At 37.7% G+C, this 72,089-nt stretch overlaps 2 protein-coding genes across 2 annotated transcripts in view; both read right to left on the bottom strand.

The window, feature by feature from the left end:
* Nucleotides 1–21,707: 21,707 nt before the first annotated feature.
* On the bottom strand, nucleotides 21,708–54,957 carry COPB1 (COPI coat complex subunit beta 1). Its single transcript, XM_068988344.1, has 21 exons — nucleotides 54,837–54,957; nucleotides 51,303–51,532; nucleotides 50,712–50,881; nucleotides 48,974–49,088; nucleotides 47,781–47,873; nucleotides 45,918–46,055; nucleotides 43,980–44,099; nucleotides 42,513–42,620; nucleotides 42,283–42,429; nucleotides 40,850–40,995; nucleotides 39,296–39,392; nucleotides 37,720–37,880; nucleotides 36,745–36,865; nucleotides 32,269–32,496; nucleotides 31,933–32,112; nucleotides 29,426–29,570; nucleotides 28,351–28,470; nucleotides 25,706–25,851; nucleotides 25,012–25,101; nucleotides 23,913–24,068; nucleotides 21,708–22,023 (listed from the first exon to the last, which is right to left on the bottom strand). The coding sequence occupies exons 1-21, from the start codon at nucleotides 54,925–54,927 to the stop codon at nucleotides 21,964–21,966; spliced, it is 2,862 nt and encodes a 953-aa protein (XP_068844445.1). The 5' UTR covers nucleotides 54,928–54,957; the 3' UTR covers nucleotides 21,708–21,963.
* A 7,346-nt stretch (nucleotides 54,958–62,303) lies between these two features.
* PSMA1 (proteasome 20S subunit alpha 1) overlaps nucleotides 62,304–72,089 on the bottom strand; it is a 13,373-nt gene continuing 3,587 nt past the window's right edge. The window contains exons 5-10 of the mRNA XM_068988660.1: nucleotides 71,358–71,446; nucleotides 70,674–70,744; nucleotides 70,430–70,559; nucleotides 67,653–67,732; nucleotides 63,745–63,855; nucleotides 62,304–62,654 (exon numbers count right to left, since the gene is read on the bottom strand). Coding sequence (XP_068844761.1) covers nucleotides 62,598–62,654; nucleotides 63,745–63,855; nucleotides 67,653–67,732; nucleotides 70,430–70,559; nucleotides 70,674–70,744; nucleotides 71,358–71,446 — 538 coding nt within the window. The 3' untranslated portion in view covers nucleotides 62,304–62,597. The remainder of the gene's footprint in view (nucleotides 62,655–63,744; nucleotides 63,856–67,652; nucleotides 67,733–70,429; nucleotides 70,560–70,673; nucleotides 70,745–71,357; nucleotides 71,447–72,089) is intronic.

Genomic DNA, 72,089 nt, shown 5'->3' with positions numbered 1-72,089 from the left:
TACATGTTTGGAGTTGTTTGGAGTTTTTTCCTTTGCAGCACTCTTCACAACCATAATTATATGTTTATATATAGAGGACAAAGTGTCTCTCCTCTACGCTATAATTCTATGAAGGCAGACACTGCGTCTGTTGTATCTAGCTACTGTTATGTGTTTAACATGCAGCACATTGCCTGGTGCACAAGAGACAAAAACAACTGTGAAGAGATAACCAAGATTACAATACCTCTGAAAGCCCCATCAAGGGTGAATAGCACAGAATTGTTTTAGAGCCTATCTGCCTGGTTGAACTTAGCAGCCCACATATAGGGGTGGATGGTTGGACTGACACAAGTTTAGAGTTTTCAGAATCGGTGTGTTGACAGGAGGAAAATAAGGCTAGTTTTCATGCAGCATTATCAGATCTAGGCAGCATAGGGAAGAAAAGGAAATATTACGGGGAGTGATGGACTATGGAGAAGATTGTGAGGACAAAGTGAAGTGAAGTGAAGTGGAGTCACTCAGTCGTGTCTGACTCTTTGCGACCCCGTGGACTGTAGCCCACCAGGCTCCTCTGTCCATGGGATTCTCCAGGCAAGAATACTGGAGTGGGTTGCCATTTCCTTCTCCAGGGGATCTTCCCAACCCAGGGATCGAACCCAGGTCTCCTGCATTGCAGGCAGATGCTTTAACCTCTGAGCCACCAGGGACGCCTGGTGGTATTCTGGACATCAAGGGGGAGGTATGGTGGGAGTGAAAGTGAGAGAGCTGGGGAGCCAGGAGATGATAGTATACTAGACCTTAGGATAGCTAAAGTGGAGTGGCTCCGGGTCCAGAGAAGGCCCAAGATATAACTGTGGCTGTGAAGTAGTGGTTATTGTTGCCAATATTAAGAAAGAAAGAGGCTAGAGTGTTAAATATCTTCACATAGTGAAGTCATCTGGGTGATGGCAGGACTTGAAGTACAGAATTTAGGGACAGAAGTGGTCAAAAGATAACCACTGCAAAGATAGCATAAATGGCATGAGCCTCAAAGACAGGTCCTCCCCTCATTCCTTCCATTCTTGGATCATTCATTCAAGAGTTGAGGTCCCAGGACAGAGCGTCTGATGGGCTGAACTGGATGGCAAAAGGAAATAAACTTTTGCATGCGACAGAAGCGTGGTGGTAGGGTAGTGTCAATGGAGAATGGAGGCTCCAGTGGAATCTGAGAGAATAAGCAGTTTTTAATCAAGAGATTGGAAGAGGACATTGGGGAGGCATGGTCTTGAGAGCCAAGTAAACTGCCATGAACTTATAGTTTACAGGAGAGGTTGTCTTGTTTGTTTTACAATGGATCAAGGGTTCTTCCAACAGTGAAAGTAAAAGTAGCAATGTGTAATAAAGAGAAGGCAAGCTCTGGATTAGAGATCAGAGTTCCATTTATGGCCTCACTGCTTGCTAGTTGATCAACCTTAGCTAGTTATTTCACCTCTTGGAAATAAATAACCACTAGTGAAATGATAATGTCGTAACTGGCTTACTATGAGGACTGAATACATGATTGGATGCAAAGCCGCACTGTAACCTGTAAAGTGCTGTCCACTTACAAGCTGTTATTATCATTATTTGCCCAGTGAGTTAATGGTGGCATGTGGACAAAAGTTTGTAATTCTTAACTTTTAGAACATCATGGAAGGAAGGCAGGACAAAGGCTATCTCCATTTTACAGGTTCATTTATTTAAGAAACCTCACTGAGCACTAATCCTATGTCAGTTACTGAGCTGGAAAAGCAATAGTAAGATGAATCAGACACAATCCATACTGCTGGAGTTCACAGACTAATGGAGAAGACAGACACAGTAACATGTTAAGTTGTGCTACCTGGTATAATAGTGGAATAGAGAGTATTGTGTGAGCACAGAAAAAATAAATAAGAACTAGGGAGAGCCTGAGAGAGTTTTATAGTAGAAGTGGCATGTGAGCTGGGTCTTGAAGATTAAGCTAGGGAAGAGGATATGCCATGCCCAGTAAGTTGGTGATGGAGACCCCACCAGAACCCAGGGCCACAGACAAGCAGTTATGTGCTATCTCCCAGGGAAAAAAGCCTCTTTGGTTTCATCCAGGAGCTTATTCTCTGTTTTGCTAAGGGCCTGGCTGCCATGGGAACAACACCGTCTTTGCTTAGTCTCTTTGCAATGTGCTGTTAGGGTACAAAGGTACAGCTCAGATCCTCCAGACATAAGGCATCCTGCTTGTTTCCACCTCCTAGCTTCTTCTCAATTGCCTGATGATGCCTGTTACTGGCTGATTGCCCTGCCCTGATGTGGGAACCAATGAGAGGCCAGGAGGTCAAATCATGAGTACTTTCCCCAGGAAACCAGCAGGGCATTAAAGGAATCATGACTTGTCAAGCACATCCCTTCTTCCTTCACTATTTCCTTCAATAACCTTGAGGAAAAACCAGATCTTGCCTGGTTCCCTTCCTCCTCAGTCCTTTAGTTCCCAAACTCTGCTGGTCCCCTTACTTTTTCAAAGGGCACTGATGAGGACCAGCCTCATTCTTGGAAACGTGGGTCCTATTCCTATTTAATAGTCAACAGTATTAAGCCATGGTCTATTTTATAGAGACCATGGTCTCTATCTATTTTATAGAGAAGGTAAGAGCCTCAGAGCCTCAGAGAAGGTAAGAGATGAGGGCCTTAGGGTGGGGGAGCCCTCTTGGAGGGGCAGCAGAACATGGGACTGGACTCCATCATAAGGCATGGGAATAAGGACTGCCAAATTTTGGCTGTCCAGCATCCATCCTCCTAACAACACCTTGATTACGTGCAGTCTTGGTGGGAATGGGCATCCAGGTGCCTATCCCCCACTATGGTCGCTGAAGGGTTACAGAGTTTTACTCTGTGAGGTTGAAGGAAAATAGCAGAAGCTGTCTCCCACTGAGACTAGCACCACGCCTAGCCAGCAGTACCTGCTTAGCAGATGTCACCTCTTCTTCAGCACTGCCACTTTTTATCTGTGCGGTGTGAGACAAGTCACTTCACATTGTTTAACTCAAAATTGATGTGTGTAAAATTTACCAGCATTCCTAATGTGTATTAACTACTATGACTGTCATAATTATAACTTAATTAGCTCTTAAAACAGTGAATGAGTTGAATCAATTGTGGTAGATCATCACAGTAGCGACTGAAATTAGTGTGATGCAGATATAGGCATTGACTTGCTGATATAGAAATTTATATCATTCATATAAAAAGATCACATTATGACCATTTTTTGAATAAATATATAAAATAAATACATATCTGAAATGCTATGTCTCAAAGTGCTAACCAGTATTTATCTCTGGATGGTGAGATTGTGGACAATCAAAAAAAATTTTGCCTTTATTCATTTTCTGTATTCAGTGAGCAGACATTATTTAACAGTAATTAATTTGTAAGTTCAAAAAAGGCCATCACATAGTAGAGAATCAAGGACTCTGGATTGATTTAAGCCAGGGGCAAATTTAAGGGAGTCGGGCAAGGCAGCCAGAATCTATGCAATAGAGATGGACCCACGTTGGCAGTCACAGCATACTCCCAGATAGCACACTTCTGGTTTAAAGGAAGATCTTGGGAGTGTCTAGATGCAGAATCCAACCCTCCAGGGGACTGGAGGCCAGAGCTTAAAAAATAATTTTTGTCTCTTCCCTGTCTATCTTTCCTACTGCATCTTCTATCATTTCATCCTTCTAATGCAAAAAAGCAAAAACAAAAGCAGCCATTTGGTTCCTCAAAATATGCCAAATTCATTTCCACCTCAGGGTCTTCTTACCTCCTTACTTCTCTGACAAACTTTCTAATTTATTCTCCATCTACCAGGCTCTATCAACCCCATTAGCCTATTTATTTCCTTGGTAACACTCATCCACTTTGAAAACATCTTATTTGATTTTTGGCACAAAAAAATGTAAATTCATCAATGCAAAGATTTTTCTGTCTTGTTCACCATATACAAGCTGTGACAAGAATAGTCTTGCATATAGAAGAAGCTCAACTAAAAAAATACTCAATTAATGCAAAATCAAAACTCATCAGGGAACAAAAATATTAAGCAAGGAAACTGAGGCAGAAATCTAGTTGTGCTACTGGAACCCAGAAATATGGAGGGTCAGCAATTGTGAGTTTACCTTTTGGGGTTGGATTCAGAGTTAGGAATATAAGGAAATAAATACTACTTCCTTTGCAACAGCTGTTATCATATTAAAAGAAAAAAAAAAAAGGTGACACTTCCGGGGGAATATGACACAGCCTGTATGTATGAGTTTATTGGAAGTGTGGGCTAAATGAGTAATTTCCTGAATGATGTGAAAAGTGATGAGGCTTGTGGCATTCCGGAAAAATTTGACACAAATTATGCACTAAAGTAATCCCACGGAATGATGTTTGATAGTTTAAATGGTCACTTCACTTAAAAGGTTTTGGCCTGACGTTATGACAACTGAAAAATTTTCACACACACCAAAATTCCTGGTAGACAGCTGTAACTCAGCTTTTCTGGGACACAAAGAAGCAGGTAACTAGAGTTCTATGCCACACTCTCTGTGAACAAGTAGGACCAATGAAGAGAGGGTATAGAGGAAAGAGCTGAGACTTTTATTCAACACTTTTTACATGCCACATACTAAGAAAGAATGAATTTTCTCACTTAATAACCCTACAAGGCAGGCATTATTTATTTCCATTTCCAGAAGAAAAAAAATATAGGCTGAAGCAGACTGACTTGCCCAAGACCACAGTTAATAAATTACAGAGGAAAATCTGATTCCAGGTCTACTTGACTCCAAAGGCTGCACTCTTTCTTCCACACTTGCCTCCCTAGCATTCCTGGAAATCCCCTTGATGAAATGTATTGCTCATCTTTTTAAAAAAAAAGAGAGACAGAGAGAGAAGGCAATAATATGGCCTAAAAGCAGGCAGGAAGTACCAGGAAAAACTAAGTAATCCACAAACTATTAGGTTGAATCACATGACATCGCTATTAGATTTTTTTAAAGCCCATAAAAGAGGCAATTTCACATCATTCAGCCCCATGGTATATGTGCTGTGGATGAAGATCACAATGAAAATACTATTTAACAGGGACTCCCCTGGTGGTCTAGTGGTTAAGAATTTGACTTCCAATGCAGGTGACACAGGTTCAATCCCTGGTTGGGGAACTAAGATCCCAAGTCACCCCATACACTGCAACTACTGAGCCCGCATGCAACAGCTAAGACCTGATGCAGCCAAAAATAAATAAATCATTTTTTTTAAAGAGACAAAACACTACTGATAACCACTCCATCACTCATTTGTCCACACCTTTATATATTATATTTCATTGCAATTTCAGTAACCCTTTTGAATGGGAAGGGTAACGATCATCATTTTCATTTTATATATGAGGAAAAGCAGGTTTGGCAACCCGACTTGACTTACCAGAGCAGCATTTGCCCTTAGGCAAACTTGTAATTTTTTTTTAAAGGCTTCTACCTGCCCCCACCACTATCCCACTCTCCACCTCTCATTCTGTTAAAATAATTTGACTCGTATGACAGGCTCCTAACTGGTCTCCCACACCCCTAACCTATTCTCCAAACAGTAGTCAGAGGTCTTCCTAAATGCAAATCTGATCATTTCAGTTGCTTTCTTAAAATTCTCAGTACTTCATTCCCTGCAAGATGAAATTCAAAGGCCTCAGCCTTCACAAGTGGATCCTTGTCTACCATCTCCAGTCTCACCACCTGCCCCCAATACACTTTATGTTGAGTAGAAGTTGCCTTTCTGTGCTATGCATGTCTGTGACTTACCCAGTTGTTCTGTGGCTGGATGGTTTCCCCATACTTTCTTCCCATCCCTCACCTGACATTCAGCAGGCAAATTTATGCTTTTCAAGGCTTAGTTCAAATGTCATCTCTTTGTGAAAATTTTCTTGACTTTCCTCTGATAGTTTTCTGTGTTCTCAGAGCTTATCAAATAGTCCTTGATTGGGTATTCTTAAAATACTCACCAAATTGTATCTCATCTCAGTAACTTCAAGACAATGCACAGCACTTACAACAGGTATTACAGTCAGAACCCAAGGGTCTTGGTAAGGCCCTGCATTATGCCTTCAGTTCAGTTCAGTTCAGTCGCTCAGTCGTGTCCGACTCTTTGCGACCCCATGAATCGCAGCACGCCAGGCTTCCCTGTCCATCACCATCTCCTGGAGTTCACTCAGACCCACGTCCATCGAGTCCGTGATGCCATCCAGCCATCTCATCCTCTGTCGTCCCCTTCTCCTCCGCCCCCAATCCCTCCCAGCATCAAAGTCTTTTCCAGTGAGTCAACTCTTCGCATGAGGTGGCCGAAGTACTGGAGCTTCAGCTTTAGTATCATTCCTTCCAAAGAAATCCCAGGGCTGATCTCCTTCAGAATGGACTGGTTGGATCTCCTTGCAGTCCAAGGGACTCTCAAGAGTCTTCTCCAACACCACAGTTCAAAAGCATCAATTCTTCAGCGCTCAGCCTTCTTCACAGTCCAGCTCTCCCATCCATACATGACTACTGGAAAAACCATAGCCTTGACTAGACGGACGTTAGTTGGCAAAGTAATGTCTCTGCTTTTGAATATGCTATCTAGGTTGGTCATAACTTTTCTTCCAAGGAGTAAGCGTCTTTTAATTTCATGGCTGCAGTCACCATCTGCAGTGATTTTGGAGCCCCCAAAAATAAAGTCTGACACTGTTTCCACTGTTTCCCCATCTATTTCCCATGAAGTGATGGGACTGGATGCCATGATCTTCGTTTTCTGAATGTTGAGCTTTAAGCCAACTTTTTCGCTCTCCTCTTTCACTTTCATCAAGAGGCTATTTAGCTCCTCTTCACTTTCTGCCATATGACTCTTTGCGACCCTGTGGACTGTAGCCTACCAGGCTTCTCCGTCCATGGGATTCTCCAGGCAAGAATACTGGAGTGGGTTACCATTTCCTTCTCCAGGGGATCTTCCTGACCCAGGGATTGAACCTGGGTCTCCCGCATTGCAGGCAGACGCTTTAACCTCTGAGCCACCAGGGAAGCCTGCATTATGCCCTAGGCTGGGGAAATAAGAGGAAAATCTTACTTCAGGTTGGGTGCCCCAAACCAGGGCACATTCTTCCATGGCTTTTCCAAAGTTCTTTATGGTAAAGGCATAAGCCAGGGACTACCTGAGCTTAGGTTTATTCTTCCATTACCAAGACTTATTTTCATTAAATAGCGCCTATGAGTATACAATCTGCATGAGTTACCTAAGAATATCTCGAGTTTATAAGTTACATTTCACAAAGACACCTAGGCCAGTGTCTAGAGCAACTAGGAATCAAGTTGTTCTTTGTTGCCACCATGATGGTGACATATTTAATTCAATTTGACGAACAAGAAACAATTTACTAGCAGAAACAAAAAACACCACGAGCGCAAATGGTCACAAAGACAAGTTATTAGATCAAGAACATTCAGCTAGCCAAACACTCCCCTGAAAGTGAAAAGTGAAAGTGACTCAGTTGTGTCCGACTCTTTGCAACCCCGTAGACTATACAGTCCATGGAATGCTCTAGGCCAGAACCCTGGAGTAGATAGCCTTTTCCTTCTCTAGGGGATCTTCCCAACCCAGGGACCGAACCCAGGTCTCCCACGTTGCAGACAGACTCTTTACCATCTGAGCCACCAGGGAAGCTCAAACACTCTCCTAATGCTTCTTTATTACTTTTAAAATTTGGGAGCTGGTTTTAACATTTATGGAGAAGAAACATAAAATTGATAAAATTCTATCAAATTTTCTTGGGCTGAGAAAAAAAAGACCACCATTATTTAATATTAGCTGTGGGAATACACTGGTCCAGCTTGTGAATTACAGTGTACTAGCAGATATGTTTGAAAATAAGCTCTTAACAGTCAAACCTTTACTCAAAGCATGAGTAATAATCATACTTTTACTCAAAGCATGGGGTCATTAGGGAAAAAAAAGTATGACCTTAAATAATTTCACAGAAAGAACATTTTGATTACAACTAATTAAATTCACTTTATTTTGTTGGGCTTTAAGAAACTATATGCATAGCTTAGCAGAGTTCAGAAAATTTCCTGGACAGACTTTTTGAGTCACATAGCATTTTCCCACATTCTGGCTGGTGAAGCCCCATGTGGTAAGATTCAGTCCCCACTCTCTTTATAGGAGAATGCAGTGCTCACTTACAAGGAGATGCTAGCTCTCCAGGTGGGTTTAAGTCATTAAGATTACAGATGTAAAAATCACAAGAGCTAGAATAGGGGACTCCAGCTAATGAAATATCTTAGGCACACCTAGTGATTTGAGGCAGTAAACAGCATTTATTTTCAATGACCAGTGACATGACTGATGTGATATTTTGATTTTTTATTCACCTTCAGAGAGAGACAGGCAGTATATCCATAACACACCCTGATTCGTCTCAATATAGGAGACATTCTTACAGAGTGGGGTCTTTTTTCTCATCTAACATTCTTTCTTTAACTGAAGCATAGTTGACTTACAATATTCTGTTAGTTTCAGGTGTATAACACAATGATTCAGTTATACATAAATATATGAATATGTAGGCTTCCCTGGTAGCTCAGATGGTAAAGCGTTTGCCTACAATGTGGAAGACCTGGGTTTGATCCCTGGGTCAGAAAGATATGAATATATATTAAGAATTCTTTTTCAGAGTGCTTTCCCTTTCAAGTTATTACAAAATACTGAGTAGAATTCTCTGTGCTATACATTAGGTACCTGTTGATTATCTATTTTATATATAATAGGGTGTATATGTTAATCCCAAACTCTTAATTTACCCCTTCCTTCCCCACCTAACACTTCATATCCACAACCTGCTATCTCTTATGGCTACTGTTATCTCTATAGCTACAGGCTTCACTCATTTGGTTACTCAATATTTATCTACTGGGTACTCTGGTACACATCATATACTTAACACCATTTGCTTATCAATATTCATTTTAGGGTGTCTCAACATTTTAAATTTTCATTATTTATAATGTTTATTATAATGTCAAAGTTTTTGGACTTATTTTTTTCTTTTTTAAGTTATGTCTTCCAAAATGGTATTACCAGGGAAAAGTCTGACCAGGTCAAGGAGTCACATAGCTACTGTTGCGTGTGGTCAGGACTGCAGTGTCGGCTTTAAATTTAGAATCATTTGTGAAGTTTATAGATGGGCCACTGTAACAGAACACAATAAAGATGATGAAAGTCTAAACCAGAGCAATGGCAATAGGAGTGAGGAAAAGAGATGAGAAAAATACTGAGGAAGGGAGAACACTGGGCTTGGTGTCTGATGAGATATAGGGGTGACGACAGAGCTAACAGTGACTACTGGGTTTCTAGCACAACTAACCAGAGACTCAGCAGAGGAACAAGTCTGAGCGGTAACATAAGTTTCACTTCATAATGTGGATTTTTGAGGTGTCTCTGGATAATAGCCAGCAAGCGGTAGGTGCTGGAGTGGTGGCTGCGCGTTGCTGGAGTGGCTGAGATACGTGCAGAAGATACGCCATGTACAAGGGCAAAGGAGAAGCCCCAGCAAGATGGTAGCAGGGACGAATTCGCATTTAGAATCAAACCCCATTCCACCAGAGACGCTCAGAGGGCTCAAACAAACCTTGCGTGCTCCAGGACGGAGAGACCCCACAGAGACTGAGACAGAACTGTGTTTCAGTGTCTCCTGAGGAGGTACGGTCAGCAGTGGACTGCTGCAGGGGCAGGGGCTGTGGGGGCAGCAGACCTGGGTATGGCATAAGCCCTCTTGGAGGAGGTCGCCATTAACCCCACCAAAGAGCTGCCAGAACGTGCACAGGACTGGGAAATAGACTCTTGGAGGGCACAAACAGAACCTTGTGTGCACCAGGACCCAGGAGAAAGGAGCAGCGGCCCCACAAGAGACTGACCCAGACTTGCCCAGCAGTCTCCAGCAGAGGTGTGGGTCAGTGGTGGTCTGCTGCAGGGTTGGGGGCACTGAGTGTAGCAGTGCCTGCATGGGACCTTTTGAAGGAGGTCGCCATTATCTTTATTACCTCCATCATAGTTTGGCCCCAGGTAAATAACAAGGAGGGAACACAGCTCCACCCATCAACAGAAAATTGGATTAAAAATTTACTGAGCATGCCCCCCCCCCCCAATCAGAACAAGACCCAGTTTCCCCCTTAGTCAGTCTCTTCCATTAGGAAGCTTCCATAAGCCTCTTATCCTTCTCCATTATAGGGCTGCTGCTGCTGCTGCTAAGTCACTTCAGTCGTGTCTGACTCTGTGCGACCCCATAGATGGCAGCCCACCAGGCTCCCCCGTCCCTGGGATTCTCCAGGCAAGAACACTGGAGTGGGTTGCCATTTCCTTCTCCAATGCATGAAAGTGAAAAGTGAAAGTGAAGATGTTCAATCGTGTCTGATCCTCAGCAACCCCATGGACTGTAGCCTCCCAGGCTCCTCTGTCCATGGGATTTTCTAGGCAAGAGTATAGGAGTGGGGTGCCATTGCCTTCTCCCTGAAGCATATGTAAAAGCAGATTAATATGACTGTTCCAGCCTTCAGTGACATTCAACTTTTCATTAAATGTTCTCCTCTGAAATGCTGTTCTCTGCAGCAACCATCTAATCTTGATGGCCATACACACATGCATCTATATTATATCAGATTGCTGCCCCAGTGAGCAGGCGACCTCTTCAGGGTTCCATCTCTGTAATTGTCCCATGGTGCCTAAAAAGACCTTCAGCTTTATCTAGACTCAAAACCAAGCCTTTTGAATCCAAGCATGTTACCTTTACTAAACCATGATGCTTGTATATGTTTATTTTAAACTTGACTTTAAAAACACAGTAACTATAAAAGATGTTCAACTACCAGTAATGGAGGGAGGGTTATTTGCTTACTTCTAAATTTCTCTCTGGTGATCACAGAAAGGAAAGTACTCAATTATTTTAAGAGCAAGATAAGTGGATAACATGCAGCAGAAGCAATTTTTGTGGCAGAGCACAGAGGGTGTTCATAGATACAGGGTCATCTTTGAGTTCCACATGAGAAAGCAAGCCAAAAGACTTGGTTTTGAATCTATGCCTCTCACTTCCCTGGGAAATGTGTTCTGACACCAATGCTCCTGATATTCTAGAAGAGAGCATTCTAGTGTGAGACAAGCAGAACGTGAAGTTTCTTCATGTGAAGCCCCACAACTCAGAAGAGCTCCCAGATTCAAGGGACCCCTGGGTCTCCTTGACATCCAAACTTCATGGCTGTCATCCCATTGGTTGTTTTTCTTCATCTTTCATCACCATGCAGACAGACTGAAAACCACAGTCACAGGAAACTAATCAATCTGATCACATGGACCACACCCTTGTCTAACTCAATGAAACTCTGAGACATGCCCTGAAGGGCCACCCAAGACAGATAGGTCATGGTGGAGAGTTCTGACAAAACGTGGTCCACTGGACAAGGGAGTGGCAAACCACTTCAGTATTCTTGCCTTGAGAACCCCATGAACAGTAGGAAAAGGCAAAAAGATAGGACACTGAAAGATGAACTCCCCAGGTTGGTAGGTGCCCAATATGCTACTGGAGATCAGTGGAGAAATAACTCCAGAAAGAATGAAGAGAAGAAGCCAAAGCAAAAACAAAACCCTGTTGTGGATGTGACTGGTGATAGAAGCAAAGTCTGATGCTGTTAAGAGCATAGGAACCTGGAATGTTAGGACCATGAATCAGAGCAAACTGGAAGTGGTCAAACAGGAGATGGCAAGAGTGAACGTCGATATTTTAGGAATCAGCGAACTAAAATGGATTCACCCATTCACTTAAATGGGTGCATTTAACTCAGATGACCATTATATTTACTACTGTGGGCAAGAATCCCTTAGAAGAAATGGAGTAGTCATCATAGCTAACAAAAGAGTCTGAAATGCAGTACTTGGATGCAGTATCAAAAACGACAGAATGATCTCTGTTCATTTCCAAGGCAAACCATTCACTGTCACAGTAATCCAAGTCTATAGCCCGACCAGTAATGGTGAAGAAGCTGAACGGTTCTGTGAAGATCTACAAGACTTTCTAGAACTAACACCGAAAGAGATGTCTTTTTCATTATAGGGGACTGGAATGTAAAAGTAGGGAGTCAAGAAACACCTTGTGTAACAGTCAAATTTGATCTTAGAGTACAAATAAAGCAGGGCAAAGGCTAATAGAGTTTTGCCAAGAGAATGCATTGGTCATAGCAAACACCCTCTTCCAACAACACAAGAGAAGACTTTACACATGGACATCACCAGATAGTCAACACTGAAATCAGATTGATTATATTCTTTGCAGCCAAAGATGGAGAAGCTCTATACTGTGGTTTAGATCATGAACTCCTTATTATCAAATTCAGACTTAAATTGAAGAAAGTAGGGAAAACCACTAGCCCATTCAGGTATGACCTAAATCAAATCCCTTATAATTATACAGTGGAGGAGAGAAATGGATTCAAGGGATTAGATCTTATAGACACAGTGCCTGAAGAACTATGTCTCCTGACATTGTACAGGAGAAAGGGAGCAAGACCATCCCCAAGAAAAAGAAATGCAAAAAAAGCAAAATGGCTGTCTGAGGAGGCCTTACAAATGGCTGAGAAAAGAAGAGAAGCGAAAAGCAAAGGAGAAAAGAAAAGATATACCCATTTGAATGCAGAGCTCCAAAGGTAGCAAGGAGAGATAAGAAAGCCTTCCTCAGCGATCAGTGCAAAGAAAGAGAAGAAAACAATAGAATGGGAAAGACTAGAGATCTCTTCAAGAAAATTAGAAATACCAATGAAACATTTCATGCAAAGATGGGCACAGTAAAGGGCAGAAATTGTATGGACCTAACAGAAGCAGATGTTAAGAAGAGGTGGCAAGAATATACAGAACTATATATACAAAAAAGATCTTCATGACCCTGATAATCATAATGGTGTGATCACTCACCTAGAGGCAGATATCCTGAAATGTGAAGTCAAATGGGCCTTAGGAAGCATCACTATGAACAAAGCTAGTGGAGGTGATGGAATTCCAGTTGAGCTATTTCAAATCCTAAAAGATGATGCTGTGAAAGTGCTGCATTCAATATGCCAGCAAATTTGGAAAACTTACCAGTGGCCACAGGACTGGAAAAGATCAGTTTTCATTCCAATCCCAAAGAAAGGCAATGCCAAAGAATGCTCAAACTACTGCACAACTACACTCATCTCACATGCTAGTAAAGTAATGCGCAAAATTCTCCAAGTCAGGTTTCAACAGTATGTGAACCGTGAACTTTCAGATGTTCAAGCTGGATTTAGAAAAGGCAGAGGAACTGGAGATCAAATTGCCAACATCCATTGGATCATTGAAAAAGCAAGAGAGTTCCAGAAAAACATCTATTTCTGCTTTATAGACTATGCCAAAGCCTTTGACTGTGTGGATCACAGCAAACTGTGGATAATTCTTAAAGAGATGGGAATACCAGGCCACCTGACCTGCCTCTTGAGAAATCTGTAGGCAGGTCAGGAAGCAACAGTTAGAACTGGACATGGAACAACAGACTGGTTCCAAATAGGAAAAGGAGTACATCAAGGCTGTATATTGTCACCCTGCTTATTTAACTTATATGCAGAGTACATCATGAGAAATGCTGGGCTGGATGAAGCACAAGCTGGAATCAAGATTGCCAGGAGAAATATCAATAACCTCAGATATGCAGATGACACCACCCTTATGGCAGAAAGCAAAGAAGAACTAAAGAGCCTCTTGATGAACGTGAAAGAGGAGAGTGAAAAAGTTGGCTTAAAACTCAGCATTCAGAAAACTAAGATCATGGCATCTGGTCCCATCACTTCATGGCAAATAGATGGGGAAACAGTGACAGACTTTATGCTTTTGGGCTCCAAAATCACTGCAGATGGTGACTGCAGACATGAAATTAAAAGACACTTACCCTTTGGAAGAAAATTTATGACCAACCTAGACAGCATATTAAACAGCAGAGACATTACTTCGCCTACACAGGTGCATCTAGTCAAGGCTATGGTTTTTCCAGTAGTCATGTATGGATGTAGAGTTGGACTATAAAGAAAGCTAAGTGCCAAAGAATTGATGTTTTTGAACTGTGGTGTTGGAGAAGACTTTCAGAGTCCCTTGGACTGCAAGGAGATCCAACCAGTCCATTCTAAATGAGATCAGTCCTGGGTGTTCATTGGAAGGACTGATGTTGAAGCTGAAACTCCAACACTTTGGCCACCTCATGCAGAGTTGACTCACTGGAAGAGACCCTAATGCTGGGAAGGATTGGGGGTAAGAGGAGAATGGGACTCGACTTGGCATCGACTCGATGGACATGGGTTTGGGTAGACTCCGGGAGTTGGTGATGGACAGGGAGGCCTGGTGTGCTGTGATTCATGGGGCTGCAAAGAGTTAGAGAACTGAGATTCAATTTGGGAAGAATCTCATTTAGGGGTGTTTCAGCCCACCATGCTGCATTTCATTTGTGTATTTTGTTGGTTTTACAATTAATCAAAAATACATAGTTTTCTGAGAATCCCACAATTATATATAGAATCAGATAAAAGGCACAATCCCACTTGCTTGTTTTTGTCACTGCATAACTAACTCTTAATCAAAGAGATTCTGCCATGCTAGATAGAGAAAACAAGAGAAAGTGGTCAATTATCAGAAGTGACTTTTGATCCAAGTAAGCAATTCTAAATAATTGTTACTGTGATATGGATCCACGTATTTCTGTACTCAGTAGTTAAAGAATCAGGACCCTCGTTCTTCCTCTCGAGTGGAGACAGGTACGTCGGGGAACTTCTTGAGTTGCAGCAAGGGTGTGAAGGACCCTTTCGAAGTTCAAGAGGGAAGGTGTGATTAGCCTCGAGACGCCTCAGCGGAAATGGGCCTCATCTCGCCTGGAGGGGAGAACCTCCTGGATTTTCTCGAGTTGCGGCAGGTGCCTCTCGAGTTACGACGGGGACCTCAGGAACCCGCTCTTGTGGCCTCAGGATTCTACTATCATCCTGAGAGCAAATAAAACCAGTATGTTCATCAAAGACCATCTATCATCACATGAGGTGTTTGGGTTGTGACAGTTTCATTTAACTGTGAAAACAACAGTTTATATGCGAAAGTGCTAAAGCTAATTAAAAAACTGACATGATGAATACTACTACAAAGAATTCTTGAGAAATGAAGCTTCTTCTAAGTAAGTTTCTGGTGTTAAGAAAAAAAAGAAAAAAAGCATTCAAACAGTATAAAATTAGGATTTAAATTCTGAGGGAGGTATGAAGATAGTTTGAAGAATAGGTTTCCATCTTTTCTGTAGTGTAAGGAAGGTGAATGGGGAAAGAAATGAGTGGATACTTATTAACATCTACTATGTGCCAATGTATAATACATTATATCATTTCATCCCTCACATCAATTCTATGAAATAGACATTATAGTGAAAGTTTGAAAGTTTTAGTCATTCAGTTGTATCTGAGTCTTTGTGAACTGCCAGGCTCCTCTTTGTAGCCTGCCAGGCTCCTGTCCATGAAATTCTCTAGGCAAGAATACTGGAGTGGGTAGCCATTCCCTTCCCTAGGCAATCTTCCAGATTCAGGGATCAAACACAGGTCTCTTGCATTGCAGGCAGATTCTTTACTGTCTGAGCCACCAGGGAAGCCCCAGATATTATAAGCATCTCACAGACGAGGACACTGAAGCACAAAGAGATGAGGCAGTAGTGTCAATGTACGACTAGTTCTTGTGTCAGATACAAAACCCAGGCTTCATCCCTGAGTTCGACTCTTAAAATTAAGCCTTAATTGATAGGAAGTAACACCCTCTCTTATGACTGTGATCATCTGTAAATGATGATTTTAATAATATGTGCCTGGTAAGGGTCACTGAGGGATTCTATATGCCACTGAAAAAGCACTCAGTGCTATGCCTGACACATGTAAGCACTCAATAAATCAGCTATTCACGATTGTCTAAGACCACAAAACAAGTACATTCAGACAGGATTCCACACTTCTTCTGATTCTAAACTGAACTTCTGCACTGTAGCTGGTTACCACTTCAGGTTCCTGAGATTCCTGAGGGTAGAGAGTGATGTTCAAGGATGGGAAAAGATAACACAGAGTCTGGAGAGGACTGTAAGGCAGGGAGATGATATGCCTGACCCTACTTTGAGGACAATGTTCAGAACTATTAGGACAAAAGACTATAATTGTAAACTTGATCTTGGTTTGAGGGAAAGAATATAAATTATGAGCTAAGGGACATTCTCCAGTGTGGAAGATTTTGTCACCATTAGAACTACTTACCTTATCCAATATGTAGCACAGATACTTCATACTTGATGATATTTGAGTTTTCAAAAATATTTTGGGGACTTCCCTGGTGGTCCAGTGGCCAGGACTCTGTGCTCCCAGGCCCAGGGGCCTGGGTGTGATGGGCTACAATTCATGGAGTCGCGAAGAGTCGGATACAACTGAGCGACTATCACTTCCACTTCTTCCTTTCAGGGAACTACATCCCATTTGCTGCAACTAAGACCCACTACAGCCAAATAAATAAATACATATTTAAAAAATAATTTTGCTTCTGTCACTTTAGGCATCCTAAAACAAATTCCTGTTTTCTGTATTATTTACAAATCAAATGGAAAATTTTTTCACAGCTAGCAAAATATCACTAATATCAATCTCCTTGCTAATAAAAAATTATGTTGGTTTTTCTTTGTATAAAAACAACTCTAAACTCCAATCTCTTCTAATCCCAAAATGAAAGTAACTGCACATGGCTCCCTCTAGTGTCAAGACAGCAAAATATCAAGGCCATTTAATTTTCCTGTAAGATTTACACACTTATTCAATACATTTATACATTAAGCTCTTAGCTGGTGTCCGATACTTTGCTTATCCTCTTACTAGATATTATGGTCCTAATTATATGATATTTTATAATGTGAGCATTGCTGTTGTTGCTCAGTCCCTAAGTCTTGCCCCACTCTGAGACCCCATGGACTACAGCACACCAGGCTTCCCTGTCCTTCACCATCTCCTGGACTTTCTTCAAACTCATGTCCATTGAGTAGATAATGCTATCTAACCATCTCACCCTCTGTCGCTCCCTTCTCCTCCTGCCCTCAATCTTTCCAGCATAAATGTCTTTTCTAATGAGTTGGCTCTTCCCATCAGGTGGCCAAAGTACTGGAGATTCAGCTTCAGCATCAGTCCTTCCAATGAATATTCAGGACTGATTTCCTTTAGGATGGACTGGTTGGATCTCCTTGCTGTCCAAGGGACTCTCAAGAGTCTTCTCCAAAACCACAGTTCAAAAACAATTCTTTGGCACTCAGCCTTCTTTATGGTCCAACTCTCACATCTGTACATGACTACTGGAAAAACCATATGGACCTTTGTCAGCAAAGTGATGTCTCTGCTTTTTAATATGCTATCTAGGTTTGTTACATCTTTCCTTCCAAGGAGCACCTTTTAATTTCATGGATGCAGGCGCTGTCCACAGTGATTTTTGAGCCCAAGTAAAGAAAATCTGTCACTTTTCCCACTTTTCCCCCATCTACTTTTGTCATCAAGTGATGGAACTGGATGCCATGATCTTAGATTTCTGAATGCTGAGTTTTAAGCCAGCTTTTTCACTCTTCTTTCACCCTCAAGAGGCTCTTTAGTTCCGCTTTGCTTTCTGCCATTAGGGTGGTATCATTTGCATATCTCAGGTTGTTGATATTTCTCCCGGCAATCCTGATTCCAGATTGTACCTCATTCAACCCGGCTGGATGATGTACTCTGCATGTAAGATAATAAGCAGGGTGACAATATACAGCCTTGACATACTCCTTTCCCAATTTTGAACAAGTCCATTGTTCATTTCTGGTTCTAACTGTCGCTTCTTGTCCTGCATACAGGATTCTCAGGAGACAGGTAAGGTGGTCTGGTACTTCCATCTCTTGAAGAGTTTCCCAGTTTGTTGTTATCCACACAGTCAAAGGCTTGAGCACAGTCAATCAAGCAGATGTTTTTCTGGAATTCTCTAGCTTCTTCTATGATCCAATGGATGTTGTCAATTTGATCTCTGGTTCCTATCTTTTCTAAACCCAGCTTGTATATCTAGTTCTTGGTTCATGTACTATTGAAGAGCCTACCTTGAAGGACTTTGAATACTCTTTGCTAGCATGTGAAATGAGCGAATTATATGGTAGTTTGAACATTCTTTGGTATTGCCCTTTGGGATTGGAATGAAAACTGACCTTTTCCAGTCCTATATTGAAGAGCCTACCTTGAAGGACTTTGAATACTCTTTGCTAGCATGTGAAATGAGCGAATTATATGGTAGTTTGAACATTCTTTGGTATTGCCCTTTGGGATTGGAATGAAAACTGACCTTTTCCAGTCCTATAGCCACTGCTGTGCATGCTCAGTTACTTAAGTCGTGTCTGATTCCTTGCAACCCCCTGGACTGTAGAATGCCAGGCTCCTCTTACCTTGGGTTTCTCCAGGAAAAAATATTGGAGTGGGTTGCCATGTCCTCCTCCAGGGGATCTTCCCTACCCAGGAATTGAACCCACATCTCCTACATCTGCACTGCAGGCAGATTCTTTATGTCTGGGCTATATGCTGAGTTTTCCAAATTTGCTGACACATTAATTAAATCCAGCAATTTAACAGCATCATCTTTTAGGATTTGAAATAGCTCAACTGGAATTCCATCACCTCCACTAGCTTTGCTTGTAGTGATGCTTCCTAAGGCCCATTTGACTTCACATTTCAGGATGTTTACTGTAAGTGACTGACCATACCATCGTGGTTATCATTAAGGCCTTTTTTTTGTATAGTTCTTCCGCGCATTCCTGCCATCTCTTTGTAAGATCTTCTTTTTTTCGCTAGGTCCTTACCATTTCTGTCCTTTATTCTGCCCATCTTTGCATGAAAAATTCCCTTGATATCTCCAGTTTTCTTGAAGAGATCTCTAGTCTTTCCCATTCTATTGAAAAAGCCTTCTTACATGAACAATGCAAAGAAATGTGAGCATATAAAGTGTATTTTAAATCCCAATTAAGAGAGCACAGTGTAAACAGCTTTTCTAAACAGTGCTATCCCACTCAATTTGCATTTAGTAAAGGCACAAAACCAATAAAATGCTAATAAAGTAAATATCTTAATGTAGTATAGGTATCTGACAACTGTTTTAACTTTTTTCTCTTTTGTTCTCCTTATTTACGAATTTAAGAAAATGGCCATGGGAGCCAATTTTAGCCCAACAAAAGTGACCAGAGTGTTAGGCAATTTTCTGAGTATCAACAGAGATATATTCTTGGACATACAGAAAGATAAACCCTTGAGATTTAACATGAAATCATGGTTGTGAACGCAAAACCAAAATCTCTAATGTGCTAAGCCACTTTTCCTGTCCTGTTATCATCAATAGGTGTTCTATAGAAAAAGGATTCCCTGGTTATGTAAGATTAAGACATGCTGGGTTAAACCAAACTTTACTGAAGGACCTCTCAATATTTTCAGTATGCTAGAGTGGGTGGTGAAACGCCAATACAGAACAATATAAAGCTTTTCCAAACTGACTTGACTGTGGAATCCCTTTTCTCTCATAATATCTAATGGCATCAAGGAAACTAATATTCATTGGAACAGAGCCTGGGAAATGATCTAATCCAAAACTGCATCAGTTCTTCTGCTCTCATCACAAATCTCCAATGCTGAACACTGCACCCACCTGATCCCTTTTCAGCATTCCCAGTATCTTTCTTATTTGGTAGCCACTGACTCTGCTTTGAGATTTTGGTATTCTGGAATCTCAAATGCCCTATGATCCCCTGGTTCATTTGATTAAAAAAGCAAGTGGCTTCAAAGTTTCTGACATCATACTATGTATCCGTCTCCTTCACACTCCAAACAAACCATTTCATTCTTACTCAAGTGCTGAAATAGGAGATGCCGCTTTCACTCTTTCACAGACTTTATCTATGACTCATCTTGAATACAGCCTGAATCTTAGCTGGAAGACAAAGTGTAATAGTTTAATGTTCAGACTTAGGTAAAAGAGCAGACTACCTCAGTCATCCCCAAAGAAAGCAACGGCCAAAAGAACAGCACAATCTGACCTGAGGGAACTCAGCTCAGCTCACAAAGGCATTTAGAATCATCCTGGGGATGGTGCCCAGCCCTGGCATAAAGTGAGGAAAAGGGGAGGAGACGGTGAGACACAGAGGCAACATGGAAACAGGACAGCTTTCTGAATCCTTTGGAGTTGGATGCTCCCAGTGCACCTTCAGTAATTGGCTGCCTGGAATCAACTTAATTCCTAACAAACATAAAGGAACACCCAAAGCTAAATGTGAAGATTAAAACTCTATTTTGGATTATCTACTTTTCATTATGATTCAGAATAATTACGAATAGTATGTCTAGTCAGTTTATAAAACTCTTTTTAAAATGAAGATGGATACAGATGGCCACCAAACACATGAAAAAAAAAAGGTCCACTCAACATCACTAATCATTAAAGAAATGCAAATCAAAACTACAGTGAGGTCATCGCCTCATCTGCTCAGAATGGCCATTATCAAAAAATCCACAAACAATAAATGCTGCAGAGGGTATGGCGAAAAGGGAACCCTCCCACACTGTTGGTGGCAGTGTAGGTTGGTACAGCCACTTCGGAGAACAGTATGGACATTCCTTAAAAAACTAAAAATAGAACTACTACATGACCCAGCAATCCCACTCCTGGACATATACCAGGAGAAAACAATAATTTAGAACTATATATGCACCCTAAAGTTCACCGCAGCACTATTTACAATAGCCAGGACATGGAAGCAACCTAAACGTTCATCAACAGAGGAACGGATAAAAAATATGTGATACATATATACAATGGAACATGAGCCATAAAAAGGAACAGAACTGTGCCACTTTCAGAGACATGGATGGACCCAGAGACTGTCATATACAGTGACGCCAGAAAAATAAATATCATATAACGTCACTTATATGTGGAATCTAGAAAAATTTTTACAGATGAACCTATTTGCAAAGCAGAAATAGACATACAGATGTAAAGAACAAACATATGGATACCAAGGGGGAAGAGGGGAGTGGGAGTATGGAGAGATTAGAATATATATATATAGACTACTATGTATAAATAGACAACTAATGAGTACCTACTGTATAGTACAAGAAACTCTATTCAATGCTCTGTGGTGACTTAAATGGGAAGGAAATCTTAAGAAAAAGGGGATATATGTACACATACAGCTGATTCACTTTGTTGTACAGCAGAAACTAACACAATATTGTAAATCAATTATACGCCAATAAAATTAATTAAAAGATAAAATGAACATGGATCTGTTTTCTCAAGATATTTGATACTTTCTTCTAGGACTAAATTTCAAAGAAAAGCCCTTTAAAACACGATGAGGCATTTTTGGATACAATGATGTCAGAATATTAAATCAGTAACCATTAATCAAGTAAACCAAGTCTATCTCATTTTATACCACATATATTCACAACTCAAACAGCAATTTAAATTTATAATAGAGATCTATAATGCAACTAAAAGAAATTCATTGTTACCTAACTAAAATTATGTAATTACACATTTATTCATAAAACAACAAAAGACTTAGGAATAGATCTGTTTATTGTACTGTGAAAATGGTCTTGATACATGTGAGAAACATTATATACTTTGAGGACAGCATTCAAAACTGTTAAGACAAAAGACAAACTATAATTTTAAAATCAATCTTGATTTAAGGGAAAGGCTATAAATTATTGGCTGGAATGCATTCAGCATGAACTCAGATTCTATATAACACAAAGCACAAAAAGAGTACAAAAGATGTTGGAGTCCAGTAAGCCCATACCTAAATTTTAACTGTAAAGCTGCAAAGACTTTTGTTTATTCTTATATACTATTTTTCTTCTGAGACAAGTTGATTTTATCTCCAAGACTTAAGGCCATTCCCTGTAAGAAAGAATGAAGATGTTTATACATAATTATTAAAACTATATGTAATCAGTAGGTTATTCCATCTTACCAAGCCCCCATTCAAAGATACCACATCAACACTGACACTAAGACGTACAAAACAGACTCAACAAAACTCTACTTGTTAAGTACTTGTAGTGCTAGATTTATAGTCACTAGATTTCAAAAAACTAAAGAATACATTCAGAAACACTCCATAGGAATTAATCTGATTGCAAATAAACCAGAATGACAGACCCAAAAGGTGGGCCATTTATTAAAGGAAGGAGTTATATTTCAAGAGTGAAAAGTGAAAGCGAAAGCTGCTCAGTCATGTCTGACTCTTTGTGTCCCCATGGACTATAGAGTCCATGGAATTCTCCCAGCCAGAATACGGGAGTGGGTAGCCTTTCCCTTCTCATCTTCCCAACCCAGGGATCAAATCCAGGTCTCCTGCACTGCAGGCAGGTTCTTTACCAGCTGACTCACCAGGGAAGCCCAAGAATACTGAAGTGGGTAGCCTATCCCTTCTCCAGCAGATCTTCTCAACCCAGGAATCGAACCACGGTTTCCTGCACTGCAGGTGGATTCTTTACCAAGTATGATTATTATAAATATGTGTGTGTGCTTAGTTGCTCAGTTGTGTCCAACTCTTTGTGACCCCATGGATTGTGGCCCACTAGGCTCATCTGTCCATGGGGATTCTCCAGGCAAGAATACTGGAGTGGGCTGCCATGCCCTCCAGGGGATCTTCCTGACTCAGGGATCGAACCCAGGTCTCCTGTATTGCAGGCAGATTCTTTACTGTCTGAGCTAGAGTGATGTTGCATTAGATGCATATATATTATATATAATTATCAGAAATATTAAAATAGTATATATTATAGATATAAAATATTGTTATAAATATAAAATATATATCATAAATATAAAATATAAATATAAAAATTGTATATACATACATATATATAAGCATCTAGTGTCAACAGTAAAGTCTGTAAGGAAAGACTGGCTATAATTTCCAACAAGGTAGAAGTTTCTTTTTTTTTAGGAGGAGTTATTTCACAAGAATAAAGAAATCTTTAGATGGTTATTTAAAATGGGATAAATAAAACGGGCATTTATGTGATTAAAACAAGATTTGATATTATGTATTACCTAAGGTTAAATGGGCCAAAAGGGACCCCCTACTAGTCCCCAATATTAATAGCCAAACAAGTCTTTTCTATTTACCCAGTTTTAAAATATGCATTTAAGAGGCTACAAAAATTTGCACTGAGATATTTGACCAGTAATTATTGGGGCAACAGTTAGACCAAAGGGCCAGAACTCCTCAGCTCAACCTCACTCTGGAGATGCCAGAACTTTTTACACAAAGGTCAGTAAAATGGACAGAGGAAAAAAAAAAAACCAAACTTCTAAAACTCCTCCCTCTAAGACCAAGCTTGTTGATTGGATTGATTGGATCCCAAATGAAAACAAAGGTTAAAGGCATAAAAATTTATAGAATTGAGATGAAAGTATATAAAATTGGTATATTTAAATGGACTTTACATAAGATGGTTGGCATCCCAGGTAGCTCAGTGGTAAAGAATCCACCTGCCAGTGCAGGAAATGTGGGTTCAATCTTTGGGTCAGGAAGACCCCCGGAGAAGGGAATGGCAACTCACTCTGGTATTCTTGCCTGGAAAATCACAGGGACAGAGGAGCCTGGCAGGCTACAGTCCACAGGGTTGGCAAAGAGTCAGACACAACTGAACCACTGAGCACGGGCAATGCACAAAACACTAGTATGCCAGAGGCTACTATATACAGAAATGAGAGAGACACAGATTCTTTCTCTTTTTATTCAGTTCAGAGACCATCTCAAAAAAAGCAACTGTTACCTGACTCTTTGCACGGATTCTTATGTGGCCAGTAACAGGGGCCTCTGGTCCCTGTTGTATTGGCTTCTCAATGCTAACATTTGCAAGTGCATCTTCTCCAAATATGGAACGAGCATAGAGGTTGGCTGCCATAAAGCCACAGTAACCAGAAAGTGCCTGAAAGAAATTTGTGAGAAACTCAATACTAGAGAACTACACTTAAGCAAGACTAAATAGCACAGGTAAATTATCACCACTTAAAGCAGCTTATTCACCATTTACTCATACATGACTGTATGAACTTGTTGATACTCACAGAACTATACACATAAACTGTGTGAGCTTTACTGTGTCTGTAACTCGATAAACCTGATCAAAGAAATAGCACTTATCCTAATTTGCATTTCTATATTCTTTGTGTAGAGTTGTCTGACTGCCTCCTACACCAGACCTTAAGCTCTATAAAGAAAGAGACTATTTTTATTGTCTTCATTATTGTATATCCAGCAGCTCACAGAGTATCAGCATATAATATTTATCAGACTCAATATCTGTTGAATAGACGAACATGAATTAAAGCCTACTTGATTTGGTCTGGCAGTATTCTTTCACTGATTAAATCAGTACCGCAACATTAGCAGACATTTTATAAAGAAAACTTCCTTACATTCTCAGTTTCAGTTTTTGGTCTTTCTCTCTAGCCTTTTTTTTTACATACATACACAAACAGAGCAGAAAATCAGAGTATATTAACAATTCCATACTTGATCAGATATATTCTGACCCAAAATCAGAATCAAAAGAAGAGGTCATGGACATTTGATAATCTAGTAAACTTTGGAATAAGTCTTTAGTTGAAGGGGAGAAGACTGAAAAGAAAAGTCAATCTGACTATTTAGTTGGGACACTGCTCTAGGGACAAGCAGATACTGTTCTTATTTCAGCAGAAAGCAGTAAGCAGATTCACACATTCTATGGGATAGTTTTTTTCTAACTAGTCCAGAATGACACTGCTTTTCTCAGGCTAAGTAAAAACACAATATACTACAGGAAATACAAGAAAGCCAAGAATCTACCATTACTCTGTATCAAATTTAAGAAGTACCCAGGCAAATCTTACCTTCTCTGGAGTGAGGCATTTCATGTTGGTTGACTTTAATATGTGCTGTAAATAGTCGTTTAAATCAACTATGTTTGTGTTAACCGTCACCTGTAGAGGGGAAGAGAAAAAAAAGTCAAGAGATTATACTTTTAACAAAGAGAAAGTTGTGAATTTCTTATCTTAGGGCTGATAAAACAATCACTTATGTGTCATATTAAAACCTCCTTCCAAGCACTTAAGGGGAAAGGGTGGGCAACGAAAAGTAAATGACATCTACAAAACCCAACAAACTGTAGGCTGGTATCAGAACTTACGAGTAGAGATAACTTCAAAGACAGTCAACATGTTGTATATAAAATAGCTCTAATAAAAATCAAGGGTCACAGGAACAAAGTTCGCTAGCAAGCCACTGACTCTGCAAAGCTTCTATTGGATACTGATTCAATGGTAAGTTTCTATTCATACACACAAGGGATGGAACATTGCTTATAATGTTTTGAACAATTAGATTACTTAATAGAACTGTTACTCTCACCAATTTACAACAGTGAATTAACCACACCAGTTGCATGCTTTCCAGTTAAGGCTAATTTGTAAGCACAGATACTGAAAGTGTTTGCTTTTCACATCTGAGATTAATTTTATCAAAGAATCCCTCAACACTAGCCAAAAAGAAAGATAAGGAGTTTAAGAAAATCATCTAAGGACTAACTTTGTTTTCCCATTCAAATTCAGCCCACATCTGACGGAATTCGGCATCAGTGCAAGTTGCAGGCTGGATATAGTCCATGATGTCAATGTGAATATCACTGAGGACCACACAATTTCTGTCACTTGCTGCTCCAGAGACATCATAAACTGCAATTTAAAAAGATTCCCAATCACCAAAGGCAAATTTTAATTTAAAAGTTTTCGTGTTTCTAAAAAACAACTATGATATTAGCAAATAGTTTTGCTTACTATATACTGGGCTCTATTCTATCTGTTTTACAAATTAATTACCTACTTAATATTCCCATCAATACAGTATTATTACTTTCCATCTTACAGAGAAACAAAAACAGAAAAGTTAAGTTGCTCAAGGTCACTCAACTGGTTAAGTGGTAGAGGCCAGGATTCAGTCAAGGAGTGCTTACATAGCAGTTGCAATGTGTTATAGACACTGTGGAAAGATATACAGGTAATGGTGTTCCCACAGTAGTAACAGGTGCCTAACAAACATTTCTGAATACTGCTGAGTTATAGTACTTAATGACACAATACTGTTTGATTTTATATATGTTTCTTCCATAGTAGAAAGTCATAATCTGACTGGAGCCTACCTTTCCTCCTTTTAGCCTTTCCTCTTGACACTCCCCCATGGTATCTACTTTTAGAGAAAACTAAGCTTACCAAGAATAAGTTCCTTTAATTTTCAGCCCCACGTCTAAAAATAAATGTATTTTTCTCTGAATCAACTTAACAACTTTCACCACCTCACTTTTGCTGCCTCTTGTCTTCAAGGTTAATACCTGCTGCCATCCGTGATGCCTGCTTTGGTTGAGGACCTCACTCCATCAGTCATCACCTCTTTCACTCTTCATGTCTGTATCTTCACACTGACTTTCTTCCATTAGAGCTTATGAACACAGTCAAGGCTCTCTCATCTTCAAAAAAAATCTTCCCTCATCCTTTACTTCTTTTCTGGCTACTGCCCCCTCTCAATCTTATCAAAACCAAGGTCCTACACTCAGTGATCTACACTCACTATCTTTATTTCTCCAAGTCCAACGTAGCCCTGAACCTACCACCACTGCCCAAGACATACCATAAGCAATGTTTTAGTATCACCGATACTCAATCTAAAGGACGCTTCTTGTAGATCATCTGTAGCTTTGGACACGTCTTTAAGATTTTTCCTTACTTCTCTAACCACATTTCCCTTACAGGCTTCTCCTTCTTTTAATACTGCTCTGAATAAAAAACTCTGAACAGCTTTTAATATTCTTGTTCTCTTGGATTCAGTTTTCAAATCTCCCCTCTCTAACTCTTTATGCCCTTTTTAGGTAATTTCTTCCATTTCTATGGTTTAAAACCGAATATTCATCTCTACTTTAGACCTTCTGTTCAAGTTCCAGGGTCATCTCGAACTGCCCTTCAGTAACTTAAAGACCGTTTAATTTATTATCTCTCTCAAATTTGTCCTTCTCTCCTGTATTCCATTTCAGTGATTAACATAAACACCAACCCAACACACCCAAGAAGGAAATCTGAGGGTTGCTCTAGCCACTTACTATTAAATCAGTGACCATGTCCTGGACATTCTACCCCCTTAATATCTATTATATTCAGCCCTTCTCTCCATCCTGGCCATTACTGTGCTGGTTCAAACTCTCCGTCATCTCTCACCTGGGCTACTTCAAGTCTACTAGCTAACCTTCCTGCCTCTTCCAATCAGTCTTCTTTAGTGCTGCCACAGAAATATTTAATCATGTGATTCACCAATAATTCCTCAATGGCTCCTCTTTATATCCAGGATCAAGTCTGACATTCTTAGCATGACAAATATAGTACAGCTGTCACTAACCTTCTCAAGCTCATTCTTTTCTACCATCAGGCTCCAGCCCACTCTCAACTCCAGGTCTATCAAACTACTTGCATTTGATTCAACTGAATCTCTGTCTGTAGATCACTTACTGATCTTTCAAAACCCCACTTGAGCTTCAGCTCCTCCACGAAGCCTTTCCTCCCAACCCCCCACCACTCTGTGAGAAATAACCGAATCTCTGCATAGACTTCCACTTCACCCAGCACAGGATTCTGTCACAGCGCTTAACATTCTGTACTGCACATTACCTATTTCATGCATTTGTTTTCCCTTACTGAACTAGAAGCTATCTGAGGACAGAGATTTTTTTTGTTCCTACCACACAAACTGCTTTTTTAAAAAAGAGAGCTTATTGACTAAATACCTTTGTGCAAGCTAATCCCTAGGTGGCCTGGCAACAAACACCTGTGCACAGTTCTAGACTTAGTTCAATGGTTAATAACATTACTTCCTCCTTTATAAAGCCTTCCATAGTTAGCATCTTCCCCCTATGATCCCAAAGTACATAGTATATAACCTAGCTGTTGGCATACTGTATTGTAACTTTATATTACTTATTCTTCTTCTCTTGCTTGACAGTTTGAGGACAGTGACTCTCATTTCTGTACATCCAGAACATAGTACAACCCTGAATAGCACAGCAGATGCCCCATCAATCAATAAATGAATGGATTCAAGTCCTGTCCTCAAGAAATGTCACACAGCTACTCATTACAGAAATTCTTTAATAAAAACATCCAAACATCACAGGCTATAAAACAATTTCTTACCTATATTACCAAAAATTATTCCATTTTCTGTTGATGCTACTTTGACATTAGCTTTAATATTTGCAAAATCATGAGGAGCAAGAGTCAAAGGAGATGGCTTTTCCACAAGTTTCAAGTCCCCTGAAAAAAAATTTAGATGTGGCTAAAAAGACATACATATTAACCTCTCCAACCATAAAACCTTAAAATACAGCTCAATAGTTTCTGGCAAAAGAAGGAATAAAATAAGGATTATGATTCAAATATGAGGATAAAAAAATCATTTAGCACTATTATGCACATCAATATGCACGTTTTCTTTTAAAAGGTAATAGGCTTCTCAGAATAATCCTATATTTAAATTCACTTATGTGGGGAGTGTGTTTTAGGCATACCATTTTATTTCAGTGAATGGATACAAACTTTTCAAAAAGCTTAAGTCTTAAACTATACACTCCATTATAAAGAAAGATAAAACAACCTGAAGAAAGAATTAGTTCTTTATGTAGGACTCAAGCTATGCTGAGGAAGACAGGGCAGAACTATGTTCTCCTTTGATTTCTTAAAGCCTCTTAACTCTTGCTTAAGTCATATAGAATTTTGTAGGGAAAGTGCACTGTTCCTATATACAATTTGAATTTTCCAACTTCAAAGCCAGATACGTAAATGATCAGAAAAAGTCTAATTCATGTGTCTTTATTAAGAAGGAAAAAAACCTCACATTGCTAAATGTGATAATGTATTACTTTGGCCACACATGGGGTATGTATTGAGTTATGAACTCAGAAAATACCTTGTTCTGCACTAAGGCAATTGAAACTAACTAAGCTATCTGGTAAATCTGTAATATAAACAGTTCTTATGTATATTTTTAAAAATTGACGTATGTTAGCTCAAGCTCATTGAATGAACCTATCTAGGAGTACCAAAGAACGTAAGCATAAGAGTATCACAGAGGCTCAGAAACTAAGACTTGATTCAAAATGTCACGAAGGGCTCAAGAGAATTCTTACACCAAAACTTGTACACTTCTCTTAACAACCTGTCATCAAGATTTACCATATAATAAAACTCCCTTTATGGTAAATTTCCTTACCCAGAGTAGCTAACTCTAACGTGCAGTTCTGCAAGGTGTCACTGGTTTGGTTCACAACAAGTACATCCAGGACGATATCATACTGGTTGACATGAACATAGGCTTCTGCGTACACAGGGTCTGAGAAACCTGTCAATTGGGTAACCTGTCAAACAAAAACAATCAAATGACTGAGACAATCAGATATATCCTAGCCAAATGACTAGGAATGTTAGGTGATTAACAGATGTACTTAGATTAAACCAGTCATTCGAAATGGGTATAATAAAATTGTTTTATAATTTAGACATGGTAACTGAAACTTACACATTACCATGTTAAATATGTTCAGCAAATACATTAAACACTATCTCAACTTAGGAACTGAACAGATTTGAATAGATTTTCAGTTAAATCCCTCAGCACATACACTCACTGGTTGTTACTCAAACTTGGGAAAAATAATTACAAGCAAGAAATTCTTGTAATTCCATGAAGACAAATTTTTAGATGTACCCCTACCAAAACTTTTAAAAAAACATCCAGTTCAGTTCAGTTGCTCAGTTGTGTTCGACTCTTTGCGACTCCATAAAAACAAGAAAAGAAAAATCCAGACTATATATTTTAAAAATGTAAAACATAACATTTCACCAAAAACATAGGCAGCAAAAGAAAAAAATAGGTAAATTAGACTACATCAAAAATCACAAACTTTTGTGCATCAAAGAACATTATTAACACAGTGAAAAGGCAAGCCACAGAATGGAAGAAAATATTTGCAAATCATACATCTGATAAGCGACCTGTATCCAGAATAGAAAAAGAAATCCTACAACTCAATATACAGAAAACAATCAACCAGATTAAAATCACTCGCAAAGGACTTGAGTAGACATTACAGCCAACATCACTAATCACTAGGGAAATGCAAATCAAAACTAAAACAAGATGTCACTTCATATCCATTAGGATGGTTACTGTAATAGAAATGAAAAGTAAGTGTTGGCAAGAATATGGAGAAATCAGAATCCCTTCTGCATTGAAGGCTGGAATGTAAAACAGTGCAGCTGCTATGTAAAACAGTACAGCGGTCCTCAAAAAACTAAAGCAGAATCACTATACTATCCAGGAATTCCACTTCTGGGTTTAACACGAACAAAAGTAGACCTCAAAGAGATATCCAAACATCCACCTTCAAGGCAGCATTCCTCACAACAACCAAAAGGTGGAAGCAACCTAAGTGTCCATCAACAGATGAATAGATAAACAAAATGTGGTATATATTTAGCCTTGAAAGGAAAGGAAATTCTGACAAATGTTACAAAATGGATGCACCCTGAAGACATTAGGCTAAATGAACTAAGAAACCAGTAACAAAAGGATGAAATTGTGTGATTCCACTAATATAAGGTACCTGGCATAGTCAAATTCACTGGGATAAAAAGTAGAATGTGACTACCAAGGGCTGAGGCAAGATGGGAATGGGGAGATATTGTTTCATGGGCACAGAGTTTCAGTTTTGAAAAATGAAAATAGTTCAGGGGATAGATGGTACAGATGGTTACATAATCATGTGAATGCACTTAATGCCACTGAACTGGACACTTAAAAATGGTTAAGAGGGGATTTCTCTGGTAGTCCAGTGGTCAAGAATCCACCCTGCAATGCAGGAGATGAAGGTTTGATCCCTGGTCAGGCAACTAAGATCTCTTATGTTGCAGGGCAACTAAGCAAGTGTCATAACTAAGACCTGACGCAGCCAAATCAACTGCTATATATATATATATATGTGTATATATATTTATGTATATATATATTTTTAAAGTAAGTTAAGAGGGTAAATTTGATTTTATGTAAATTTTACCACAATTTAAAAAAACAAAAGTGAAAAAATTTTATAGCTGTAATACTGTCAATACCAATTACCAGTTTTAAGGGAGAAAGTGTTTCAGTAGTTCCTATTCTGCCACTGATCTTACCTTGGGCAACAAAACCAATCGGAGACTGTTTACTTATCTAACAGAGGAAGGATTAAACTAGGTCATGGGTGTGTAAATTTAATATTTGAGAAAAGAGAGAGATGAGAATACTTTTCCTAATGAAATCCCATATGGAACTCAATACACTAAGAATATAAAAGTGGAGTTGCCCTGTTTAAAGTAGCAGGGGACAGGAGAAACTGAGCGCAGGGTGTCGGGGAGGAGGCTAGTGTTTTACCTTTTAAAAGCTCTAGTTAACCTCTCCGGATCCCTTGGCTCTATGTTTTAGTTTACGGTAATTTGACACACAACTGGAACAAGTTATGAAATCAGCCATGGGACTAATAGTACTAGCATATAGAAAAGTATCAGGTTCCACCAAGTTTCAATTCATGTTTAATGAACCTATCAATCACAGTAAGGACAAAAAAATATGCTGTACTAGTTATTTTTCTTTTACAATAAACAGCAGGACCAACAAATTCTTGCTTATTACTTTCAAAAGCAGCCAATTTAAATAACCCACTGGTGTATTTGGTATATCGTTACCTTGTTAAGTTTAGATGCTAGGGGATCTGCGGCTTCTTTTCTCTGTGTGTTACCCATTGCTGCCAGCAAACTCAGCTGAAACTGATCTTCCTTGCAGTTCATTTCATTCTTTGCAGTTAGTTGCATGAAGGAAATGGGGTCATCAGGCTGTACTGTCACATTCCTTTTTTCAGATTCTTTCTGTGTTGCAAAAACAATATACCAACTCTCTTTAATTTGGAAAAAACGATAATTTTTGGAGGCCTTCAACATAGACACTCCTCACATATGAGAACTGAAAAATCAACAACAAAGAACACAAAGCACTTTTATGCCTTTATCATATATATACCTTACCTTTTGGGATAATTTTTCTTCTTCAAGTTTAGCAGATAACATGTGAGAAAGGGACTGTCTGCATTCCTTATTGAAAATGTCATTCATTAAAGGTGAACATTCAGATAAGACCTTGAGGCACAAGGAGATTCGATCTACATCATCGTCTGTAATCGGCTTCTTAGGAAGAGAGGATTTTCCCAAATGTAGGATAGTGGCCATGAGCAACATTGCTTCAGCAACAAAAGACTAGACAAGGAGAGAAATGGTTTATTTATTGTCAGGCTTCTCCAAATGCAATAACGTCACTTTAATATAACTCAAAATCCAAGAAATTAAACCTAATATCATTTAACCTGAATATTTTAGATTTTATTTTTTACACCCTTTTCCTTCCTGCCACCCTCTAAAACCTTCATTAACCCTCAACTGATAGAGAGCAGAGATTTAAAAACTTTTTTCTCTTACTCTATTTTCTCTTATACTTGCCAACTTCAGAAAGATAAAAGAATGATTTTTTGTTACTGTTCAGTCTCCAAGTCATGTCTGACTCTGTGTGACCCCATGAACTGCAGCCCGCCAGGCTTCCCTGTCTTTCACTATTTCCCTGAGTTTGCTCACTCATATCCATTGAGTCAGTGATGCCATCCAACCATCTCATCCTCTGTTGCCCCCTTCTCCTCTTGCCTCAATCTTTCCTAGCATCAGGGTCTTTTCCAATTTGTTCTTTGCATCAGGTGGTCAAAGTATTGGAGCTTCAGCTTTGGCATCAGTCCTTCCAACGAATATTCTGAGTTGATTGCCTTTAGGATTGACTGGTTTGATCTCCTTGCAGTCCAAGGGACTCTCAAGAGTCTTCTCCAGCACCACAGTTTGAAAACATCAATTCTTCAACTCTTAGTCTTCTTTATGGTTCAACTTTCACATCTATACACAACTACCAGAAAATCATAGCTTTGACTATATGGACCTTTGTTGGCAAAGGGATGTCTCTGCTTTTTAATACACTGTTTAGGTGTGTCATAGCTATTCTTCAGGAGCAAGTGTCTTTCTAATCTCGTGGCTGCAGTCACTGTCTGCATTGATTTTGGAGCCCAAGAATGATACACTTCACCAATTGTTAATATTCTGCCAAAACTGTGTTCTTACTCTAACCATATATGTACATTTATTTTTTTGACTTGGGCTTCTGAGGTGGCTCAATGGTAAAGAATCTGCCTGCAATGCACGAGTGTGGATTCAATCTCTGGGTTGGGAAGTTCCCCTGGAGAAGGAAATGGCAACCCATTCCAGTATTTTAGCCTGGGAAATCCCAGGAGCCTGGTGGTCCACGGTATCACAAAGAGTCAGACTTCTGACTTAGCAACTAAACAACAACAACAATTTTTTTGGCTTAACGTATGAAAGCAAGAATCTTCACTTCATAAGTGCTTTAGCAAACATCTCTTGATTCAGGACAGTTTCCTGGATAATCATAATATCATTATCTCACCTAAAAAATGTAACAATTTCCAACTATGTCTACTACACCCCAAATTCAACTAAATCTTACTAATTGTCACAAGATGTTTTTTTTTTTTAAATCCAGGATCAGGTTCATGCATTTTATTTGATTATTATTCTCTTTAGCTCCTTTTAATCTAGACCAGTCCCTTGGTTTTCCATATTGTTTTCCACCATTGTGATGTAAATGTATCTACACATTGTGATCAGCATACATATATGAAAAAATTATCAGAAGCCTGGGGAAGAATAAATCTAATAATCCTTTGTGTCCAGATATGGTCTCCAGAAGGAAAGAGAAGGGGAGACAGAGAAAAGTAGCTAAAGAAATAATAACCAAAAATTTCTCACATTTGATAAAAATTATAAAACTACATATTCAAGAAGCTCAATGAACCATAAGCAAAGGAAACATAAAGAAAATCACACTAAAGCATATCCTAATCAAATGACTGAAACCTGAAATTCTAATTATAGTGATAAAGAGAAAACCCAAAACCAGCTGGAGGAAAACAGGACACACTCCACAAAGAGGCACAAGAGCAACATCTTGATAGTATGGAAAGCCAGAGGACAATGAAGCAACATCTCTACAGTGCTAAAAGAAAAAACTGTCAACCTAGAATGCTATACCTACAAAGAATCTTTCAAAACTGAAGGAGAAATAAGAGCTTTTTCAGACAAACAAAAACCTAAAGAATTAACTGTCAACAGATCTGCACTACAAGAGAAGTTAAAGCAAATTCTTTAGGCAAAAGGTGTATGATACCAGAGAGAAAGTCAGATCTACATTAAGAAATGAAGCGTGTTGGAAAAGGCATAAATGAAGGAAAGCCAAGACAGCATGGTGATGAACAACCAAACTTCCTTCTGCCTTGTACCAAAGGTGGCAAATTTCTTGAACTAGTATGTTACCAGAAAGCTGGTTCTCTTAAACAGATTCCAGCAAATGCTCTCCCAACTTGCAGATCCAAGACATAAAATGTTGGAGATTTTTAAGAAGCATAATTTAAAGAACAGACGAGACCTAAATAAATAAATAAGGGCCCTCAGAGAATTACAAAGTAAGTTACGCCTCATAAATAAAAGTAATTGATTAACAAGAGATAAAACATCTTATAATTTACCTGATCTTCTGAATCTTATTTATGGATTTATGAGGAAAGCTATATGATGGACATTTTTTAAAAAATCCTTCAAAAATCCCTAATCTAAAAATAAAGTGTCATCTTATATGTAGGTTTGACTACATGAAAGAATCTAATGGATTATTATGGAGCTATTGAATATTATTATGATTAGGAAGGGTTTAGAAGAGCATAGGGAAAATGTTATAAAGTTAAATGAAACTACAATATGGTAAAACACAAAATGATCACTACTAGGGAAAAAGTGTTTCAAAGATAAAAGTCATAATAAACTCTGAGGAAAGGTTGTCATTGACCTGAACTGAACTGAATGTAATCCTATTTTTTGATGTTTCTATCTCCACTACAATATTAATAAGATTTGTACTTCAGTGTTTTAACCATGACTGATTTTTTTCTCATTAATCTTCATTACATCACTCCTTATTTTAGCAATGTGAAAAAAGATATCAATAAAAATAAAATAAAAAACACTCAGTTTTACCACAAAGTGATTTTTTTTTTTAATGAAAGCAAAGATTTTTTTTCAGGCAAATGAAAGCTGAGAGAATTCATCATCAGCAGACCTGCATTATAAGAATAATCAACTTCTTCAGGCAGGAAGAAAATATCAGATAGAAATCTGCATGTATACAAAAAATTAAAAACACTTAAGTATAACTTTTTTCTCATTAAAAAAAATTTAGAAGAAAATTGACTATTAATAATGGATGAATGGATAAACAGTAACAGCAGAATATTAGACGGCCTGAAAAAAGAAAGAAGTTCTGACAACGCTATCATTCAAATGAACCTTGAAAACATTATGCTAAATGAAATAAGCCTGTCACTGAAGGACACATATTGCATACTTCCGTTCATACTAGGTGTGTAGAACAGGCAACTCTATAGAGGCAGAAAAGCAGGACGGTGGTAGCCATGGACTAGCGGAGGGAGTATGGGGTTATGGCTTGCTGGTTATTCTCAGTTTGGGATGATGAAAAAGTTCTGGAGAGGGATAGTGGTAATGGCTGACAATTTGAATGACTCACAACACTGAACAGTACACTTAAAAATAGTTTAAATGGTAAACTTTGTGTTACATGTATTTTACCAGAAAGAAAAATATGAAAGCAAACAAAGCAAAAATGAAAAAAAAAAAAACCCACCCAAAGAGGTACTTGAACTGTGCCCTGTTTCCAACTCTCAACTACTTAAAACTTGCTAAGTATATCCCTTCCCAGCATGAGTTTGGTCACTAGGTAAATAAGAAAAGGGAAAGAAATGGTACATATATACATAAAAGATGATTGACTATTTAAAGCAAAAATAGTAATTATGCATCACAGGGCTGATTAAATGACACGTAGAAATAAAATATAGGACAATAACATAAAGGATGGCAGTAGGGGTTGGGTAGAACGACAGCACATTATTGTAAATGAGTATACAGTCAGAATAGTCAGAAGCCTTGAAGAAGGTATGAACTGCAAAAATGGGAATATATTTAAGAGGCATTTCTAGGATAAAACAGACAATGACTAGCAGGAAGAAGATGCTGGAGAGACAGGCATTTCCTTCACTGGGCTTTGACTAATCCCAGTAATCAGAAATAACTTCATAAACCCGTGTATCACTTCCAATGGGCTAATCATACTGTGTTGTTATTACATTACTATGTCAATTTTACAATCATTATATTATATACATATATTTCATTATATTACTGTGTTCATTTCTCCAATTAAAGCATAAGCTCTTTTACGACAGGAATTTAGCATTCATTCACTTTTGGGTCCTCACTGTTCAATGCATATAGCAGGCACTCAATATTCATGTTAGGTAAATGTAGAATAAATGAACTTACATTTTGCTTTTTCTTCTCCTGAACCAAAGCCACATAGCGCAAGGCAATCTTGGTCAGAGTTGTGGCAAGGGAGGCAGCAACAAAGAAATCTCCATCCAGAAGGAATCCTCTTAGGGGAGGTCTGCAAAGCAATCAAGGCAAATGAAACCCACCAACTTCTTAAGCAGCATGTAGCTTTTGTATAAATGACTCAAGGAAGCCTATTTCATACTCTCACTGCCACCCTTCGATGATAAAGATCTCAACTAGCTCCCTCTTTACCTCTCAGAATAAAAAAGGAAAAAGATTAAAAAAAATACATGGCTGTAACATATCTGCAATGTTAAAAGAGCTAAATAAGAGAAAACAGTTAAAGGTGTATATTCATTTACTGCGTCCCTTTGGGTAGTTCCAAACCTCTTTAAACCTCAAATTCCTCCTGTATGAAATGTGGCTAATCAACAGGATACTGTCAAAGACTATCAGAGACAAGCTATTTATTTAGTACAATGCCTAATATATAGTAACCATTAAAATTTTAGACATCATCAAAATTTTCATCATCTTCACTATTTAATTAGAGAGCAAATATGGAGGAAAACATCAACATTTTATTCCATCAATTAGAAGTGCAAAATCTTGAAATTTCAGTTTGGGATGATGAAAAAGTTCTGGAGAGGGATAGTGGTAACGTAATTTCCAAATGTTATTTGGAAATAAAACTCAAATGTCATTAGTTACCTCCACTTAGTATTTTCTATGTGAGTAAAGTAATCTTAAATAGAACACAGTTCAATGAGAATATTTATTAGGAGCAGAGAATTAAAACTATTAACATAATTTCTGGAAGAAACTTAAACATCCTTTTCCATCCAAGTATCTTAAATAGTGAAGATTTCTATCTGGGTCAAAAGAGTAAACTAATAAGAAAAAGAAATCCTCTGACTGTTTTATACACAGAAGTACAGCTCGCAGGTCCCAGGTGCTACAAATTACCTTTCTTCCTCTTTCTTGGTTGGTCTAGAACTGCTAAGGGCACTCTGAGTTGCATAGGTGCCCATCTCAGTTACCAACTTCTGAACTGGTCCCACAGTTATTTCTTCTTCAGGTTTCAATTCACCAGCTTCTTTTTTAATCTCTGACTCTACAATTGGGATCTAAAAATCAAATGGAAATATCAAATATCAGTAGGAAGCCAAACATATTTAAATATTCAATAATTTCTATAGTTCTCTATAGAACTATTTCCTCAATGGGGTGTTTTGGAACTTGGGACTCTGCTTCCAATTTTCCTTCCTCCTCAGAATAATGTAGTGAGGAAAGGGGCTTTGGAGTTGGATGCTACTTTTAGTTGTATGTGTTGAATGTATTAGTCACTCAGCCATGTCCAACCCTTTGCGACTCCATGGACTGTATGTAGCCCGCCAGGCTCCTCTGTCCATGGAATTCTCCAGGCAAGAATACTGAATTGGGTAGCCACTCCCTTCTCCAGGGGATCTTCTCAAACCAGGGATCCAACTCAGGTCTTCCACAGTGCAGACAGATTCTTCACTGTCTAAGGCTTCAGGGCAAATTAATTAAAACTACTTTGAAACCTCAGTTTCTTAATCTGTTAAACAGAAATCTTAATTCTCTACATATAAGTTACTGAAAAGGAAAACGCTTAGGACAGTAACTAAGCCTTATTCCTCTTCTCCCTCACTTTCACTGAAATACTAATCAAAACCAGCACCCATTCTTCCACAAAATGAAATAAATCTGACTTATGTGTATACAGTCAGATTTACCAACCTCCTCTTTTAATTTTTTTTTTTGGCCACATAGCATATGGGATCTTGGTTTCCCCATCAGGGATCAAACCTGCACTCCCTGCATAGGAACTGTGGAGTCTTAACCACTGGACTGCCAAGGAAGTCACCCAACTTCCTTCCTCTCTTTTAAACCAAGTAGATACTATGTATTTATTTCTTAATACCAGTCTATCATCTAATTTATGAGCTCCAAGAGTCATCAATCATTATCTACCGACTCCTTTATTATATAGATGAAAAACCTGATGTCCAGTCAGGTTAAGGAAATTATATCCAAAGTCCTGGAGTTATTACTGGTAGAAGCAAGACTGGAATCCAGGTTTCTAACAAGAACTGTTCTTTCTATTCTACTATATGGGCTTGTTTAGATGAGGAAAATGCTGCCAGTTTTAGTATATAAATAGGTGTTATAAAGTTTGCCCTGTTCTTACAAGAATTCTTTTTTCTATAATACAGAGGATTAAGCAGTTTTACAATTCTTTTTCCTTTTTAAAATATATAACTTTTTGTTCAAATAAAATCTTACCCAGAATGGTAAATAATACAGATAAAAGAACACGTGTTATCAATGCAGAGGAGGACAACTCCCTTAATTTCCCATTGACCAGAGGCTTAATTATCTGACTAATTAAAATTTTTTTCAATGTTCTTTAGCCCAAACACTATTAAATAAAAACACAAAAGTAAATCACCACATAAAAGTCAGATTTACTAAAATAAAAATCACTGCATAAAGTAGCATATATTAAAGTAAAACATACCTCCCCAAGGGACCTTCGGACCTCAGTCATCACACTCTGAATGTCTTCCTTGGTACTAGAGTATTCTCCCAAGATCCACAATGCTCCTCGGTAAATCCTAAGGCAAGAATACAAGCTATGAAGAACTGACTCGGCCAACAAATCTTGAAGCAGTGGTCTTTTTTTGTGAGTTTAAGCTTAAGGAAGAAAAAAATATTCTGCAGTTCCAAGGGACTATGGATGAAATGTTAAGAAAGAATATAACAAGACACTAAGTTTCTTTGATTCTCTCCTGAAGTCACAAGAATTAAAAGGAAAGTAAGTGTTCTTTATTTAGGAACATTCTACAACTGGTAAACCCAGGAGGTTAAAAAATAAAATACCCAAATGTTTCCCAGAAATGTGTTGTCTTTCATTTTGGACAGAATTTCAAGTAAATTTGATTTTATAACCTACCACTATTAAAAGTATGTATTATTTTTATATAACAAGTAATTCACTGAAGAGGCAGGGGTGCCAAATAGACCAGTGAAAAAGGAAGGAATGCAGAGAATCAAAACTACAGAAAAAAAACCTCAAATAAAGCAAGCAACAATTTTCTAGTTAAAAATGTTGTAGTGAATTAAGTCTTTTCCCTAAGATTTTCCCTAAGATTTTCATTAAATTTATTTCAAAAAAAAATTTTAGAAATTGAAACCCTAAGAGGTTATGGCTGCCAAAAGCTAAACTTTGACATGATTTTTTTTTTCCAGAAAGAAACAAATCTTTCTCACTTCCATAAATCTCAATACATTTTCATATCATAAAACCAATATTGTACTCCCTTCTTTTCTATACAGGCAGATGTAAGGCAAGTCTACTACAATCCATCACATGATTTAAATGAAGCAAACTCAGCTGCAATAGTCCTTTCTCATTAGCAAAGGCTATCTGAAGGGAAACATTACAGATTTAGGCTGTTATTTTCAATGCTCCACTTCAGTAAATGCTAAAGAGGGAATATAAATAATGATGGTATCCCAAAATAGTACCTTTTAAAAATATTTGCCTTATCAGATTATTCCTTGCAAGTGTATAAAATGCAGTTGATACTTAATACTGATTTTGTAAGCTGCAATCTTGAGCTCATTTATTAGCTCTAATAGTTTTGCTTGTATGTGCATGGGGTACAGGGTGGGGGTAATTCTTTCCCTTGTTAATATGGTGGATTACACAGACTGAATTTTTTTAACTAGTCTTGCAATCTCTGTAATAAACCCACTTGATCAAGGTACATAAAAAAACAAATAAAAATACATTTCTTAGTCACTTTAGAATTTATGCTGCTTTAGAGGAAATGAGAATGGAGAAACCTATCTAAATCATACCTACCCACCAAAAATTTTTTTACTGATAGATTATGGATTCACTAAGGGTGAGAGTAGGGGTGACATGTTTCTGACATTTATTTTGTTTCATTTTGTCTTAACTGTTTTAAGACAGCTCTCCTGTCATATTTTCTATCAACTTACCCTTAAAGACAGAAATTGGTAAAATGCTTACTTAACTTTACATTTAAACAGATTTCAAACCTACTTGACAGATTTGATAGCATGAAAGACTTCAAGCATCTTCTCAACAATAAGCATTCTCAGGTTATCAAAGCGCTGAATGGCTTCACGAACAAACTCCAAGACATCTGCAGCTGCTGCTTCATTACTGTCACTGAGAAATTCCATTAACTAAAAGAAAAAAAAAAAGAAGGGATAACAATTACACATTTTCAGAAGAAAATTACCTATTACCTAAGGTTAATAAGTAAACTGAACAAGTTTACAAAGAAAATAATTAATACTTTCCAAATACACAGCAAAATATAAGTTGAGAGACAAGTACCATTATGTAAACAAAGGGATGATGACTTTTCAGTTTACATGCAGGGAAGTTTATTACAAAACACATAATAAAATTGAAGCTAGAGGACTTCCCTGCTAGTCCAGTGGATAAGAATCCACCTGCCCACATAGGAGACACAGGTTTGATTCCTGGTCCAGGGGTCCAGGAAGATCCACATGCCTTGGAGCAACCAAGCCCGTGCCCCGCAACTACTGAGGCCCATCACCCTAGAGTCTGTGCTGCGACAAGAGAAGCCACTGCAATGAGAAGCCTGCACACCACGACTAGAGTAGCCCCTGCTCACCGCAACTAGAGAAAACCCATGTGCAGCAACAAAGGCCCAGCATAGCCAAAAAAAAAACAAAAACTGAAGCTGGAAACCCACAATTCAAAATAAATTAACTGGAGACACAACGTTGTAACCAAAAGTAAAATCATTTCAGAGAAAATTTAGAGCTCAAAGTCAAAATTTCAAATTACAATAACATACCTCATTTGTCTGACAATGACAGAAAGCAAAACATTCTTGGTATGCTAATTTTTCCTCTAACTAAATCCTTCAAATTTAAGAGATAAAATTATTGATTATCTGAAAGAAACTTATTTGCCCTACTGATTGATTTATATACACAGAATATTTTACTATAGGTAATAGTAACAAACATTAAGGGCTTCACTCATAGCTCAGCTGGTTAAGAATCTGCCTATAATGCAGGAGACCTGGGTTTGATCCCTGGGTTGGGAAGATCCCCTAGAGAAGGAAACAGCAACCCACTTCAGTACTCTTACCTGGAGAATCCCATAGACAAAGGAACCTGGCAGACAGTCCATGGGGTCACAAGAGTCGGACACGACTTATCAACTAAACCACCACCAACAAACATTAGTTATAATAGTATATGGAGGTATATCTGTCATTATTTTTGTTGTTGTTTTTTCAGTGAAGATATGAGAGAAAGAAGTCAAAGTCCTTATCCTTTTGAGGTTAGCAGCAGACATAAAGATCTCTTCTTACCGTGAGATTTAGTGATTACAAAGAGCTGAGATTTCCAGAATGTAACTGTCAAATAACTAAAATTTCCTAATTTTTATTTTTAGAGAATTTCAAGATTAAGATCACTGGGATTACATACCACAGGAATAACATTTGCAGCCATATCTGGAAATCGGACAGAACAGGAATGCAATGTTCGCACAAGTAGTTGTCTGTATTTGTCAGTATCTTCATGCTCTGACACATTATTTGTTTTAATTACTTCCTTCTTAAGGACAATAACCAGCTGTAGAACAAAGCAAAAATAAGTGAGAATGACATCATGTTTGACTTGACAGCTTACAAAGTGCTGTCAGAATTTTGTTTTACCTCTTCAACATTCCTAGAGGAGACAAGATCCAGTGCTAACTGCAGAGTCTTCTTGCGTACTTCTAAGTCTGGTGTGCTCAATACTCTTAGGATGTCCATAACCAGATCCTAAAAAAGAATAGAAATAATCTAGAATTAATATCAGTATTTCTGGTCACAAGAAGAAAATCTTAACTGTAGAATAGAGGGTTCTATCATGACCTTAATTCTCTGATCACTAATAAAATCACTACTGTTGGATAAAACAGATAATTTGAGTTGCCTGATATAAGGCAACATGAAGTATGTAGTATCACATATGATGCATTCAAACTGAACACGTTTACTCTGTCAAGCTTTAGCTCAAACGTGCAGTTTATAGGAAATACAGAAGTCAGAGCAACAAGCTAAATGACACCAAAAAAAGTAACCAGATACATCCAGGAGGAGTCTCTCAAACAAGTCAGTGTTCTGAAAAAATGATACTGTTCAAATTAAGAGACTCAAGGAACCACACATCACAATTACATACATCACAACCAAGTGTGATGTATGGCTATAAACAGGAAAAATCAAACCAAAAGAGTGTTTTAGGAATATCTGGGAAAATTGGATGACTCATTAACAATTTTGTTAAGTGAGATAATGTTATTTTGGCTCTGCAGGAAACTAATATTTTAAAGAAGCATACTTAAAATTCTATAGCAAGTGTTCTTAAATATAGCAAAACAAAATATTTCATTTCTTTAAAACTTTATATTTTTTTAAAATTCTGATAAGAATGTTCTAAAATTTTTAAGGATAAACTCCTCTATAACCATTACTTATATATACCAGTTGTTAATATCTCACCACATTTGCTGTGTCTTATTCTCTATACTCCGAAATGTTTCACTGTATACCCAAGAGTAAGAAAAATTTCATATATAACACAATTATCAAATTTAGAGAACTTAACACTGATTAATGATACTATTAACTAATAGAGTTTGCATTCACATTTCCCCAACTTTCCCAATAATGTCCTTTATAGAAAATGTTTTTGTTGTTACTGATCCAGGATCAGCATTGAACGTAGCTTTATTTTTATCATGGGGCTTTAGTTTTATAATAATCATTGTCACAGATTAAACAGGTATATTGATAATTTTCTAGAATCTAATAATCTTTCATTCTCCGTTGGTGTTAATTACTTTGCAAAAAATGTAAATTAAACTAAAACAAATATATCTCTACTTGTAAGAACACCAAGTGCAGTACAAACAGAAAAGATAAAAGGTAACACATTAATTCATGTTAGAAATTATTTTTAATAACAAAGACAATACCCCAAAAGGCTACGGTGCTTCAAGAGTTATACCTTAGTTGACCAAAATTTAAACCCCCAAATCTCCAAGCATTTAAGCTAACCAAGATGAAAAGTATTGGGAATCATTTCAATTTGAAAGAAGATTCTATTTAGGATTTCTCCGTTTCAGAAATATTTACCTGTAGTACTCGTTCATGAGCAGGATGTTCTTTTAACTCTATCAATCGATCCAGAACTATAAGCTTTACATTGTTGTCACTCTCCTTAATAATTAAATCAATGTAACACTGAGCAGCAGCCTATGTAAAAAAAAGAAATACATTTTAAGAACACATTCATCTATCTTAAACATAGAGTCTGAAAATAAGTAAAGCCTCCAAGAAGCCAAAATACATTCACTATCCTGCACTGAAAATTTATGCATTTTTCTCAGAGGAATGTGTCCCTCTACTATCCAAGTTCTAACAAATTTCATTATTTTTTTAAATTACAAAAAATTGGAAGCATCACAAATTAAAAGGATGAGAAGAGGTTGTTACAGGCAGAAACCCTCATTAACAGCCAAAAATTAAGGGCTGAACCTAAGGAACAAGGCAGAAAAAAGCAGATAGAGAATCCCAAACAGTTTGGCTACTAAGCAACTTTTAAGTTTAGGTACAAACTCTAACCCACTTGCATTATAGAACAGAAAAAATCAAGAATATAAAGATGGCTCTGAGTCATTAAAAGCAAAGGGCAAAGAAGCAAATCTGAAAGAGCTCCTAATGACTAAAGCTAGGAAAATTTGATCAACAAAATAATAATATTGGATTATAACCCATAGCATAAAACATCCATACTGATATAAAGAAGAAAAGGAAGGAAAGGAGAGAGGGAGGAAGGGAAGAAGGGATGAAGGAGAAGGGACAGTTCCTCCCTGCAGAACTCCAAATAGTAAGTGCAGAATGCGGGTAACAAAAAATCACCATTAGAATATCATAATAGAAACTGCTATAGAAAAGATCTACTGATATGTGCTAAATTAGTTGGGTATAAGTCTAAGGAGAAATAGGATATTTGCAGAGTTTCTAAGTATGTTCTCAAAATATTTATTGATTACAAAAGGAAAAATCATAAGTCAACAGTAGAGAAATCTGACAGAGACCACCTTCACCGAATGATCAAGTTTAACATCACCAGTAATAAGGTATATCAGCATCATGTAGGATAGGATACACTGAGAATGGTGTAGCACTTCTGTGGTACTTCCCTAAAATATTTGCACATTAAACTAATGAGGAGAAAATGCCAGACAAACCAAAATTAAGAGATATTTTACAAACAAACTGACCCAGTACTCTTCAAAAGTATCAATGTCATGAAAAACAAGGAAAGGCTGAGGAACTGTCCCAGACTAGAAGGACACGGACACATGATAACTTAGTGTTACATGGGATCCTAGACTGAATTCTTGGACAGAGAATGAACTTTAGTAGGATAACTGATGAAATCTGAATAAAGTCTATAGTTTAGTTAACAATATTGTTCCAATCATAATTTTAACTTTGACAGCTACACAATTGTTATGCAAGACATGAACATCATGGGAAGCTGGGTGAAAGGTAATGGGAACTTTGACCTATTTTTGCAACTTTTCTATAAGTTTAAAATTACTTCAAAATAACACATTAAAAAAGAATTTTTTAAGTATTGGTGGTAAAAGCACTAAATTCCCCTATTTATACAATCTGGTTTTCTACAATAATTCATTCTATGAATAGAGTAGGGTTCCTCACATAGTCTTGACAGTATATTAAAATATTTCATTATCAAAGACATTCACTGGAACTGTTTTAGGGTCCATTATTTAGGATTCAGCATCCATTTCCCCAGGTCTATTTCTTAATGTAACTGAAGTATGGGGTGGAGATCTTAAAATACCAGTATCATGCTCCAGAAACTACAAATACTACTATTCTGTCACTTTTACTCTTTATATACATACAAAAGCAGAAAGTAAAAAAAGAATGTTGGACTACATTGGAAATCAAAGAATTTTTGTAAGGTTACTAAATCAAGTGAGAAGACAGCATGTCTATCATCTAACTGGCACACAGACACATAAAAAAGGACAGTACCTTGATGGCAGTGGGTGCACTAGAGAGGGTTACTAATGTTCCAGCAGCTTCGTATTTTACAGCAGGGCTAGATGACTGTAGTAAGTTATAGATGCAGCGAATGAAACGAGCCCTTTCTGATGGATTAGCATGACAGACCTGGAGAAGAAAACATTTAGGTTTCAACTGAATTCAGGAACACTTGCTTTCAAACACATTCTTAAAAGACAGATGTCAGCTTATGGGATACACTGCTGCTGCTGCTAAGTCACATCAGTCGTGTCCAACTCTGTGCAACCCCACAGACAGCAGCCCACCAGGCTTCCCCGTCCCTGGGATTCTCCAGGCAAGAACACTGGAGTGGGCTGCCATAGTTTTCTTCATTTGAAAGCTAAGAGATGTTGGCCAATGCAGGGTGAGACACCATGATACAACACCGGTAATTTCAGGAAGAAATAGATTTTACTTCAAATAACTAACTGTTACAGCTACTCATTCATTTATTCATTCAATAATAATTTATATTTCCACTCTTTCATAAAAGATTTTCAGATGGCTTATAAGTAAAGACATGCACACTATACACAAGACATTAACCAAGTAACTAACACGCGTACTGTAACAGGTATTAAATTTTGTCCTACATTCTATTCTGGATGTCACATCAAAAAGGTATACATGATGGATTATATGAATTTCAATAAATAATAACAGAAAAATACTAGCTTTTTAATAAAGCAAGAGCACTTCTTTTTCAAATACTACTATTGTACTTATTATTTGGGACCATATTCAATGTTGAGAAGACAATTAACATTTTCTATTCCACTCTAAATGCATCTTAATACTTTTATCTGTGAAGTAAATATTTCTTATTTTTTCTCTCTTGAAGCTAGCATTTATGTTAGATTTTTCTAAAATGTACACAGTCAAATCTCTATTACTCCACTAAGACTCAAAACCTCTTTCCTCTCACTATAACCTGGACCCTACTAGACAAAGAAGTCATTGGACAGCAGAGAACTCCTACTTTTGAGAATCTCAGTGGCATCCCTGAACCATACAGATGAATTACATTTATATATTTACATATGTAATGTTCATAGTTCTGGCTTCATCTTAAATGTCAATTCAAAATGACTGGATAACCTGTGTTGAAAGGGGCCTCTTTCCTGCAGAAGCAAAGAGGATGTAATGAGTTAGCAGGGCCCACTATGTATTCTGTTCATGCCATTCTATGCAATAAAAGTCATTCCTAACATATATTTTTGTTGGCCTCCAATGGTATTAAAAGCAACACTGCATGTTACTGCATCTTTTATTTTCTCAGAATATTAAGATACAATCAATTTTTTGAAGGATATATTGAATTAAAATGTTGTCAATAAAGTACTTCATTTTAAAACCCAAATCTCTGATCAAGTTTTAGAATTCCTGTGAGTCAATGGCATAAAATGTCATTTTAACATATTTAAAATCTTTCTATTCTCTTTTACAAACAAGGAACAAAAATATATTTAAGATTTTTTCTTGTTTGTCTTTAGATTTCCAAAGTAGTTGGGTATGTATTCAAAAAAAAGATCTTGATTTTTAGTTCAAAGCCTAATTCATAGTCAATTCAGTGACTAAGCAGTACAAAACAATTTCTTCACATATGTATTGGGTCAAACCATGAATTTTTACAGAATTCTGTATGGAGATTAAGAAAGAATGGAAGAATCTGGAAAATATGACAAACCAAAGGGAGTAGGAAATACTTGAATAGGCCATGCTGCAAAATATTTCTACTGTTAAAACATATTACCCCACCAATTCAGTTGTGCCCTCAAGACTGTATAACCTTATCTCGAACTCTTAATTTTACCCATTATAGATTAGTTTTACCTTATAAATTAGTTCAACGATAACCAACTGAAGAATGTCTCCAAATGTCTGAACTTGATCAATACAAGTACTTAGGTAATCCAAAGCTCGATCCTAAAAAAAAAAGAATATATTTATCAAACTCAACCTCATTCAATAAAAGGACTTAAAGAACTTTAAAAAGCATACACAACTAAACCTAAAACAAATGAGGGAATCAGGGCAAAGAAAAATTAATTGAAGGAAAAAAATAAAGATGAACACATTACCTGATTCAGGGTATCTACACAACCTAAATAAACCAATTGCCTATGAATACAGTTATTTCTATTTCTGAGACCTAAAATAAAAATCTCACTGATTCTCACACCCTTAACACTGTAACATAGAGAACTATGGTCTCATCAACTTCTCTATAGTAAAAGTATCAATAAATTTTATCGAAATTCTAATTATGTAGGTATATAGCATAACACCAAAAACACAGGTCGATAAAACCAACTGTACAAAAGGACAAAACTTTGTGGCCCAAATAAGCAGCATTCTTATAATCTTGTTTACAAAGATAAAATGATAGCATATAGATTTCAGAAGAATGGATAGATTCCATTATTTTTTCAGTCTTCATGCATATTTTGATAATAAATACTGGATGGCAAAAGTTCTAAGATTAAATGCCACCAATGTGTGCAGAATCTCTGCTAACCAGCAGAAGAATAAACTTTAATCACCAGCAGAGCTGGATATAGGGCTGACATTTACATACGAAGTTTGAAAAGCCTAACAAAAACTTACATCTACATTGAAGTCCACCCTCTTTCAAAGCTATGGCTCGGGACAGACCCTATAAAGAACTTCTGTTTTTCTCTATTAAACAATTTTAGATCTTTACCAACAGAAGGAAAAATAAAGCCCCAAACCTGGGTGCCAAAGCATATGGCCACAATAATTTCAATCCAGAAGAACTGTAAAATGGCTGTTATTAAAAATGTCTGTCTGATGTGTACTTAAAAACAGAAAAGAACACATACACAAGCAATATACCACAAAATGAATTTTTAAACTCTATTTTTATATAAATTAAATTCAAAAATCTAAAAAAAATCAAAATAATACAAATCATATGTACTACAAACAAAATTACTAAAAACTTATGTAATATCTTTAATTCTCACTTAAATAGTCATAAAAGTATTTTTTAAAAAGTACTTCACCTGATCTGCATGAATTAGCATCATAAATGCATTTCTTTTGCAACTTGCATCCTTCTCATTCACCAGAAAATCATGTATCAATTCAGGAGCATCCGGTATAAGATGTTCAAAGTTTCTTCAAATAAAACAGGTAATATTCATATTTAGTAACTCTCTGGACTCTACCAAAATTAACCTTTATCAAACCTTATACCATTATTAATTGTTTTGCTTTTTTAAACTTTAAATCAATTAGAAAATTGTGAGTATGAATCAGAAATTTACATCTTCATCTATTTATCGAATTGTGCTTTTTAGTTCAAATTAGAGAAAGCTGATTTACTCAACATGCTATCTATCAACTGGACAGCTCTAATTTCTCTTTCATATACTTTAGGGCTATAATATTGATGCTCATAATGACAACTTTGAGGTACTGAAAGATCCTACATTAAGGATTATTGGAGGGACTTCCCTGGTGGCCCAGTGGCTAAGACTGTGCTTGCAATGGAGGGGGGCCAGTACTCAATCCCAGGTCAGGGAGCTAGATCCCACATGCTACAACTAAAGATTCTGCATGCTGCAGCTAAGATCCCTTGCAGCCATATAAATTTTTTAAATATTAAAAAAAAAAGAATTATTGGAGAAGAAATAGTCCCTTCAATTTTACTATTTATGCACTGTATTTATCTACTAATTTCTTACTTTGAAAACTTAGAAGTGTTTGTATTGTATACAGAACAATGAACACCTGTTTAATAAAAACCATCCCCTAGCCCTTTTTCCCCCCTAACTTTAACAATAATTAATTCATAGTCATTTTGGTTTCACCTGTCTCACTTCCTCTCCTCCCATATTATTCTGAAACAAATCCGAGACCATTTAACATTTCTTCTGTAAATGTATCAGTATGCGTCTCTAAAATTAAGAACTTTCTTTTCAAACTAACATTATCATGTAGTAAAAACTAATAATTTCTTACTATCATCATACAGACTGTTCAAATTTTCAGTTGTCCTATAATCATCATAATTTTTTTGTGTGTACTCTAAGTTTAAATTCTGAAATCTGTGTAATCTGTACTGATAACTTCCAAGGAACTCTATATTATTAACCAGATTACCACCTTCCTGAACAGATACAAAATCCAATATAACTGTGAAATTACTAAATTACTGACTATTAAAGTACAAAGATGTTTATATAAATTACATCCTAATTCTAAATAAACTGACACCACTGACTGTAAAAACCAAGCATTCCAGCCTAAAGTCCAAAATTTTCAGTTTTCTAAGAACAGGAATCAGCTGAGAACTGCAACCCTTCCTATTAAAAAGTTTCCTCCTTAAGGCCTCTAAGTATAAAAAGATAAGACCCACATCCCGCAAAAAGAGAATTCTAAAATAAGGCCAAAACCTCAAAGTTATGGGCTAAGCAAGTTAATAAATTAATTAACTGGGCTGGAGTACTAAAATTGAGAAAGACAGGTAGTGACATAAACTGGAAAGCATACAACCTGTTTAAATGGGGCCCCTGCCATTCACTTCCAGCAGATTACTGTCATGTAGAAACCAGGACCTGGTGTTGCCAGATCTTTTTGACTTTTCAATGTTAACAACTTAATAAGGAAAAATGTTCAGGCTAATCAAAACATATTTGCAAGGTACATAAAATCTGTAAGGAACCACTCTGAAACTTCTTCTGGTCTGAAAGACTAAACAGTCCATAGAGAAGTAAGCCAAAGGAGGACTTTATCTACCTATAGATAGTATAGATGGCCAAAACAGCATTTCTTCTAACATAGCTGTGTCGATGCTCCAAACAAGCACGGATAGCTGGCATTAAAGGTTCCAGCAATTCTGCCTCTTTCAACTTGCAAAGAAAACGAAGAGTAGATCCTCGAATAAATTCATTAGGATGCTGAAGATCCTGATATAAAAATCAAATATGAAATGCTGAGTCCCAGTATTTTACAAAAAACCACAATGTTTATATACAAAATTTTTCAATTAAAAAAAATTAGGAAGTAGGTTTCAGGACAAATACCTAGATTATTACACAATTTCCATCAGATTCCTATATATAAAAGCAATTTTTACTTATCGCATCAATGTCTTGTATTCTATGTGTCACTGTTTTTTATTAATAACACATAAAAATGCATGGAAAGTATCTGGAAAAAAGCAACAATAAAACTTTTCACAATAATTTTTTACAACTTCTGCTTCAAATATCTAAAACTTACATTTCTGAGGTTTCATTTAAAAAATTAAAACAGAGCCCACACCACCAACTTTACAATTATTTAAAAATCTAAGCAATATTTGGAAATAATTACGGTTTAGTTTACCTTCCTATATGCATCACAAACAAGGATCATTTCATGTAAAAGCCTCCCATCTGGAGTTGTTTTAGGAACAATTTCCCAAAATACCAGAAGTAATTTTTTGATGGTATGATCCTGAAGAGGCAGTACAAAGCGAATGATGGTCATCAGAAGTCCAGGAAGTTTTTCACCATTCAGAATCATAATGATTACTTTCTTCAAAGCTTCAGTCTTTGACTTCACATCTCCTTTTTCTGATTAAAAAAAAAAAAATTTTTTTAAGCACAATTATTTTAAAAGAAAATTCCTCAGATAATTTTAAAAGCAATTAACAAAATAAAACATGTTCTCACTTTATCAGAGGCAATAGTAATAAAGGTACCAACCCAAGTGACAAGGGTTTTCCACCTGGCTCTGCCAAAAACAAGCTGTATGATTTTAGAGTCATTTATCTCTGAACCTCATGATTCTTTACATATAATAGAAAAGCACTGGATTAGATCTTTGACCCCAAACCAATGGAGTTAATGTGGAAGCCATGAATCTATAGGTATACCAAAAAATGTGTATCTCAAACACACCTGTAGCTATTTTTCAAAATGTAAACACATACGTTATATGCTTTGGAATTCAAAGTAGCTTTTAGTCAGTACCTATTTTCTAAACCAAAGTTACAGCCACTATTATGAACGGTGGGGATGGGGATAAGTGACCTTTTTTCAACATTAGGAAGAACCTCTAACTCGAAAAAGTTGGGAATTAACAGACTAAATTAATTCCAAAATCTCATCATATTTCTACAGATTATAAAACTTCAGAATCTTTCTTGAGAAATTACCTAAAAAATTGGAGGAAAGTTAAAATGTACTGGATCAGCAACCATTATTTATAATTAAGGATGACACATTTAAGATAAGATGCTAGTTTACTGTTACTTAACCTAAAAATAAGCACTCTATATTATGCAAAACAATCTATAATTTCACATCATTACTGCATACTGAAGAATTTATGGTTAAAATCTTTTGGATCCAAAATTTGAAGGCAGAAACTTAAAAGACAAGTAGGCTGAATACTAACGAATTTAAGGTATGCATTAAAAATGCAACACAGGACTTCCTGGTCCTGTGGGAATTCTACAATGGATAAGAATTCGCCTGCCAATGCAGGGGACACGGGTTCAAACCCTGGTCCAGGAAGATTCCACAAGTCTCTGAGCAACTAAACCTGAGCCACAACTACTGAGCCCAAGTTCTAGGGCTTGTGAGCCACAACTACTGAAGCCAGTGTGGCTAGAGTCCATGCTTGTTAAGAGAAGCCACCTCGGTGAAAAGCCAGCCCACAGCAACCAACAGCAGCCGCCAGCCCAATCTCCCTGCAGCCAGAGAAAGCCTGTGAGAAGCAACAGAGACCCAGCGCAACCAAAAATAAATAAATAAATAACCTCTTTAAAAGAATCGAACACAGTGAGGGTTACTGCCAAAGTTATACCGTAAGTGTCAATGTGAGGTGAAAAAGTGTTATGCTCAGTTGTGCCCGACTGCCCAACTCTTTGCACCCCATGGATGGCAGCTCGCCAGGCTCCTGTGTCCATGGACTTCTCCAGGCAAGAATACTGGCGTGGGTTGCCATTCCCTTTTCTAGGGGATCCTCCCGACCCAGGAATTAAAGCCAGGTTTCCCACATTGCAGGCAGATTCTTCACCGTCTGAGCCACCAGGGAAGCCTTTTAAGTGTCAATGTTTTTGTTTAAAACAGACTAACTTCTTATGCATCTCTCCATGCTTCACAGTAGCTACACATGGGAAAAAACCCAAAAAACTGTGTGCCATATCAAATCAAGAAATGAACAAACGTAAAAGGATGAAGTTAAGCATTAATCTGGGCAGACCTCCAGTTTTTTCTTTTTTTCTAATACGTATTTATTCATCTGGCTGCTCTGAGTCTTAGCGGCAGCATGGGATCTAGTCCCCTGATCAGGGATCAAACCCAGCCCCTACTGCATTGTGAGCATGCAATCTTAGCCACTGAAAAATCCACTTGTAACTAAAGGTTAAGAAGTTTTAAAAGTAAGTTTATTAGTAAACTTGTAAAAAATCAACACCATTTATTTCAAGTTCCTCAATCCTTATTTCCCTTTATTCTAACAATGCAAATTGAGGTGAAGAATGCTTCTTTTCACATCCTCAAAATTTTCAGAGGTTCTTCTCCTTTATGAAAAATAGTTTTAAATATCAATTTAATTCACCAAAATATACTCCAGGAAATGTATAGTCATCAGGGCTCATATCGAGTGATCAAAGGTAAAGTGAAATTAAACCATATCAGTGTTTCACCAAACAAAACTATTTGTTACTCAAATTGAAAACTATTTCTAAATCTTTTCATCTCAACTCTATTGAAATACAGTCAAAAATAAACGTAAAATTCAACACTACTTATTTATTTACTTAGTAGGTAAAGTATAGTTAAGAAAAGAGTATTTTTACAGTTAAGGACAAGTTTGTCTTTTACCTTATCACCCACCAATAAACTTAAGTATTTGGGGGGTTTAAAAGTGAAAACCTTTAAATTATGAAAATTTGAAGATTTTGAAATTAGAAAAAAAAAGTAATGAAAGTTTATTCAATTTGTATTCCATTCTACTCTTACATGAATATGGGGGAAAAAAGGAAATACAGTATGTGTGGTTTTTGTAAACGAACAAGATCAGCTTAAATGCCATAAAAAAAGTTTATTTTTCCTTCTCTAGAAATAGGCCTCAATAGAAACCGAATATTATGTAACCTAAAATCACAAGGTATTCCATTACTGCTGATTAAGAGCAGGAACATGCAACTAAAATATCATCTCCTTTCAAACTGTAAACTATCTTCTAAAAGACACTATCAAGATCTGAAGCATAAATTTCCCTTTAGTCTGTTTTAAACAGCAGTTATCACTTTAAGTAAAACTTATTTTTATTAGTTCAATTAAGCAAGAATTATTATCTTGGAACGTGCATTACTTTAAAAAAATTTTGACAGAATTACAAAAAGGAGATACAGTACATACTTTTAAAATTCAGAAATAAAATTTTTGTTTTCTTCTTTGCATAAATGCTTTAAAAATCAAAAGCATAAACGTTTTTGAGAAAACATATATATGTTCCAGTGTTGACTTCATTTGTTCAACAGGCAGTAAAACAAAAAGAACAAGCTAAGTAATATGAAGCTAAGTGCACAAAGAAATTAAAACATTCTAATACACACTGTTAATCTGTTATCTACAGAGAACTGTCAGCTACATTTAAACAAGCCATTATGTTATCTTGAGGAATAGCTAAAAACTAAACCATTATATTTATTTAGCCCCTCCCCACCGTGATATAAGCTAAGCTGAGATGTTCTTTTATTTCCAAAAACCAATACTGCAGGCCTAAAGTAACACATTTCCATTTTTAGCAAGACAAAGTTTTATTGAAGAGATCTTAAAAAAAATTAAGTATTTCTAATTATAAAGGAACTTGAAATGCAGGTGAACTTTTTACTTTCATTTTCAAAATATTACCAACATTTACCTAGATCATTTTTTAAGCTAATTTCAGACGGTGGTTCTGAATCCATTGGCACGTTAATTAACGTATAGCATACGTTCTCGGCAGCCGTCATGGTTCCCGGTTACAGCCTACTCTCGATACAAGATTTAAAGATAACAGATGCAAAAAAAAAAAAAAAACCTAGAAAAAGAAATATAAAGATATTACAACCGAAAAAACAAAAACAGAACCAGCAACTATCGTGATCTTTTCTGTCTAAAGTTCATTCAGCTTGGCTTATGAATTTTACAGCATTAGACGGGGAGGGTCCATCTATATTACGTTGCATAGAAATAAATCCTGATGTATTAAAACACACACTTGTCAGCCTTAGCCTAAGTTACATTATCTCTCACCCCACAACCCCGCCCAGAGTCTAGAAAGCTGTACTGCAGAATTAAAGCACACAATACAGTGACAAGTCCCCCAGCCTCACCCCATCACGATATAAAAGTGACTTTTAAACATAATACACAATCTGAACTTCTGAAGTTAAAAAGATCCCGTGCAAAAATACTCTGCTTAAAACCCTTACAGCGCTTTAATACGTTCACCTATGCGACCCGACTCTGTGGACCAGGAGTCCCTCAACTGGTGCTCTGCACCCCCACGCCCCTTCCCCGTTCCTTCCCTCCTGCAAAGGAAGCCCCGGCCGGGAATGGCGAGCCCCGGGGGCTTGGAAGGGAGAAGACCCCCGGCCAGTAGGCAGGCCAGGATGGGGCGGCCCGCTCAGAGCTTCCCAACCCTGCACTCCACTTCGCCAGGCCCGGAGGCTAGCGGCCTAGTCGCTCCCCTTCCTCATCTCCCCGCTAGAGCCCGGTTCCTCCGACTCTGCCCAGCCCAGGGAGCTCCTCCAAGATGAGGGGGCTTGTAGGCCGTTACCTGACTCCGAGAGGCAGCAGCTGGGGCAACCGCGGAACCGTAAACTCCGGCTCCAACCCGCAGCAGCGGCGGCGGACCCGCAGAGTCCTCCGCTGACGTGGAAGGGGGTGGGGAGCCGACCCAGGCCGCAGCCACCTAGACCCTACGGCAACTCAGAGAGGACAAGCCCTCTCCGTCCTGCGCCTGCGCGCTCCGAGTACGTCGCAAGCATTTCTGGTTCCAAAGGAACTTTAAAAGCCTCTTCCTGTTTTGTTATCGTTGGCTGCTTTAGGCCGAAGAGGACACTGGAAACACAAGCTAAGTTTTCCCTGCAAGCCTGAATTAGGCGTTGAGGTCATTTAAACACTACTTAGAAATTGTATTTTCTGCCAGAAACTCCACAGCAGCCAATGGAGGAGAGGGAGTGCTTGGACTCAAGAACATTTTACAGGACTGATGGCCTAGTGGGAAAGAATGCTATCCTGGGAGCTGGAATCCCTTTTCTAGCTCACCCACGAATAAACTGGGAAAGTAACTAAATACAATTTGAGGAAGTAACTTCAGTTCTTCCAAGAGACACTAGTTGTATGAAGATCCATTTCAGTTCTTAACGCCTCTGCCTCTGCGGTTAGGCTGGAGTTGCTTGAACATCAAAGTCGCACTGGTTTTGATTTCTGGTCTTTGTTTAGTAACGGTCCCTTTCATGATCCTTTAGAAGAACCTAGATTAAATTTTTTTATGCATAAAGGGAGACTGACAGTCACTGTTTTAAAGGATTTTATCTGTTTCCAAAGACCTAATTGTTACAGCTACAATCAGCCATAGTACCTCCGATTTTGCACATTTAAGGTTCCACATTCTCACCCCTCCCACCTCCCCCCCACCCCCCACAGGAGGATTTTCTGACCAATCATTAATAATAAAAACTTCTTTGAGGCCTTAAGCAAAATATTGTGAATACAAAGAGACCTGACAGAACCTAACATAAACAGGCTCACCTCTGGGAGATAGAACACAAACAGTGCTTCTCTATCCAGAATCCAGATATTTTGAGGTTTGTTCTTTCTAGAACCATCAGACAAAAGTAAATTCTTTGATAACCCAAAATATATCACAAAAGCCACGTGCTCCTCAAACCCATCATTCATTTTATTAAAACTCTTTTTCTTGAGATCCCATATCTTCTTCACCTCAGTTCAGTTCAGTCGCTCAGTCATGTCTGACTCTTTGCAACCCCATCAATTGCAGCACGCCAGGCCTTCCTGTCCATCACCAACTCCCAGAGTTCACTCAGACTCACGTCCATCGAGTCCGTGATGCCATCCAGCCATCTCATCCTCTGTCGTCCCCTTCTCCTGCCCCCAATCCCTCCCAGCATCAGAGTCTTTTCCAATGAGTCAACTCTTCGCATGAGGTGGCCAAAGTACTGGAGTTTCAGCTTTGGCATCATTCCTTCCAAAGAAATCCCAGGGCTGATCTCCTTGCAGTCCAAGGGACTCTCAAGAGTCTTCTCCAACACCACAGTTGAAAAGCATCAATTCTTCGGCGCTCAGCCTTCTTCACAGTCCAACTCTCACATCCATACATGACCACTGGAAAAACCATAGCCTTGACTAGACGGACCTTAGTCGGCAAAGTGATGTCTCTCCTTTTGAATATACTATCTAGGTTGGTCATAACTTTTCTTCCAAGGAGTAAGCATCTTTTAATTTCATGGCTGCAGTCACCATCTGCAGTGACTGTGACCGCAGCCCAAAAAGATAAAGTCTGACACCGTTTCCACTGTTTCCCCATCTATTTCCCATGAAGTGATGGGACCAGATGCCATGATCTTCGTTTTCTGAATGTTGAGCTTTAAGCCAACTTTTTCACTCTCCTCTTTCACTTTCATCAAGAGGCTTTTTAGCTCCTCTTCACTTTCTACTAGAAGGGTGGTGTCTTCTGCATATCTGAGGTTATTGATATTTCTCCCAGCAGTCTTGATTCCAGCTTGTGTTTCTTCCAGTCCAGCATTTCTCATGATGTACTCTGCATAGAAGTTAAATAAGCAGGGTGACAATATACAGCCTTGACGTACTCCTTTTCCTATTTGGAACCAGTCTGTTTTTCCATTCTTCCAATTGTAAACAAAAAGAAAATCTTGTATAGCTATAGTACAATATCAAATCCAGGAAATTGACATTGATACAACTCAGTCCTCATTCATATTTTACCAGTTTTACATGTACTCATTGTGTATTTAGTTCTGGGCAATTATATCAAGCTAAGATTCATATGATTACCACTAATAATTCCATTACAAATCTCCCTCCTATCATCTTTCCATCATTGTCCCTTCCCCCCTTAACCCCTGGATACTATTAACCTGGTCCCCATGTATGTAATTTTTTTATTTCAAGAATGCAATATAAATGAATTACACAATGTAACCTTTTAGTTTGGCTTTTTCACTTAAGGTTAATTCCCTTGAGATCAACCCAAGCTATGTGTGCAACAAGTTATTCCATTTCTGTCTTTAACATGGAATTTTCACAAATGCAGTTATCTAGTTTCCAATTCCACTTCCCAAGAAGTGGCAATCTATCAGCATGAAATGACCCATAAGGCATTAAAAACTAAACTTAGCAGTAACAAAAGCTCAGCAGTTTGAGTCTGCACTGAAAGTTGTCATTGCCAGTGCATATGCATTACTGTATATATTTTTTTAAATTAACTTATTTAATTGGAGGCTAATTACTTTATAATATTGGTTTTTGCCATACATTGACATGAATCAGCCATCATTGTACATGTGTTCCCCATCCTGAACCCCCCTCCCACCTCCCTCCCCATCCCATCCCTCAGGGTCATCCCAGTGCACCGGCCCTGAGTGCCCTGTCTCATGCATCGAACCTGGACTGGTGATCTGTTTCACATATGGTAGTATACATGTTTCAGTGCTGTTCTCTCAAATCATCCCAACCTCACCTTCTCCCACAGAGTCCGAAAATCTGTTCTTTACATCTGTTTCTCTTTTGCTGTCTCTCATATAGGGTCACCATTACCATCTTTCTAAATTCCACATATATGTATTATTATACTGTATTGGTGTTTTTCTTTCTGACTCACTTAACTCTGTATAATAGGCTCCAGTTTCATCCACCTCATTAGAACTGATTCAAATGCATTCTTTTTAATAGCTGAGTAATATTCCATTGTGTATTAAATACAGAGTTTATTAACAGGTATCAGGATTTTATAGAGCCTAATTCTTCCTCACTTGTTATAACATGCACTTTGTTTTGGGACTTCTTTTTATCTAGCATGTAATTATATCATTTTGAATGCATTGTAAATTATAAATTAAGAGCAAGAACCTGTCATATAAGAATTGAAAATTTTAGATGTCTAGAAAATCAAGGCCTAGAGAAAAGGGACTTGTATCCCAAATCACAAAATGGTTCAATACTGAAAAAACTGGCATGAATCCTGTTACCTACTTTACTGCATCTTATTTTTAACTGTACCAGTTCTTTAAAGATGCATATATGCAGTCCATCCTAAAGGAGACCAGTCCTGGGTATTCATTGGAAGGACTGATGCTGAGGCTGAAACTCCAATAATTTGGCCACCTTGTCTTAAGAGTTGACTCATTGGAAAAGACCCTGATGCTGGGAGGGATTGGGAGCAGGAGAAAGGACGACAGAGGATGAGATGGCTGGATGGCATCACCGACTCGATGCACATGAGTTTGGATGAACTCCGGGAGTTGGTAATGGACAGAGAGGCCTGGCGTGCTGCAATTCATGGGGTCGCAGAGTCAGATACGACTAAGTGACTGAACTGAACTGAACTGAATAAATTCAAAGTGAATTAAATGTTATCTTTATATCAAAGTGATAGGTTTTATGAAGATATTATTAAAAATTTTATTATTTAACACAGACTAAATGGAATGGCCGAGTATAACACACTGGATAAAACATGAAAAGACATCAAAATGAACTCCGTACAAATAGAATTGAATCTTATTGGGGTGGGGAGGATTTTAAGTTCTAAAGTCAGTGTGCCAGACTAAAATTACATACTGAAAAAAATTACTTAAATTTCCCTCAAAGTACAATACAGATCAGTACACCCACTGAGTCTGGAGACAGATGGAATGACTCCCTTTCTCTGTTTTGTGTTTGTGTTTCATGAGCTTGACACAGCTTTACTGTAGGTCAAATGGCACTGGTGGGCTCATTGCAAACTCAAATGGCAGGCTCTTGAAGCTGATTCGAGTGGAGACCAACATCTCCACATTCCTGTATTTAGTTACAGGTGGACTTTCCTGGTGGCTCAGATGGTAAAGAATCTGCCTGCAATGTAGGAGACATGGGTTTGATCCCGGGGTCAGGCAGATCCCCTGGAAAAGAGAATGGCTACCTACTCTCGTATTCTTGCCTGGAGAATTCCATGGACAGAGGAGCCTAGCGAACTACAGTCCGTGGGGTTGAAAAGTCAGATATGACTGAGCAATTAACATTTTCACTTTTCATTCCTTCAACAAGGATGCCAGAGTTTCTCTTACCACTCTCTCTTCAAGAAGTCACAGGAGTTAAACCTATTAAGATTCACATAAATTTTCCCACTTAACCTTCACAATAATTCTCCAAAGAATTTCCCTAAAGCAGGGTTAAGTCAACTGCTCCAAGTCAAAAGCAGCTAATTAGTAGGATTAAGTCTAAAATCCAAGTTGCCTGTCTATAAATGAACTGTTCCTCTCTAGAAAGATATGAATCTCAGAAAAGAACTCCTTTGGGCTTCTGAGCAGTGAAATTCTGGATTACGGGCTTTGTCTTTTATTTTTCGGCTGTGCCACAGGGTTTGTGGGATGTTAGTTCCCTGACAGAGATTGAACCTGCAGGGGAAGTGTGGAGGCCTAACCAGAGTACCTCCAGGGAAGTCCCTGGCTTTGTTTTTTAAAAACAGATTTCCTCTAACTTAATTTTGTATGATCTAAGATAAAAATTGTACTGCAGTATCTACATACACAGTTCATAGGAATAATGGAAGGCAGGCTAAAGATTATGCTAAAGTAGGGCTGGGCAGGATATGAGGAAATGATGGTTTGAGATTAAAATTTCCCTTTTGCTATTTTTATTGACTAGGCCAAAGCCTTTGACTATGTGGATCACAACAAACTGTGGAAAATTCTTAGAGATGGGAATATCAGACCACCTGACCTGCCTCCTGAGAAATCTGTATGCAAGTCAAGAAGCAACAGTTAGAACTAGTCGTGGAACAACAGACTGGTTCCAAATCGGGAAAGGAGTATGTCAAGGCTGTATATCATCACCCTGCTTATTCAACTTATATGCAGAGTACATCATGTGAAATGCCAGGCTGGATGAAGCACAATCTGGAATCAAGATTGCCGGGAGAAATATCAATAACCTCAGATATGCAGATGACACCACTCTTATGGCAGAAAGCAAAGAAGAACCAGAGCCTCTTGATCAAAGTGAAAGAGGAGAGTGAAAAAGTTGGCTTAAAACTCAACATTCAGAAAACTAAGATCATGGCATCCAGACCCATCACTTCATGGAAAGTAGATGGGAAACAGTGAGAGACTTTGGGTTTTTTGGGCTCCAAAATCACTGCAGATGGTGACTGCAGCCATGAAACTAAAAGATGCTTGCTCCTTGGACGAAAAGCTATGACCAACCTAGATAGCATATTAAAAAGCAGAGACATTACTTTGCCGACAAAGGTCCATCTAGTCAGTTATGGTTTTTCAAGTAGTCATGTGTGGATGTGAGAGTTGGACTTTGAGCGCCGAAAAATTGATGCTTTTGAACTGTGGTGTTGGAGAAGACTCTTGAGAGTCCCTTGGACTGCAAGATCAAACCAGTCCATCCTAAAGGAAATCAGTCCTGAATATTCATTGGAAGGACTGATGCTGAAGCTGAAGCTCCAATACTTTGGTCACCCAATGCGAAGAACTGACTTTTTATTGGAAAAGACCCTGATGCTGAGCAAGATTGAAGGAGGGAGAAGGGTACGACAGAGGATGGGTTGGTTGGATGGTATCACCAACTCGATGGACATGAGTTTGAGCAAGCTCTGGGAGTTGGTGATAGACAGGGAGGCCTGGTGTGCTGCAGTCCATGGGGTCAAAAAGAGCTGGACACGACTGAGTGACTGAACTGAACTGAACTGATTTTTGCAAAAATTCCCTACACTGAGACTACAGATACTACTACTGCCATCTGCTGGTTGTAATGAAAAATCATTCCCATGTTAATAATCTTCCCAATATGATTATTAGAAAGTGGTTTTTTCTTAGGTTTTACTTGGAATCTCCAAGGTTAAACTCTAAAAATCAGTATTCTGAACCAAACCTCCATGGAGGTTTCTCATGCAGCCAGTCTATTCACTGAGGTATTAGTATAAGGCTGTTATATATAAGAGGTAATATTTTTCCTGTCACTAAAAATAAGGCAATTTAATTGGCAAACATGGTGACCACATATGATGATGACACAGAGTAATCGCAGACTACTATTTACAGTTGAAGCTACTTAAAAAGCAAAACCCCGATACATCAGCAGGTGAAACAATTTTATTTCACAGTTATCTTTAAAACCACAAAGACACTATGTTCTTCATATAAAAACATTAGTAGAGAGAACTATACTTTCTAGAAAATGATTATAGAGGCCCTCTTAAAGAAAAATGAACCCAATTATATGGTTTTGGTGGCAGCTTAGGAAAAACTCACATCTGAACTGATTCCTAAAACATACCACTCTATCCCACCATTCTGCATCTTTTGGTTCAAAGTATAGATTACTGTCATCAGTGTCTGCTTCTGCATTCTTACATGTATGACAATACATATACAGACTGGTTTATTGTTTAATGTTCCATTGGTTCATCAGCCTTTTCTGCAGGTTCATCAGCAGGTTGAGTTGGCTTAAGAGAGGAAGAAAAAAGAAAGTATGTAAAAAGAACACTTAACCAATATATACTTTTACTCACAAATATTACATAATAAGCAATGAACAATTCCAACATTTCATCATACTTTGTTTTGCTCAAGAATAAAGGCTTTTCTTATCACTAATAAACACAGCAAAAATATTTTCCAACAAAGCAGCTGTGAGGTAATATCCTGCATTGTTCCCAACAGCGGTTAAATAATGCAAATCTCGCCGCTCCAAATAATACCAACATCGTTTTCAAGTTAAAAAAAGAATTCATGCTGTAGAAGAAATTTCTGAACAAGATACTTTTTTTACCAATTACACAGCTATTAAATAAGCACCTATAAAAGCAAATGTGTATTCAAACTTTTGACAAAAAAGGCTAGTATTTAACCTGAGATTCACCAGTACTTCTTGATCCTTTTCTCAATATTTGTGAAGAGTCAACTTAGTTTCCCAAACTGGTCACCAGTGAGTTTTTCTCTCAGTCCCATCTCTGATAGAATCTCAGATACCCCTATGACTTGCTTTAACCAACAGAATGTAAAGAAGGAATGCTGTGCCAGTCCTGGGCCTCAGCCTTAACAATGCCTGGCAGTTTGCGCTTCTGAGCTTTTGAACTTTTGCAACCTCTGAGCTGCTTCCTGCCAGAGATACTCTGGTGAAGGAGAGGCCCTGAGACTACATGGACCAGGGCCCAGCCACCCTTCTAGCTGTCCTTCCAAGATACCTAGCAAATTTGAGTAAAGAAGACAAATGAGTAAAGCCATCTTGGATGTTCCAGCCCTACCCACTCAACTGACTGCATGTTTGAGACACCCAAAGTGACATGAGCCAAAGAACCATCTAGCTGAGCCCATCAACACACAGAACTGAGAAGCTACAACAGAGAACCAAATCACCCTTTTTGTGTTTTAGAGATCACTGACCCCCTCAGTATCAGTTCTTAGTTTTCCTACTGCCACATGAATTATAAGCCTATCTCAAAAATTAAAGACAAAAACAGTAGATTTACACTGTTGTGGTAGGAATAGCAATTTACAATAGAATTAGTCTCTTGGTTATAATTAGTTATATACCTGTGCCTTTCTCTGTGGTCTTTCTTCCAGACCTTCCAGGAATGGAGACACATCATCATCATCATAAATTGTAAACTCCAAGTCTTTACCAACAATTCCAATGGAAACATTCTGAAGGGGAAAAAAAAGGTAAAATTTAAAAATCAAGAGAATTTAGGTTAGAAATACGCTTATGATAAAAAGAAAAAAAGTTGAATAAAAATTTATATACCACTTGAATGAGACAAAAAAAAAACTTAGGGAAAAAAAGAAGAAAACTAGTAAACTTTTGTAATCTGCAGATTTAATATTCACTTTTGATAACCACGAACAATTCTGAAGGTCAGTGTCACCTAGAAATTTGCAACTTGGCTCACAGTCAGAATGTGAAGACCAGTGTGAGGACACAAACCATTTGCTAGGCAGCAAGCCTTCATTCTTTACCATCTGAGAGGTAAAGCCTACCCTTGTATATGTTAAGACATAATGGTTCTTAAGGAAATAAATTTTGGGTTCTAAAATATTGAGCTTAGGGAACTGAGAACTGTGTTCTACATGGAAAAATTAAAAAGCAACTCTTAAAATGTTCAGTGAATGCTAACCAGTACAGTAGAGTTCCTGTAAGATTAAAATTTCAGTGAGAACTTGAGACATTAAGGATATATACGGCATTCTCTATGATTCAGTAAAAATGTAAAATCAGAAAGCCAGATACCTGAGCCAACTTTTCCAAGTTGTAAATGCCAACAGTCAACTGTATACCCAAAATTTAAAAGACAGTCATCTTGGAGTGATGGCATTATAGGTATTTTTAAAACAAACAAATAACAATTTAATGTACTTTAATGTAACTTTCCTAATTTTTTTGAAAGAAAATTATTTTTATGACAGGAAATGCTATTTAAAAAGATTATGCAGGTTACAAAGTCTTCATGATGCTAAAGCTGAAACTCCAGTACTATGGCCACTTCATGTGAAGAGTTGACTCATTGGAAAAGACTTTGATGCTGGGAGGGATTGGGGGCAGGAGGAGAAGGGGACGACAGAGGATGAGTTGGCTGGATGGCATCACTGACTCGATGGACATGAATCTGAGTGAACTCCGGGAGTTGGTGATGGACAGGGAGGCCTGGCATGCTGCGACTCATGGGGTCGCAAAGAGTCGGACACGACTGAACGACTGAACTGAACTGAAAGTCTTCATACACATGTTAACTATTAATTACCCAATCATAACAAGACATATTTTATAATACGGTAACTGATCTCTCTAGTGATCATTAACCTCAAGGAGTCCTTTAGTTGTTGTTGTATTATACAAGTTTCTAGATCATTCAATCTCCCCTTCCCTGGACAACTCTTTCTAACATTCTCCATTTCTCTTGCAGCTCAAAACCTACCTTGCTTCTAATTAACTGAAAAAACAGAAGCAATCAGAAGAGAATGTTCATCATCTCCCACAGTATCCAACCTTTCCTATATCTATGTCCCTAGATTCTCTCCCTTCGTGTTACTGGGAATGAAGAGCCCGAGTCCTCTCTGAAGCCTACCTTTTCACCTAGGTGCTACTGGTGATTGGTCCAGCAGTTCTCATTTTTATCCTATACAGATGTTTTTATCTGTGTTTTCTTAATAATGATGTTTAATCTACTTAGTGCACATCTTTACTTGTTTGTTTATTTATTTCTGCACTATGCAGCATGCAGGACTTTAGTTCTCCAACCAGAGATGGAACCCATGCCCCCTGCATTGGAGTGCGGTCTTAACCACTGGACCACCAGGGAAGTTCCATAAATCTTTTTCTTGATATTGGATTTTTTTTTATAACCATGCAGCAAACTATTGTAATCTCTCCCATCTTAAAAAACCAAAACAAAACCCTTTTTTCACTACATTCTCTACCAACCACCACCCTTTCTCTGGATCCGTTAACAGAAAGTCTCCTCCAAAGAGCTGTCTCCAATTTCTCTCATTTTCTCCTGACTCTATTCCTAGCACACTTTTCTCCTCCATTCCATTAAGACTGTCTAGTCAAGTTTCAGTAACATCACTGCTAGTCTAAATGTTAATTCTCAGTCCATATCTTTCATGGCCTATTGGCAATGTTTCACTCTCTTCTCCTTAAAAGTCAGTTCACCTCTCTGTTGGTGGGTTCTTCATTTGTTAGTTGTGGGTTCAACCAACCATGGATCAAAAATATTTTGGGAAAAAAATTCCAGAAAGTTCTGAATAGCAAAACTTAAATTTGCTGTGCCCTGGCAACTGTTTACACAGCACTTATATTGCAATTACAACTATTTACATGCATTTACATTTTATTAGGTGACACAGGTAGTCTAGAGATAATTTCAGGTATACAGGAAGACTGTGTATAGGCTATATGCAAGTATGACATCATTTTACATAAGGGACTTGAGCACCCTTGGATTTAGGGATCCATGGTAGGGGATTCTGGAACTAATCCCCCCACCACTGATGCCAATGGATGACTGCAGTTTCTTCATTTCCTTTTAAAGATGCCTCATTTTCCATGTTTTCCTCCTACCTCCCTGGCATATTTCTCAGTCCCTTTTTGCTGATTCCTACTCTCACCTTCTAATCTCTAAAGGATAGAGTACCCTTGACCAAGTCTTCAAACTTGTCTTCAAACTTATTCTAATCTTTCAGAAATCTAATCCTAGCCAGTCTCTAAAGACCATTTTTCCACAAAGACTTCAAAACCTTAGTTCTAGGATAAACCAATCTCCACCAAACTCTAGGGGGTGAACATCCAATAATCACTTATACTGTATCACCAAATGGACAAACAAGAGGCATTTCAAAATTTGTATGTTCTAAACTAACTGCCTGATCTTCTGTTCCTCCAAATGTCTCATCCATCTCAGTAAATCATAAGTCTATCTTTCCTCTAATCAGGCAAAAACGCTGAAGGCATTTTCTAAACTCACACCTCACAACCAATTCATTAGCAAAGCTTTCTGGTTCTAATTTCAAAACATGCAGAAGCGAACCACTTCTCATCATCTCCAACTCTATGACTCTGCTCTAATCTACCACAGTCTATCACTTGAATTACTCTAATAGCCTTGAAACTATTTCCACCCATGCCCCCACTCAAAATGGCAACTAGAGTGACTTTTAAAATCTACATCAAGCCACAGTATTGCTCTGCTCAAACTCAAGAGTAAAATCCAAAGTGCCTACAATGTTTACAGGACATACGCTATGTGGCCTCCATCACCTCTCTGACTTTATTCCTTCTTCTCCTCTTGATTACTGACTCCAACACAACTGGCCTCCTTATGTTGAATACTAGCAACATTCTGAACTCAAGGCCCCCATATGAATAGCTCACTCACTCAACTCTTTTAGATCTTTCCCTCAAATTTCACTTTCTCAGTGAGACCATCTTTCACCACTCTATGTTAAATTATACCCACCATGTCTCCTTCTTATACCCTATTGGCCATTCTTTCTCCTTTTAAACCTGTTTTATTTTTTCTAAGCCTTTATCACATTCTAATATCCTACATAATCTACTTGTGCGTACACTGTCTCTCTTTGCCCACCTGGATATATGTCCCAGGAATGCCAAGATGTTTGTTGTATGCATTATATTTTCTCCGTGCCTCCTGCCTTCACGTGACTGGTGCTCAATGTATATTAAAAATACAAAGATATTCCTATCTCTTGATGAAAGACATTCTGCAACAGAATTATATGTTTTATTGCTTTATACCAAAAAGAAATATTTAAAAATCATTTAAAAATCAGTCATTTAGTGAATACCTTAAAGAGAAAGAATGAGCCAAGGAAACCATCTTACAAATTAAAGAACTATAAGTAGACACACATCTATTACTTACATTTGTATAATAAATGATTAAACTATAATGTTAGTATCCCCAATTGGAAAATGTGGTATTTACCTTTGTAGTCAGGTCCTGTTCTGCAGGAAGGGTTTCCCGTAAGGCACGCAGACCATGCTTAACCAGTTCGTTCAAATTGCCTAAATATAATAAATTAACAATTATTTCTTAATTCTATTTTCATGCTAGGCTTCCTTTATTTATTTGTCAGGTCTGTAGTCTGAAATCATGGTTTTAGTCACACTAAATATATCATAATAAAAAAAAGTCTAATGTTTGGCCATATAATCTTCTAACAATCTATTATTAGATTGCTATTGTTTTATTTAATGAGAGAATACATGATTTTTGTTACTAAAGTTACTCTTTTATGCTAAGTTAAATTAAAATCCTGATACAATCAGGATTTTACAGCTCAAAGTTTTGTAAAATGTACTCTGTGAAATGTTTGTCACTGTATTTGCTCTTTATAAAAGAGTTTCCAATTGCTTGTATGTGGTCAGTATTGCCCTGATACCAAAACTATACAAAGCTACCAGAAGAAATTAAAACTACAGATCAGTACCCCTGATTAACAAACACACAAAAACCTCAACAAAATATCAGCAAACTAAATCCAGTAATGTTTATGTTTCCATAAACATTTTACGTATATATAATTTATGTTATACATCATGACCAAGAAGGATTTGTCCCAGGAATGCAAAGCTGGCTGAACATTCAAAAGTCAATGAATGCTAGGCAAAACACTCGATGACATAAATCAAAGCGAGATCCTCTATGACCCACCTCCTAGTGTAACAGAAATAAAAACAAAAGTAAACAAGGGGGACCTGATTAAACTTAAAAGCACAGCAAAGGAAACTATAAACAAGGTGAAAAGACACCCTCAGAATGGGAGAAAATAATAGCAAATGAAACAACTGACAAAGGATTAATTTCCAAAGTATACAAGCAGCTCATACAACTCAATGCCAGAAAAACAAACAACCCAATCAAACTTTTTCCAAGTGGGAAAAAGACTTAAACAGACATTTCTCCAAAGAAGACATACAGATAGCTAACAAACACATGAAAAGATGCTCAACATCGCTCATTATTAAGGAGAAATGCAAATCAAAATTACAATGAGATATCATCTCACACTGGTCAGAATGCTGCTGCTGCTAAGTTGCTTCAGTCGTGTCCGACTCTATGCGACCTCACAGACGACAGCCCACCAGACTCTGCCATCCCTAGGATTCTCCAAGCAAGAACACTGGAGTGGGTTGCCATTTCCTTCTCCAATGCGTGAAAGTGAAGTCGCTCAGCTGTGTCCAACTCTTTGTGACCCCATGGACTGCAGCCTACCAGGCTCCTCCGTCTATGGGATTTGCCAGGCAAGAGTACTGGAGTGGGTTGCCACTGCCTTCTCTGCCGGTTAGAATGGCCATCATCAAAAGGCTACAAATAATAAATGCTGGAGAGGGTGTGGAGAAAAGGGAATGTTCTTGCACTGTTGGTGGGAATGTAAATTGATACAGCCACCATGGAAGACGGTATGGAGATTCCTTACAAAACTAGGAATAAAACCACCATATGACCCAGGAATCCCCTCCTAGGCATACACCCTGAGGAAACCAAAATTGAAAAAGACACATGTTGTTCACTGCAGCACTGTTCACAATAGCTAGAACATGGAAGCAACCTAGACGTCCACTGACAGATAAATGGATAAAGAAGTTGTCATATATATACATACACACACACACACACACACACACACACACACACACACACACAATGGAATATTACTCAGCCATAAAAAAGAACAAATCTGAGTCTGTTCTGATGAGGTGGATGAACCTAGAACCTATTATACAGAGTGAAGTGAGTCAGAAAGAGAAAGATAAATATTTTATTCTAATGCATATATACAGAATCTAGAAAAATGGTACTGAAGAATTTATTTTCAGGGCAGCAATGGAGAAACAGACCTATGGACATGGGGAGAAGGGAGAAGAGGGTGAGATGTATGCAAAGAGTAACATGGCAACTTACATTACCGTACGTAAAATAGATGGCCAACGGGAATTTGCTGTATGGCTCAAGAAACTCAAACAGGGGCTCTGTATCAATCTAGACGGGGTGGGATGGGGCGGGAGATGGGAGGGAGGTTCAAAAGGGAGGGGATATATGTATACCTATGGCTGATTCATGTTGAGGTTTGACAGAAAACAACAAAATTCTGTAAAGCAATTATCCTTTAACAGAAAAATAAATTAAAAAAAAAGTCAATGAATGCAATACACCACAAAAGAATGCTGGGGGGTGGGGGGTGGGGTGGCAGTAGATGCATGATTACCTTGATGCATAAAAAGCATGTGTTAAAATCTAAGACCCTTGCATAAGCAAACCATTTGAAAACCTGCCCTATCATCACGTTACATCTTTTACTTTTCTTTCTCACAACTAAACTGATTTATTTATTTATGAACTACTTATTGCAGAAATGTCTATGTGGCTAAAAATAAGAATCACAGAAAATAAAAGCTGTAAACAGAATTTACAAGTAGTAACCTCCACAGTGGCTCTCACCTCTGGCTGGGACAACACTTCAGACCAATCGAATAAAAAATCTTCAAGGTAAGGAATACATAATTATATTTTTAAAAAGTTCGACCGGTGACTGAAACTGCCCTGGTAGCCAGAGAAAGTAAAACCTAGTATATATGGCAGAAATAATATACACTTCATGGGCTTAATCTTTTTAAGAAAAGTAGAGCTTTTTTTCACATAGGATACTGTGTTTATTCACTATATAAAGACTAGAAGGGCAAAAAAGAAAAATTACTTACACTCCATAAACTCTGACATATGTCTCTCCAAGTAAGTACGAGCTGATTGAGATCGGGCTCCAATGGACATAGCTCTGCAGTCAAAATAGTTAGCAGATGGACAAGTTTGGAAAATGTGAGGACCCATATCCTACAAATAGAAAAAAAATACACTGCATAATTCTTGACTCTGATTGAGCTAAAAATTAGAAAATTTGTTAGTTTCAAAAAATCATTAAAATATAACAATACTCTATGAACTTACATCATAACCAGCAATGAGCAGCCCAACACCATATGGTCTCCGGCCATATCGCTGTGTTGGTATCTGGGTTTCTTAAACTAGTTAAAGAGTTTGTTCTAGCAAGAAGTAAAGTACTGTCTTTAATTTCAAATTAAATATTATCAACAAAGAGTTCTGGTTTTTTTAAGTGTTGCATAATCCACTACCCCAAGAAGAAGAAAATAAATATTTCTTTGGCTTAGTGTTAAAAGATGTTTGACTATCCACCAAACCCCAAGTGAGTGCTAGCAAGATGATCTTTTCTGGTGTAGAGAATTTCATTCATTTTGGATCTAAGGATTTAGGGGGAGCATCTATAACCACCAATAAACAAACATTAAATCTCTTCTAAAATTGATGTTCAGTTTTTCTGAAATTGGGCTTATCTATATCTGGAACATATTAATTGCTTATCTATAAAGGCTGATAAAAAGAACAAACCAACTCAGTTAGAATCTATTCTTCCATAGTAAAACCCCCTACAATTCTCCTTCTAAACACTTAAAGCATTCTTTTACTGAAAAGTGACTCAACTTAAAGTTTGCACAATCTTACCTATATTATATATGATCATATTCCTAATAAGTAATATAACGATTAAGTATCAAGACCCTTTAAAGTCTACATCCATAAATGCTACAATAAATGCATAAATGAAAAGGATACTGCTTCCAATTAGAGATACAAGACGAGACACAGGAAGAGGTCTGTCAAATACAAATCTGGAATCCAAACACTCCTGGCGCATAAAATTACTGAAAAAGAAACAAGAAAAACTGGTAATTTCAAATCACAGAGTCATTCTAATCAAACAAAGCAATTTGGTTTCTTTTTGCTTTCTTCCAGATGTTTACACATACATCCATACAATGGAACCATAAACATATAATGACAAGGATAAATTTTTCTACCAAATCTCTATATTTTAAATGTTCTATTATTGAAAGTGACTAACCTTAAAATTTTCACAATTTTACCTAAGTTTATGACTACACGTTTCTTAGCTCTAGATAACCTTTGCCTCAGAGCACTTTACATCACAGAGAAGAAAAGGCTGCATAATAGGAAAAGAGCAATCTCTCTTCTCTTACCCTTCCCACTGTCAGCAAGACAGTCTTAATTCCATGTCTTGAGCTAGCAAAAAGAATAACTTTGCTTTTTTCCTTGAAAGCTGACAAAAATTTCCCCAACAGAACAAACAGAAGAAACTGAATCCATACTAGGGCGCTGTTAACACGTTCCTGTCAATGTTACTTCTCTCCATAGCAGTACTCTAGAGGAGACACTACACCGTTAAGTCTCAAACCCAACAAGATGCAAGCAAATACAACACTGGGGAAAAGAAAATTCACACCTATTAAAGCCAAGAGGATAACCTTTTCTTTCATATTACTCTGT

The sequence above is a fragment of the Capricornis sumatraensis genome, chromosome 16 (assembly GCF_032405125.1).
Source record: "Capricornis sumatraensis isolate serow.1 chromosome 16, serow.2, whole genome shotgun sequence".
In the NCBI taxonomy this organism is placed as follows: domain Eukaryota; kingdom Metazoa; phylum Chordata; class Mammalia; order Artiodactyla; family Bovidae; genus Capricornis; species Capricornis sumatraensis.
The sequence above is the reverse complement of the archived record's forward strand: the minus strand, read 5'-3'. Positions and strand labels throughout refer to the sequence as shown.

What these genes read in the sequence shown, in the direction of transcription:
- COPB1 (XM_068988344.1), bottom strand. Translation starts at nt 54,927, where the DNA reads ATGACGGCTGCCGAGAACGTATGCTATACGTTAATTAACGTGCCAATG. An exon ending in TGCTAATTCATGCAGATCAG is followed by an intron (nt 47,874 to 48,973) that starts GTGAAGTACTTT and finishes TTTTTTTTTTAG; the next exon opens with GATCGAGCTTTGGATTACCT. An exon ending in AATTTGAATGGGAAAACAAA is followed by an intron (nt 25,102 to 25,705) that starts GTTAGTCCTTAG and finishes TCCCCTCTACAG; the next exon opens with GTGACGGTTAACACAAACAT.